Below are 72,089 nucleotides of genomic sequence, written 5' to 3' on the forward strand. Positions count from 1 at the left end.
GCATGAAAGTAAATACAGAAGGTTCACTGCACAGTGCAAACCACTCATAAGCATCAAGAATAAAAAGGCTAGACTGGACTTTGCTAAAAAACATCTAAAAAAGCCAGCACAGTTCTGGAAGAACATTCTTTGGACAGATGAAACCAGAATCAACCTCTACCAGAATGATGGAAAGAGAAAAGTATGGCGAAGGTGTGGTACAGCTCATGATCCAAAGCATATCACATCATCAGTAAAACACGGCGGAGGCAGTGTGATGGCTTGGGCATGCATGGCTGCCAGTGGCACTGGGCCACTAGTGTATATTGATGATGTGACACAGGACAGAAGCAGCCGAATGAATTCTGATGTATTCAGAGCCATACTGTGTGCTCAGATCCAGCCAAATGCAGCCAAACTGATTGGTCGTCGTTTCATACTATAGATGGACAATGACCCAAAACATAAAGCCAAAGCAACCTAGGAGTTTATTAAAGCAAAGAAGTGGAATATTCTTGAATGGCCAAGTCAGTCACCTGATCTCAACCCAATTGAGCATGCATTTCACTTGTTAAAGACTAAACTTCAGACAGAAAGGCCCACAAACAGCAACTGAAAACCACCGCAGTGAAGGCCTGGCAGAGCATCAAAAAGGAGGAAACACAACGTCTGGTGATGTCCATGAGTTCAAGACTTCAGGCAGTCATAGCCAACAAAGGGTTTTCAACCAAGTACTAGAAATGAACATTTTATTTACAATTATTTAATGCGTCCAATTACTTTTGGTCCCTTTAAAAACAGGGTGGCACATGTTAAGGAGCTGAAACTCCTAAACCCTTCATCCAATTTTAATGTGGATACCCTCAAATGAAAGCTGAAAGTCTGAACTTCAACTGCATCTGAATTGTTTTGTTTAAAATTCATTGTGGTAATGTCTAGAACCAAAATTAGAAAAATGTTGTCTCTGTCCAAATATATATGGACCTAACTGTATAAGACTGAGGGTGGGACCCCTTCATTATGAAGTATATTCCTTGTTATGTCCTGGAGGGCCTTCCCACTTCTGTTGTACTGGGAGTACCTTGGTTGGTGAAACATAATCTGGTAGTGGATTGGCAATCCAGGGAAATTGTGGAATGGGGAGACTACTGTTAGGAAAACTGTTTAAGCACTTCTCTTTCTGCGGTCTCTATGGAGTCCTTACCTGCATTTCTGTCTGGTTTTGAGGGCGTATTTTCTGAGAGGGGATGTTAGAATTTGCCTCATCGTGCATATGACTGTCCCATTAACCTGATTCCCGGAGCTAAACTACCCAAGTCCAGACTGTATAATCTTTCTGGTCCTAAGAGACAAGCCATGAAGGATTTCAATACTGAGAGTCTGGAGAAGGGACATATCAGACCCTCCTCTTTGCCCGTGGCGACAGGGTTCTTCTTCATTAAGAAGAAAGATGGGGGTCTCCGTCCCGGTTTAGATTTCCGGGAATTAAATCAAATTACTGTCCGAGATCCGTATCCTCTCCCTGTGATTCCAGATTTATTCAACCAGATTGTGGGAACTAAAGTCTTCTCCAAGTTGGATTTAAGGGGAACCTACAATCTGGTTAGAATCAGAGAGGGGGATGAATGGAAAAAGGCTTTCAATACCCCTGAGGGGCATTTCGAGAGTCTGGTTATACCTTTTGGTCTCACCAATTCACCTGCGGTTTTCCAGCATTTCGTAAACGATATTTTCTACCATTTAGTGGGCAGGTTTGTGGTGGTCTATTTGGATGATATTTTGATTTACTCACCTGATTTAGAGACATATCAGAGTCATGTTAAACAGGTACTGCGGATTTTAAGAGAAAACAAACTTTATGCCAAACTGGAAAAATGTGTTTTCGCTGTCCATGAGGTGCAATTTTTGGGGTATCTGTTGTCACTGTCGGGTTTCCGGATGGATCCGGAGAAGATCCGTGCTATACTTGATTGGGATCGTCCTGAGAACTTAAAGGCATTGCAGCTATTTCTGGGGTTTACTAATTTTTACTAGAAATTTATCCAAAATTATTTGGTAATAGTGAAACCCCCTCACTGACATGACTAAAAAGGGGTCAGATTTTTCTAATTGGGCAAATGCCGCCCGGCAGGCTTTTTCCTCTTTAAAGAGATGTTTTGCCATGGCATCTATACTCAGTCAACCCGATGTTTCTCAACCTTTTGTGGTTGAAGTTAATGCGTCGGGGGTGGGGGTTGGGGCTGTGTTATCTCAGGCTCAGTCCACTGGTAAATGGCATTCATGTGCTTTGTTTTCCATGAAGCTGTCTTCGGCCAAGAGAATTTATGACGTGGGTAACAGGGAGCTTTTGGCGATTAAATTGGCTTTCGAGGAATGGCAACATTAGTTAGAGTTGACAGTCCATCTTATTACTGTAATCACAGACCACAAGAACCTGTCATATCTCCCGTATGCTAAGCGTCTCAACCTTAGGCAGGCTAGATGGTCTTTGTTTTTCACTAGGTTCAATTTTGTTGTCACTTTCCTTCCAGGGGTTAAAAACATCAAGGCTGATGCGTTGTCCCGGAGCTTCCCTGGTGGTAGTGACCATGAGAACCCTGTCCCTATATTGTAAAAGAGGGTGTTCATTTCGGCCTTGTACCCTGACTTGGAAGGGGAGGTCCTTTGGGGAGGTTTTTTCTGCCATCTAATCTGCACCGTAAAGTAATTAGGGCAAAAAAGATCAAGTATTATAGGATGGCACACTGCAACTGTGTCGAAAACGGGGAGCAGAAGTTCATGTGTTGCTTGCGTAATATTTTAAAATCAAATATATCCCAGCAAATTTTGATCTTTAGTGGATAAAGAAAAGACAAGGTAATATGCTTTAGCACATGAGAGTCTATCTTCTCACTCCACTGATAAAATATGGGTAACTCATACTTTTACATAGCAAAAAAATATGACATTAATAGATAACACTGGAGTATTAGCTATCGATAATGAAAGTATGTCAAAAAGTCAGCCAAAACCAGCTGATTACACCTCTCCATATCCACAGGGAAATAAAGATGACCAAGGTGAAATGGATTTACAGATGAGAATTTAGGTTGCTTGGCAGAAATCCAGAGACTCAGAAATGTTATATTGTTTTGAATGGCCGTAGAACAAGAAGGCTTTTGTTCATTTTTGCCTGGCACAAGTCTGTAGCAACTATTTATAGAAGCTGGGATCTTAAGGCAACATTTCTATTTGAATCTGAGCCCACAGGCGATTTTGTCAAGGTTAGAAGATGTAGCAGAAGGAGCATTCATCGATTGTGCTCTTTGTTTTCATCACATCCCATAACTTTTATAACCAATATATAGGAGCATTTGTGAGCATATATTATTTAAAGAGGTGGTTCACTACATTGTATAATCTCCCATCGATTTATACCTTTTAACTAAGTATTTGTAAATAAGTTCTGCTGTCATATGTGCCTGTGAGCGGCGCTATCGCTGCTTGCTCAGTCCACATCACGTGATCAAGTCTGCATCCGCTGCTGAGGTCACGTCAACTTCCGGATTTCCTAGATTGACCCAGTCACATGCACCCCCCAGATTGACTGGGCTGTGCGCGGCGTCTCACCGCACGTCACAGCCCAGTATGCAGCATGCGCTTTCCCTCTCTCCTCTGCTTTCATTGTCCGCAATTGTGCTCGGGATACTGGGCTGTGACGTGCGGTGACACGCCGCCCACAGCCTATCAATCATGGCTCACACACCAGAGGCGCATGTGCGCACACCAGGATACCACAGCCAAGGACAGATTTATCTGCTTTACCCACCAGTACCTCTAATTGACCAGCTCAGCATAATAAGAGCGACTTGTGAACAAGATCCGGGATAAAACGTTGTATGTCGCATTTATAACTTGCACTTTATGCTTGCTCTGAGCTGATGTTACCTACACCTGAATAAAACAAAATTGCATTCATCATCAGAGTATGCGGTGAATTTGACTACCTAAGATGTCCCAGGGGCTAATAACCTCCTTCCACCTGAACCTTGCCTTCACTGTTGTGTGCACGCCAATTTCCCTCTAATGGCTGGGTCTGACCATACAGGAACATGGTCTGATCATACCACATCTCCTGGGCAGGGGAGGAAGCAAAAGAGTATACAGACATTACAGCAGGGAAGGAAGCAAAGGAGTATACAGACATTACAGCAGGGAATCACAGCTGATTCTTTTTGTTAGATAAAGCATTTCACTGCCTGTTTTTAAAAAATATTTTACCTCAAGGAAAGAATCAGCTATGATCCTCTGCTGTAATGTCAGTATTCACCTTTCCTTCCTCCCCTGCCCAGGAGTTGTGGTATGATCAGACCATGTTCCTGCATGGTCAGATACAGCAAGGGCTGTGGAGTTGGTAAGCCAAACCTCTGACTCCTCAATTTCCATGACTCTGACTCCCTCATACATGGCTCATGTTTCAGTGATAAATTTTCTGTAGCACAGATTCATCTCAGCTAAAAGTCCAGACCCTTAGATCAGGAATAGGACAGACATTTATAGGACATTTCATAACTTTCCCAAATTCTTATGAAAAAATATTCCCCACAAACTGCATTGAATTACTGTACCCAGTTTATTATATATTTTAGGAGTTGGAGTCGGTCCATTTTAAACCGACTCCACAGCCCTAGATCCAGCCATTACACAGTACACGGCAGGGGAACATTTATAAGATTATCTCAGCACAGGAACATTTTAAAACACATCCAATTGTGGAAATGATTATCATTTCAAGATCTATTGATTAAAATGAACTTCGTTCATGGAACAACCCCTTTAAACAATGTCTTTTTCAGGCAGGAATGCTCTGTAACTTTGTATAACATATACACTGCAATGGAAAAACTATTCGCTCTACACATGTTTAATCTTTTGATCGTCATTTTACTGCTTCACTTTTGTAAAGACATAAAAGCAGTTAAAAGAAATGACTAGTTCACTCTTCAGGCGGCTTCAACTTTGAAGCCGCATGCTAGATGCCAAGAAGGCTACAGCAAAGTAAATAAAAAAGCAGCCTCACCGTGTCCCATTTATATGACTCAGTCTGTCTTACAATGTTCTGGGTCTCCAACCAGTAGCCGTGACTTACGGCTTCACATAAGAAAATAATTTTGGTGAGTCCCAAAAATAATTAAAATCCTCAATTTATTACAAAATAATTTAAAAGATCATACAGGTTGGGAATACATCTCCACGCATTTCTGGCAAAAAGCTCTTATTCACTGAGATACGGTTTCCTTATGATACATGGTATAAAAACAAATGGTAACCAACCGTTGATCAATAAACACACACCGTATTTTTCGGACTATAAGACGCACCGGACCATAAGACGCACCCAAGTTTTAGAGGTGGGAAATAGTGAAAAGAAAACTTGCTTGCCTCTTATTCTGGACCCACAATAGGCAGGGAGCGGGGTCACATTGGCTGGGGGCTGTGGAGGCGGCTGGGGCTGTGGCTGCAGGGGGCTGAGGCAGCGGGAGGGGGCTGTGGCTGCAGGGGGCTACGGAAGAGGAGGGGGCTGTGGCTGCAGGGGGCTACGGCAGGGGAGGGGGCTGTGGCAGCTGGGGCGGCGATGGAACTGTGTCACCCAGTAACGAGCGGCGGCAGCAGCATGTTTGTGGGCGCAGCCATGAATTCACTATGGCCGCGCTAGACATCAGGAGGTGGGCGGTCCCTGGTCCAGATCGCGCGCTGCAGTGACGTTACAAAGAGGCAGGGCCGGTGATGACTGCGCGCTGTACTGTTCTGCGTTGCCCCGGCCCTGCCTCCTAAGTAATGTCAGTGCAGCGCGCGATCTGGACCAGGGACCGCCCACCTCCTGATGTCTAGCGCGGCCATAGTGAATTCATGGCTGCGCCCACAAACATGCTGCTGCCGCCGCTCGTTACTGGGTAACACTGTTCCATCACTGCCCCAGCTGCCGCAGCCCCCTCCGCAGCCCCAGCCGCCCCCACATCACAAAACAGTACATTCGGACCATAAGGCGCACCCCCATTTTACCCCATAATTTGGGGTAAAAAAAAGTGCGCCTTATGGTCCGAAAAATACGGTATGTTGACAATCAATCACATTAGAGAATAATTAGCATAATCACAAGGCTAAATCACAAGGAAAACCAGAAGGAGAGAGAAAGGAAAAAAAAAAAAAAACACTACACAAAACAGAAAAAATAAAACTGCATTCAAATCCCTAAAATTTAATATAGGTAAAGAGTATCATTCCTATGGTTCATGCCGTTGGGGTATTTTGTATCAAGTTTAATGATCCAAAATAATTCTCTTAGGAGTTTTTTCCTCCAATCCCTCCTCTGATAGGAATATCCACTTTTTCTAGCCCATAGAATGAAAAATTGTTTAATTCCCCTTTATGTCTCTCTACAAAATGCTTGCATGCTCCTGAATAGGATGCGTTTTTATTTTTGATGTTGGTGACATGTTCTGCCATCCTTTTCTTTAATTTACGTATTGTGCAGCCAATGTATTTTATTTTACATCCTTTGCAAAATATGCAATACACAATATAATTTGTATTGCAATTAATAAATCTTTTAATATCATTGGCTGCATCAATTTTTTGAGTTTGCAATGTATACTGGCACATCGTACATTTGGAACATGCACATTTAAAAAAACCTTTACAACTTCACCAGGTTTTTTTTTATCACTTTTTGTGTGGCATCTATAGACTTGCGGAAAGAATAGCACCTATTGATCTCCCTTTTCTCAGCACACATACTAATCCATTTTTCAGGATTTTATTTAAGTCACGATCTTGGAATAATACAGGGACATATCTGTTTATAATATTTTTTATTTCCTGAAATTGGCAACTATATGGGGTACTGAAAATGTTTTTTTGCCCGTATTATTTGATTTTATTGTTATTGGTTTCTGGTTGTTATTAATACCATCATCTCTGTTGTTTAAATGAGTATTTCTTACAAGAACTTTTTTTAATGCTGAATCAATATGTTTTTTTCTTACACCCCCTTTCCATTAATCTAGATGTTGCTACCTTTTCTTGTTCATTGAATAGTGTGATATCAGAGCTGTTTCTATAAATTCTATTCACCATAGGGGATTGAATTCACAGTATGGGCGGGGTGGCAGCTGTCTGCTCTAAGACTGTGTGCCCACTGTGCGTTTTTCAAGCATTTTTGCTGCGGAATTTCCGTAGCGTAAACGCTTGCAAAACGCTTGGTAATCTGTGCCCCATGATCCCCAATGTAAATCTGCATGTTCTGTGCCCATGCTGCGGAATTTTCCGCAGCAGATTTTCCTTGCGGAAAAATCGGCAGCATGTCCATTATTTGTGCATTTCTGCATGCGGATTTGAGGTCCCAATGCATTTGAAAAACGTGTGTAAAATCCGCAAGCGTTTTTTTCTGCCAAGAACATGCAGAAACGCTGCAGAAATTTTCTGCTTCATTTCTGCATCGTGGGCACATACCCTAAGTGTAGTGTTCCCACTAATAGGTTTTCTATAGTTGCGATATCTAACCTTTTGTTGTTTTACATCCCCCATGAGATACAAATCCAAAAAAAGCTGATTTTATCCTGCGGTTTAGTATAAGTAAATTTTAAATTTACATCATTAGCATTGATATAGGATAAAAAATATGGGATTTTTTCCACTTCTCCTACCCATATTAGTAAAACATCGTCCAAATATCTAACATATAGCTCAATGTAATTTTTAAAAGGATTTTTGTCTGTGAAAATAGTGGTTTCTTCCCACCATGATACAAAAAGTACGGCTAAAGATGGGGAGAAACATGAGCCCATTGGGCAACCTTTAATTTGGAAATAATATTCTTCATTGAACATAAAAAAAAATTATGCTCAAGGAGATATTCAATACTACGAATAATCATTTCCTTTGTTTCGTCCGTATAGCCGCTATATTTTTGTAAATGGTGGAACACAGCAGCTAATGCTAGATAATGTGGAATAGATGAAAACAGATTTACCACATCACATGACAGAAATATAGATTTTTCAGACCATTTTACAGATAATCAATTACTGATGACGTGTCTTATAAGTAACCCGGTGTTCTGGGAATTAATGGCTGTAGATAAAAATCTACCCATCGACTTAAATTTTCATTCAAAGAAGAAATACTCGATATGATGGGGCGTAAAGGTGTAGGAAATTCTAGTTTGTGGGTTTTAGGGAGCCCATGAAAAATTGGTGTTATAGGATTATCAGGTATAATATTATAACTCATTTTTTCAGTAAACACCCCCATTTTTTCTCCATCTTCAACCAATTTACTCAAGATTTTTCTGCATGATTCTGCAGGATTAAATTGTATCCTTTTATACGTCTCATTATCATCCAGGATATCATAGACACATTTTTCATACAGTTTCTTATCCATAAGAACAATGCAGCCTGCTTAGTCGGATCTCTTTTGGATAAGCTGGTGATTGCTTTTTTCTCATCTATAGTTAGATTCTTTTTTTGATTTGATACACTCTGTTTAATTTTTTGAGAAAGTTCTATCAAATCTCTTTCAATTAAAGACTGAAAAGTTGAAATGCATTCAACCTTAGAATCTTTTGGATAGAAAGATGGATTCAAAATATTAAAATCCTTTTTATCAACATTTATTAGATCAACTTCACCTGATTCACCTTTTAAATCCTCCAAAGTAAGCCGTGCACATTGTTCATCAAACATCAATTGTGCAAAGGTTCCACAATTATCCTCCTCCTTATACAATTCCCCAGGGACATTGAGATCATTATAAAAATGCTTTTTTACGGTCAATAATCTGGCTAGTTTATTTACATATAGAATCGTTTGAAATAAATCAAAATCCTGATTAGGAACACAATTAGTCCCTTTATTTAAGATATTGATCTCATGTTCAGAGAGAATTGTAGGGGTAAGCTTGATAACACTGGACCATGGGTTGTCTACTTTTTCTTGCCCCTCGTATTGAAACTTGGGGGATGTAGATTTCCTCCTCCTCCTCGGTCGCTTCTCCTGTCATTTTTTTGAAACAGGATTACCACAATCTCCTCCTGTTCCATCTTCTGAGCTCTCAGCATTGATATCTGAAAAACCTTACATTTACATTTCTGGATGGGGTTTTGTCATCTAGATTATTCTTCAGGATAGATTTTAAGTCAGTTTTATCCCTCAGTTTTTTTTGGATTTTGGGAAATGGATCTTATATTCCTCTTCCAATCATAAACTTTATCCTGTTTATAATCATAATTTTTCATTCTATGGGCTAGAAAAAGTGGATATTCCTATCAGAGGAGGGATTGGAGGAAAAAAACTCCTCCTAAGAGAATTATTTTGGATCATTAAACTTGATACAATATACCCCAATGGCATGAACCATAGGATGATACTCTTTACCTATATTAAATCTTAGGGATTTGAATGCAGTTTTTTTTTTCTCCTTTTTCTCTCCTTCTGGTTTTCCTTGTGATTTAGCCTTGTGATTATGCTAATTACTCTCAAATGTGATTGTCAACATATGTGTTTATTGATCAACGGTTGGTTACCATTTGTTTTTATACCATGTATCAAAAGGAATCCGTATCTTAGTGCATAAGGGCTTTTTGACAGAAACGCGTGGAGATGTATTCCCAACCTGTATGATCTTTTAAATTATTTTGTAATAAATTGAGGATTTTAATTATTTTTGGGACTCACCAAAATAATTTTCTTAAGGCTACAGCAAAGTCGCCGCTAAATATGACTGAAGAGAGGCTTCAGGAAAAACGCTGCCGATGGCTTTCTGTAACAAGACTCAGCGGGTGCGCCAGTGTCTAAAAGACATTGTGTGCATATACCTTAAGAACGTCCTGAGCAAACGTAGCAGCATCTGTTACAGCTCCTGTTAAACGGCTGTCCGCCATTCGTCTATAGGGCTTGTTCACATGACCGTTATTCTGATCCGAGTGTGAGCCGACAAATCATCAGATTGCACTCGGACCAATGTTATCTACCAGGGCCGTGTAATTCAGATTTTTTTCCTTGAACAAAGCCAGTACGAGAAAAAAAAAAAAAAAAGAAAATCGCTGCATGCTCTAGCTGAATCGGATATTCAGATCTCACTCGGTCATGCAAGTCAGCGAGTCCGTGCAAACCATTGAACTGCACTTGGATATCATCTGAATGCAGTCAAATTTCCACAGACTGACAGAATGGAGAAGGAAAATTTTTTTTCTCCATCTTCTCCTCATCTGAAAAAAATCGGAGTACACTATGCTCATACTCTGATCAGAGTAATTTGCATAAATCAATCTGATTCTTTTGGATGAGAGAATATACAGGTTTTGCTTATTTTTAACTTTTTTATTTCTTTTTGTCACCGCGTGGTAGCCGGGATGAAGATGAGTTGTAGTCTCCGCTTCATCTCTGGTACCACACGCACCGCGATTACGCTGCAGCGTAATCGCGGTAGAAATGGTCATGCTGCGTTTTGCAAAGCAATGCGAATTTGGCACTCTAATTAGCGCATCATGTGCACAGCACATCCGAATTCACATTGCTTTGCATGGCAGACTGTTTTACAAGCGTTTTCGCGGCCGTAAATACACCGCAAAAACGCTACGTGGGCACATAGCCCAATGCCTCATCGGCATACATGAGGCTTTAGGCTGAGGGCAGGAAACAGACCAGTCAATCCTAGCACAATCTGTATTTCAGATCAACCTAAGGTTAATTGATTACTCTAAGGATCATCTTTCCTCTTCAATCTGTACACTTTACTGTACAGTTCAATGCACAGGGATACCAGTACACAGCTTTGTTTGCTCATACATCTCTATAGAGTACAAACTATACAAATATCAAGCAAATATTGCAGACAGTGGGACTTGAATGTATGTAATGTGTAGAGTCAAGTGTCTCATCCGTAGCATCATAATGTATACATATTATAAACTTGAACCCTTTAGTGTCTTTCATGTAGAGTTTATTCTACAGCTTTTAGGCTTGTTTAACCTAATAAATAAATGTGAAAAAAACAAACGACATGGGCCTATTTTTGGTGACCAGCAAAGATAAAGCGGACAGGTGTAAGCTGATATTATCAGGTTGGGAAGGTCCCTGGTTATTGGGCCCTTCCGAGCCTAAAAATACAAGCCTGCAGCCACCCCAGAATTGGCACAGCACATGAGATGCTCCAATTCTGGCGCTTTGCCTTTGCCAACGCACCAGGGAAATCAGGAGGAGCAATCGGGGTAATGGGACTTGGAGTTGAGGTCAGCTGTGAATTGTAAAAAAAAAAACAAAACAAAAACCAAAAGTTGTCATCAAGCCCTGTTGTTCGTAATGGAGAGGAGTCTTTAAGACACCCCCATTATTAACCCAGTACTAAAAAGTAAAAAACACACCGTTTATTTTAAAAAACACTACCTGACTTTTTCCCAGGGTCAACAATTTGTTAAAAAAAAAAGAAAAATCCATGCAAAGCGAAGGCGAAGAGCCAAACTGAGCATCTCATGTGATGCTCCACACTTCTGCAGAGGCTGATGGCTGGTAAGGGCCCATTAACCATGGACCTTCCCAGCCTAATAATATCAGCTCACAGCTGTCTGCTTTACCTTTGCTGGTTTTATAAAATATGGGGGACCCAACGTCATCTTTTTTTTAGTAGGTTAAACAAGCATAAAAAGCTAAAGAATAAATTCCACATGAAAGGCACTTAATGGTGCAAGTTTATAATATGTAGGAGTTGTGAAATTCTATATCTGCAGGATCTCTTTACCGAAGATTTTTTTTTTTTTCCGGTTGCCAGGAGGGTTCTGTCTGAACTTTGTGTGCTTGGCTGATGCAATTTTTTGGTTCCTTTGAGATGTGTGCATAAAAATCGAACGCCATACAGATGGTCCGTGTGCCATCCGTTTTTATCTCTCGCACCCATAGACTTGCATTGGCGAGTCCCATCTGACTTACACGTGCACTTGCAGCATGCTGCAATTTTTTTCCTCACGCTGAATACAGGTGAGAAAAATAGAAGATTTGCACTGCCTCAATGAAGAACATTGGTCTGAATGCAATCTGATTTTTTATCGGATTGCACTCGTCTGATTTATACACAAGTGTGAGCGAGCCCTCACTGTGTTCATGGGCAGTGAATGGGCTGAGCTGCAATACCAGACAAGAGTCCATGGGCAAGATTGGACGCTTAAGAAATGGCACCAATCTTCTCATACTACCCCTTTAAAGGGAACCTGTCACCTCAGAATATGCTATTAAATATGCAGTTGAACAGCATTACAATGCTGTCCGGCTGATTTAGTGAAGCTCAGCGAACTTATTTCTTCCTGGGAGCTTCAGGCTTTTAATCAGAGGGGTGCAGTAGTGACTTCACTCACCGCTCAGTATATAGCACGCTCCGACACGTTCACGGCTCACTCTGCACAGATGCACAGCAGTGCCGACTGTCAATCAACTCACCCCAGCTGTGCTAATGAAGATCCTTATGTGTCCATGTATCCACTATATAAGCATAGGACATGATGATCTGTATCCATAAGATGAAGATGGTGGTGGCCATATGAATAACCGATGTGACTGCTTTCCTGGTGCTGTCCTTTCCTCCACAGGTGATGAACATGTCCAGCAGTATCTCCTGTATCTGAACCTAGGCTAAACACTTTCAGCTCCAGCGCAGAAAAGGACAGAGTGAAGGAAGCAGACACGTGGGTTAATCCTGATTGTTATGGACACCAAAATTGCCATATCCAGTGTTCTCACAGAATAGAGATGGGCAGACAGAGCATTTTACTGGCACACAGGGGTATGCAGGTAGTTATTTTTTACAGTACAAAAATCAAAATTACTGCCCTTGTCGATTTTGACCACAGTGGACAGTCTCTAAGATTCACAACGTCATAATGAAGCTGAATTTGGGAAAAGGGCATTTAATTAGTAATCTAGCAGTTTCTAACCTTTATGCCAATAATTATATTTGCCTACATCGAAGGTGAGCAGCTGCCAATGATGCTATTCACTTACACATTGGAGGTTAGCGGTGTCAATGCCATTACAACACCCCACACCTCCTAAGACTTCAATATGATCGTCAACATGTCCTATTCTAATGAACAAGATAGGTGCATGATACCTGCTGACTGTTCATACATCTCAGCAGCTGTAGCTTCAATAGCAACAGCTCACCTTTGATGTGGAAGTGAGGAGTGCCGGAACACCACTATAAGAAGAATAAACCATCAACATGAAGTCTAAAAAGAAGACAGTCATCTGCATTTTGGGCAAAAAATAACCACAAAACAAAAAACAACATCTCTTGAATGCAAAAAACTAACAGGATACAATCATACCAAATTTACTGTGATTGAAGCAGAACCAATGCAACTTTAATAAATATTCCATAACCTTTAATATGGACGTGCTATTCCCAAGTGACTGCTTTTGGTAGAAACGGTTCAGTGGATTTCTTTTCATGAATGATATCGGAGAACCCATACTTTATAGGATCCAGATGTCCCAAACATCAATTTGATTTTTTTTTTCTTTATGGAGGTCTTATAAATAATTGAAATTACATAAATACATAAATTGATATATATAACCATTATGAGAATTTTAATGAACTTTTTTTTATATATATATATAAATGTCCCTCATTGTCTTGCAAAACTTGTACCTTTACAGTTTAAAATTAAATTAAACCCTTTACTCCATTCTGAAGAACTATGCCATGTTCCCAATAAAACATAAGGGTAATCTGAAAACACAGACACGTAAAAACAAGGTGCTGTGACAAGAAAAAAAAATGTTCTTTTTAGATATAAAATGGAGCGGGGATGAATTCCAGCATCACTCTAAAATAAGGAGCAGCAACAACTACTGCTTAAATAAATCTCTTATTAAGATTAGAATTTTGCCGCTAGTGCTGAAGCACTACAGGTCGCACGATGAGCGAACTCCTCTGTGATTTTTCAGGTTTCCAAAGTAGAAGAAGCAAGCTTTGCCTCACACCACAGCATACACAAGTCATCCCATAAATCCAATTGTGGCTTCTTATACATATACCAAGTCCCTGTTTGGAGGTCTCTTTGCACCACGACCACAATCATCTACTTCAGACTGTTGATAGCCATTCCCCTGTGCTTCACCATCGTCATATTCAAAAGGCTTAGGATAGTTGTATGGGTGTCCATTATCGTCGAAGAACCTCCGAAAAGTGAACTCGTAGAATGCATGCTCAGGGTGTTTGCCATTCTTATACCACCCATTCAGGGTGTCATTTTTATTTCCATCCTTGTCTTCATCGTTCCACAGTTTGTCTGGATCTACTGGGTCAAAGTTTGAAGTGTCCGTGCAATGAGTAATAGTGGGAATATACAAGGCAGGTTGCTGACGCAAGTCACTAGAGAAGTCTATGCTCTTAAAAAAAGGGTGAGCTTTAATATCATCAACGCCATTCTTGCCTAAACGATCCTCGGGGCCCCTGCAGAGCTTCACAATTAAATCAGAGGCTTCTGGTGAGAGATTGGCTTGGGGAGGGATATGAAGCGTTGTCTGCCATTTTATTACCTTAAAGAAATAAATAAAAATTTTAATTATATTTCACAGAACCTGTCACTGGATTTTTAGTGGCCGGATCACACGCTCCCGCACAGCTAGCATCTATGTTTTACTTGAACACTACAGCATTTTAATAATAATAATAATAATTTCAAAGAAAAACCTAGCTGAAAGTGTGGCTGGGGATGAGGCGACTAGTCCAGGAGGTATATCCCCGCTGAAATGAACCCGTCCTCTCAGCTAGACAGACAGGTCTCTTCCTATACACATATAGAGAGAAAGCGGTCAGTCTAGCTGAGCGGGTATGGATCTGCCTCTTTGGCTAGTCATCTTAACACTAGCCGCGCTTTCAATCATGTTGTCTGAAATGCTGCAGCGTTTCGGAGTTTATCCTGGATGACGTGGTTCAGGCAGCTAAAAGCAGCTTACATGTTCCCTTTACTGAAAATATTAATGAACGTCTGGAAGTGCATTACATTAACAAATTAGATGAGATTTCTTGGTACAAAGATTTGTGATGAGAAATCTTTTTGTTCTTACTTTCATTTGTGTCTCCAGTGGCGACCCTGCATGGAAAGGAGCCTTCCCAACAAGCATTTCATAAAGTATCACCCCAACACTCCACCAATCACAAAGCTGTGTGTATCCTGCAATAGTAAAACGATCATTATTTTATGACACCATAACTAAAAACAAATGGCAGATAAGGTGTTTGAAATACTGCAGCATTATAACGTGATCCACAGTGTATTGCTAGGATAGCTATGTATACAATATCCACATTATATAGGGAGATATCAAATGTACATAAATGATCATTTGTCACTGTAGTGAAAGGACAGCTTAAAGTTACTATTAAGCTGTCTAGTGAGAGACGTGCAAAAGAGAAAATCTGGATTAACGTGCATTTAACAGACAATACATATTAGACTTCTCTTTACCTGTACGCAAAAGAACCTCTGGTGCAATGTAGTTAGGGGTGCCAACCAGAGAGTGTGCCAAGCACCTTTGATGCTGTCTAGCCGCCCTCCACTCCAGAGGCTTAGGTCTGTCACTGCATCTGCAATTTTCCAGATCACCCCATTCACTGCTGAAATCCATGCTGTCTTGTCGCAGGTGGTCACCTTTGCCAGAACAAAGAATAAAAAGCAGGAGATTTTATTTTATGATTATGCACTTGTCACCAATCACAGGATATGCCATAAATGTCAAAACCCTACTACAAAAAAAAATGCATGGTGGCCAGGTGATGGCAAACCTCATTAGTATCTAGATTCCCAGTCTGCAGAAACAAAAAAAAGTAAAATTCACAGGCAGAAATATTTTGGCCAGCAACCCCCCCATTTGCATGGTTTGTACATAATGGTTTAAATAGTCAAGCAGCAACCTTTTTAGTAGAAATATAAAAAAAAACAAAAAAAAAAAACTATGGTACAAGTACCAAAGCTTGCTAACTGCTGGTCTGAACACTTGCAAAGGTTGGATTACTTTACATGAATGTGCATTCTCTCAACACATGTTATATGTGTCCATCTTATCTAATAAGCCATTATCATGGGCTGCATCCGCTGAAACTCAGGTATTCGTGTAATATATGACCTTCAAAAGCAAGGCACTCTTTGGAGCAGATCCCAGTCACCATTTGAAGGGGCTGTCTACTTCTTTCAAATGCCTTATTAGTAAGCCTAGGATAGTGAAAACGGAAAAAAATAACTAAAAGTGCACCCCAAATTTTGGGGAGGAAAATAGGGGGGGGGCTTTTACGGTAGCTTACCGGGGGGTGAGAGAGGAGCAGCTGCGGTGGAGTGGGGTCCCAGGAGGTAGGGCCTCTGCTGCAAGAAGCTGGCAGCATCAGGAGTGGGAGATGCTGCAGGCTCGAGGCTCTCAGAAATTGCTGGGAGTCCCCGCACTCCCCGTCCTTTTCACTACGGTGGACTTCGGGAAAATGGCAGCCGGAGGTGGAGCATGCAGATTGAGAAGATCTCAATCTGTGCATGCACTGCCTCCAGCAGCCATTTTCCTGAAGTACACTGCAGTGAAAAAGATGGGAAGTGCGGGGACTCCTTACCTTTTTCTGAAAACCCAGAGCCCGCCGCAGCCTCGCACCGTAAAACACCCCCTCCTCCCAGCTCTGGCCTGCAGCATCCCAGCTCTGGCCTCCCCGGTAAGCTACATTCGTATTATAAGACGCACCCCCGCTTTCCTCCAAATTTGATGGGGGGGGGTAGGAGTCTTTTAATTAGAAAAACACGGTACTTTATACTGCTGCTGGTGTCCCCCTGCTGCTCTCCTGGCTTTCCCTTTTGTCAGGAGAGGTAAGGTCAGTATTGCAGCCACTAATCAGTTGCAGCCCTGACACTCCATCCAAGCTGGAAGAGAAACTTGGGCAGAATGTTAAGGCTGCAGCCGATCAGCAGCTACAGTATGGGACAGCACTTTTTTTTTCGATTTAAATTTAACATTAGCACCACCCTGGGCCCATATCAGTAGTGAATAACCCCCTTTACTGTTTATTATAAGCATTTCTCCAAGTTGGTGTACATTCTTTAACATAATTCAGGTCATGTTTAACCCTTACCGCTTTGATAGTACTTTGAATCATGCGTCCATCGAAATCCCGTGCACAAGCCAAAATCGGTGAGTTTAATGTGCCCATCGCGATCAATAAGGATATTGTCAGGTTTGATGTCACGGTGAATGAAGCCCATTTTATGGACACTTTCAACTGCACAGGTGAGCTCTGCTATGTAGAACTGAGCCAAATCTTCAAGGAAAACCTCTTTCCGTATGAGGAGGCTCATCATATCCCCACCTGGAATGTAATCCATGACAAAGTATAGGTTGTCTTTGTCTTGGAAAGAGTAGTACAGGCGGACAACCCATTCATTATCTGCCTCTGCCAAGATGTCTCTCTCAGCCTTGACATGGGCCACTTGGTTACGTAATAACACATCTTTCTTTCGTAGTGTTTTCATTGCATACAGCGCATTGGTATCTGTCTTTCTGGCTAAGCACACTTCCCCAAAGGCTCCGATTCCCAGAGTTTTGATCTTCACAAACATGGATTTCTCCATTTTGGCTCTCTTAAGTCGGATGTAGTTGGATTCCTTCTGATAAAGCATCTTCCTCATTTGATCTTGGGCATTTGGGGACAAACCCACCTATTGAAAATGTAATAACATGAGAACATTTTTTTTTTTTATTATTAGAACCTCCATAATGATTCTGTTCTGGGCACATTTACCAAGAAAATGACACCATTATAAGTGTCAATAATCCAATGCTGGATATTTACTATTATACATGACTCAATGTCAACACATTCATAATATACTTTTTATGATTAATATCTAGTAAAAGATAAATGCCAGTGTTAAAGGTTTTAGTACCATTATCATCAAGAAAAGGTCCATTGAATTCAATTTTTTTTAAAAGGAGACATTAAAATAAGTATATTTCCTTTCTGTAAAAAATAAATAAATGATGTTATAATATCTTAAAGGGGTTGTCCATGCATTTTCCCCTACATGATATGACATCACGCATGGACAGACGCAACTAATTAGCATAGGACCCATGCAAAATACTCACTGGGTAGTACAGCTGCTGAAGCAACAGCACTTGAGAAGGTGAAGCTGCGCCTCTCCCCCACTACTGCAGGAGGGTATGCCTGATATACCCCTATAATGATACCAGTTTGTGACCATGTACCAATGCCGTTATGCAAAATGATCAGATTTCTGCTATTGGAAGTCAGGCACAATGAACCTCATCTATCAGATCGGTGGAAATCTGACTCCCGGCACAACCACCCATCGGCTGATTGAAGGTGTGAACGTGATGTTAAGAGAGCCGCTGCTATGTCAAACAGCTGAGTCGTGGTGGCCGTGGGGGTCACGAGTCACTGTCACAGATCTGATCGTGGTGGCCATTCACAAGAATAGGACATTAAGATCATAGTCCGGGAAATTCAGTTTGTGCAGATACCTTCCACTGTAAGAAACCTGACACATTTTTTCTAAAAAGTTTTCCTTATAAACTTTGTGTATCTGCGCAGAAAGCAGATTTCTGTAGGTAAGTTTTATCCAGCATCAACAAAATCCCCAAATAAGACTATTCAAAACTAAAATGTAAAAGTGTGAAGAGAAAAACCCAAAGCAACTCTTTGGTAAAATTCATACATATGAGTATGCATACAAAATGAGTAGTTGTTACATGGTTGTGCAAAATAAACGTATAACCACAAACATACAAGACTGAGTTTTTAAGGCTTGAAGTTACATGTGCAAGGTAGGGGAAGGGGGATCTGTGACATGGTCACCCTCATGCTTACATTACTATCACGTAGGATACACATGCAGCAGCCTAGGAAGGTCATGCACCATGGCGCTGACGTTTACTTGCCTACCCAGTAATGGAGGCTTGAAGAGCTCAGCCAAGCTCCAACCTTATCTGTTAGTGTGTGGGGAAGAGGAAAAGAGATATAGAAAATCTAAGAGCAGACAAACATTCAAGAAGAAAAAGTAGTGAAATCAGCAAATAAATGTAAAAGGATAACTGTATTTTCAAGTCACTATTCAGGCTAAGCTTGCTTGTGTACATGAGGAATAACACCATTTCTGGCCATTATATGACTTCTCTCCTGCATCTTACAGTTGTCCCCCTACAGCCTATCTCTTAATTTGCAATTCATTCTGAGATGATGGGAGGTAACCAGCAGCTATGATCTCTGTCATATACAGCACACAGATAGATTCCTGCTCTTCACTCATATTTTAGCATGCAGAAACGAGAGCAACAGCAACATGGAGGATATTATAGAGCAGGGCTATTTGGATGTGAATCTGCTGTGGGGGTGAAGAAAAAGGCTTGTTAGAAAATTCATCACCATCTTTGTTTGCCTCTGCCTGTTTCCTCCCCCTTACCGTCTACATACAATATCATGGGCTATGTCACATGACACTACAGTGAGACTATAGTCTGTCTAGTCTGAACAACATTCATTTATCATTTGTTTTTCAGAGAGGATGGGAAGTTCCGGAAGGGTTTTGAAGTGTCTCATAAGTGTGGAATGAAACCGACTTGTTTGATAATAAATATTATATAAAGTTTCTTCTATTTATTTGTATCATTGATTTATGCAAAGTTTGTTGAAAGTACAGTTCCCTTATTAAAATAGAGTAATAATGCTATAAATATATAAATACTGCCATTATTTAAACATAATTGTGCATACTACACAAATCCAAAGTACAGTCCTGGCCAAACATTTGAGGCCTTTTAGTCAGATGTTTCTATGGTTACTGAAGTATAATAAGCATTTCATACGTTTTACACTTTTATCAAGTCCATCAAGTTTATGCAAAGACTCAATATTTACAGTGCTGACCCTTATTTTTGAAGACTTCTACAGTTTGCCCGGACATGCTGGATATCAGCTTCTGGGCCAAATCCTGGCTGATGGCAACCAATTCTTGCCTAATCAGTGCTGGGAGCTTATCACAATTGCTGGGTTTTTATTTGTCCACCTGCTTTTGAGGATTGACCACAGGTTCTCAATGGGCTTGAGATCTGGAGAGTTTTCTGGCTGTGGACCCAACATTTCAATGAATTGTTCAGAGCATTGTTTTAAGGAAAAAATGTGAATGAGCCAACAACATGGATAAAAACACACATAAACAGGCTCATGGTTCTTTATTGTTGGCATGACACAGAACTCATGGCAGCGCTCACTTTTTCTTCTCCAGACAATCATTCTACCACATTTCCCAACAGTCTGAAGGGGCTTCATCAGAGAAAAAACTACCCCTCAGCACTCAACATAGAGAAAAATTCTGCACTCAGAGGTTTAGCAGTAAAATAGTGAAACATTTCAATCAGACAATTCAAATGGACAAAATATTAATGTTTTGATCCTAGATCCCAGATTCACAAGAGGGCATCTGTGTGAACCACCAAAACCACTCAGCAGTCCAATCCCTGTACTTTCAGCTAAGTTATTTTCTCTGATGAAGCCCCCTTCAGATTGTATGGAATATCTAGAAGCACGATTGTCCAGAGAAAAAAAAAAGTGAGCGATACCTGTGTCATGCCGAGAGTAAAGCATTCTGAGAACATTCATGTGTGATGATTTCCATCCATGGAGTGGGCTCAATAACAATTTTGCCTAAGAACACTGCCAGGAATAAAGAATGGCATTGAAACATCCTCTGAGAGCAACATCTCCCAACCATCCAGGAGCTATTTGGTGATGAACAATGCTTTTTCCAAGATGATGGAGACCATGTCACAAGGCAAAAGTGACAACTAAGTGGCCTAAGTGAACAAAACATTTGACATTTTTGGTCCATGACCAGGAAACTCCCCATATCTATGTCCCATTGAGAACATGTGGACAATCCCCAAAAAGCAGGTGGACAAACAAAACTACAGAAATTATGAGGAGCTCCAAGCACTGATTAGACAAGATTGGGTTGCCATCAATCAGCATTTGGCCCAGAGGACAATATCCTGAATGTCAGGGCGAATTGCAGAGGTCTTGAAAAATAAGGGTCAACACAGTAAAACTATGTGCACACGTCAAGTAGTTGCAGATTTTTCTGCAGCAGAAACCAGTGTTGACATGAAAAACTCTGCTTAAAATATGTGCTTTTTGGGTGTATTTTTGATGCATTTTTTCCTATTCATTTGAATGGGTGAAAAATGCTGAAAAAACGCTGAAAGAATTGACATACAGCAGATTTGAAAAAAATGCTTAGATGGTTCAAACCTGCCACAAAGAAAGTATGCAGTATGTGCTTGAGATTTTAGAAATCTCATTCACTTTGCTGGTACTGGAAAATGATGTGTTTTTCTTGCAGAAAAAAATGTGTGTAAAAAAAAAAAAAAAAAAAAAAAAAAAAAAAAAAAAAAATGCAACGTTTGAACAAGTCCTAAGGCTGCGTGCCCACGTAGCGTTTTCCAAGCGTTTATGCTGCGGAATTTCCGCAGCGGAAACGCTTGTAAAACGCTAGGTAATCCGCACCCCATGGTCCCCAAGGGGATTCCGCATGTTCTATGCACATGCTGCGGATTTTTCCGCAGCGTTTATGCTGCGTACAAAAATCCGCAGCATGTCATTTAATTTTGCGGAAGCGCAGCGGAACTCCCGCCATTGACTTGCATTGAGACGCATAGAAACCGCGACTGTACATTTTTACAAGCGGCTTCTATGCGTCTCTATGTGCGGATGGTACCCAGTTCTGGAGGAGAGGAGACTCTCATCCAGACCTGGGTACCATTGTACCTGTAAAAAAAGAATAAAATAACAAATAAAGTTTATATTCACCTGTCCGGCGTCTTCTCTCTGAATGCCAGCAGCGCTGAAGGACCTTCGGTGACGTCACAGTCATGTGACCGCAGGCCCTTCACCGCTCTGTCTCGCGATATGCCGGCAGCTGGGAACCAGCCAGAAGCAGCGCTGCAGCCACGCCGGGCATCGGGGGTGAGTATAGCTTTATTTGTTTTAATTTTTACGGTTCACACTGTATAAATCCATGCCGTTTGCATGGATTTATACAGTGTGACCTAGTTGTCAAGCACTTTCCAAGTGATGCTATCGCCTGGAAAGTGCTTGTCAATCTGCATGCGGAAACGCATGTGAACCCGCATGTGGATCCGCATGTATTCTGCAGGAAAAACGCATGCACAATCTGCATGCGTTTTTTTCTGCCAGGGAGATGCAGAAATGCTGCAGAAATTTTCTGCTTCATTTCTGCATCGTGGGCACATAGCCTAATTGTACTTCAGTAACCATCGAAACATCTGACTAAAAGATCTACAAACACTGCAGCAAACTTAGCAAAAACTTTTGGCCATGGCTATAGATGGTCTAAGTAAACTATTATACTTCAGTTGTGAACATCCAGGTCTCGTAATGGAATGGAGAACAATCCTTACTGGCAAGCTTTCTGTGGTAAGACTATAAAAGATTAGGATTGCCCATGCCATGCAGTTTCAGAGACATGAGCCTATTTTGTGCTAATTATTATAGTCTTTACAAGGGGGTGTGGCTTAGGCTGAACTGCATTAGAAACAGTGAGCCACGCCCCTTTGGTGAAGACCATAAAAACCTATCACTAAATACAAAGGCACATATCTCTGAACAGTTTGGCGGTTTTAAAAGAAAAACAATAAATAAATAATAAAAAAATAATAATAAAAAAAAAAAAAGAAGAGGAGGAATATGCAGAGGAGAGGCATGAATGCAATGAGCAAAAAATGGCTACTTTGGACCTGGTGCTAGGTCCACTTTAAAGAAGTTTTCCATAAGAGTGATTGACATTCTACAGATTTTCTATTACTAGCTCGCAGTTTCCTGCACAGCGAGTGCCCTCTGTCTCTATTCTCTGCATGGATTAGGGTCCCAGAGGGCAAACGCATACCACGTATCATGTTACAGACTAATCTAGCGATATGCCATAACGTTATAGGTCTCTGGGTTACTTTCACACTGCTCTCAGAAATACACAGAAAGCTGTATTCTTACCCGACACATTTCGTTTTCCAGCTGCTTCTTTCGGTGCAGTCGTTGATGGTGGGATTTCAGTATATTTTCCACATGCTGCTCCATGAAGAACTTAAATGCCTGAGGAGAATAGATCTGGATGCGAGACTCCCTTCTCTCTTCATCCCGCTTATTTTTCCTTACAGGAACAGGCGATGTAGTGATCTCTTTTTCTGTGCTTTCCCCAGGACTGTCATTTATTTTATCCCTTTCTTCTTGGATACTGCAAGACACAGGAATCTCGTCTTTGCCAGATATCAGAGCGGCCTCGTAACCGGCTGTGTTTTGCTGCAGTAAGTGCTTTGGGTACGGTGGTGGTGGCCCCTGGTAATTGGGTGCTTCTGGTTGCGGTGTCAGCAGAGGATTGCCGTGTACAGTGACTTCTGAGTAGTGTCCTGGCTGTACACTCTGGGTCATCCATGACGGATGTGCTGGTGCTAATGCAGTCTGAAGTTCTGGCTTTAACACCCGCATGCTCTTTACAGGCTGCTGTATAGGAGCCGGAGTGATTGCAGTCACAGTAGTGGCAGAAGGTTGAGTGTTAGCAGGATGTACCTGGCGAACTGCCATTGGATTATTGAAAGAGTTGGACCGTACAGGGATATTATTTTGCCATGATGGCATGTCATGATTTCCTTGGGGGGACTGGGCTGAAGAGGACTGAGGCCATGAAGTTGGATGGCCTGGGATGCCCAGGTTGTACATATCCAAGTTGTGGCTATTTCGATTTGGTACTAGCATAGAAGAGGGAAGATTTCCATTATTATAAGCAGACGGAGACATTGGTCCATTACCCCCTGGCATCTGCAATGCTGTGCTGTTTGGGCCATTTGACATAGCATACGGTGGTGGCTGGCTCCAGCCCACATTGTTATTGCCCTGGTGTGTGATAAATTCAGGCTGTGCATTACCATTTTGCATGCCAGGCCTCCCGGGATAACCAAACTTGCTAGTGCTGGATGTCTGCATTATAATGGGCTGTCTTCCTACAGGAACAGGATTAATAGATCTCTGTGCCTGGGACTGAGCGTTCATTATCTGTGCAGAGTTCATATTTGGAGGTGGATATGGCTCTTGCCAACCTCCTGGTGGAACTGGAGAAATGCGGGAGATAACGAAATCCATATTAGCAGAGTAACGCTTTGTCTGCGAGTTTGGTTCCCAGGATTGTGGGGATGGAGCGGTGCCTCTGGGTGGAGGCTGTGGTGGTGGAGTAACACTTCGGACTTGTGGTGGAGGTGGAGGATTGACTCTCTGGCCATTTACTGGTAGAGCCTGAGCAAATGATGGAAGTCCTGATCCAGACAAAGGCCTTCCCATCTCTGCCTGTGCACTCTGAATTTCTGATGCCCCATAAACAACACTGTCAGACAATGGTGATATGTGTCTAGGGGGGACCAAGGACTCCTTTGACCCTTTCCAGCTCTGCCGGCGATTAATGGAATGCTGAATATTACCTGAAAAATTAAATTGTCAAACGTGTTAACAGATCTGGTAGCTGCCGGATTAACAGATTCTGTAGCAGTAGTTTTTCCATACAACCTCTAAAAGGAAAAAAGTGCAAAATAACATCTTCATAGACAGTCTGCTACTATAACTATGAATTCTCTCATGTAATGAATATATTGATGGTCTAAGCTGTAAGCAACTACAATTTGAAAGGCCTCATGACAATTCAATATGACACCCTCCTACCTCCTACATGCCCCTGAGAGCAGTCAGCCACTCAGCCTTGATCAGGGCGTTTATAGGTTTAGTACATGCTGGGATCTTGAAAACCATGCTTACGATAGTGGGTTGTTCTGATTTCAGAGCTTCTGATGCTGCGGAGGCAGACAAGACTGCTTTATACACCAACTTGGGTGGAGACACTGGAGAGGTTCTTCTGTGCAGCATGTAACCAAAGTAGTATGTGGCTGATCGCTCACTTTAATACCAAAATTAACTCTTCTCCTTCACCGCAGATACACAAGTAGAGTAGAGGCTGGCTTATAGACTGAGTCAGCCCCTGTCAGACAGCACTGGTCACATGCAGGCACAGGGGGTGCTTTACTTTGTCCATCTCCAACCAGAGGTGGAATTCCTAGAAACGATGCAGATATCTGGAGATCAAGACATCTGTTTAATTGACGTACATGCCTAATATATGTTGATATTCTAAACCAGGAATCCCAACCTGTGCTCGGGAGCCACATGTGGCTCGCAAGCCCATCATGTGTGGCTCATCACTGCCAGCCAGCTTGGTGCATTAGCACCAGGTCTAGCAAACAACTATGAAGAGCAGGTCTCCAGATGGTGAATTTTGTGATTAGCCCTCCAGAAAAGAGCAGATCTAAATGTGCATATTGGGGTTTAGAAATAAATTAGTTTGGTAAGCTGGAGACCGGATGATGATAACTGGCAGAGGAGGTGCTTGAAGTTGGATTCAACAGTGTAGTGGGAGTGAATGATGCGAGAATACTAAAAAATGGAGGTATTGTGGAAACCTCTGGATCTTGGTATACTGCTTCCATGTGATTTTTGTGAAAAAGCTTTGGCCTACAATATGGGGGCGGGAGCTGGATGTGGCTCAAGACTCTTAGACCTAAATGTGGCTCAAGATCAGAAAGGTTGGGGACCACTGTTCCAAACACTTTTTAAATCAGGTCTTTTTATTAAAGGGAACATGTCATCTGATTCAGGCTAACTCGCTGGCTTAATAAATCAGAGTCTGGCTGCATGATTGCAGCCAGATAAATCCTTCTCTGAAATGTCCTGGTGTGTCAGAGAACATATACTTTAAAGATCCAGCTGGGACCATAGCCCCAGGAAGACTCTTCCAAGTCTACTCTATTCCACTCTAGGTGATTAACAGGTCTCTCGCTAATTAAGAGACCACCTCTAGCAGCGCTGGGAGCCGCCAGCTGGGGGCAGCATCAGCTCTTTTAAGTATATTTTGTCTGGAAAGTTGGGAGCATTTCAGAGAAAAATATACTTGGCTGCAATCATGCAACTAGACTGATCCATGCTGCCCATGGTTTGAGCTGCATGAATAAGATGGCAGGTTCTCTTGACAATACTATACACAAGTTAAATATTCTGTTTGTGATAAAACGCAATCATACTATTCTAGAAGCATTTAAAGATTTTTTTTTCCCAAACTGGCCAACAAATCAGATATTGCTCACTGGATTTTATTCAAGTATTTTCATCAGTGTGTCAGCTTTTTCCATAGGGGTATGTGCACACAGCATCTTTAGACAAAAGCAGACCCGCTGAGTTTTCTTCTGCAAAAAAAAAGCTTCAAGAAAATGGCAGCAGTCTTTTCTTCAAATAGTCTTTTTTGACGTCTGCCGACATCTGCTGCAGTGGCCTTGCAAACAGCATTTAATTTTTTTGTTATTAATAGTGAGTGACTTTCAAGCAGAAGCTGGCAGAGGAGTGGACCAGTCTCTTTATTTAACTGATTTGGAAGCCTGAAGTGGTTTAAAAGCTTATTAAGACAGAACAAATCATCAGCAAGTCCTTTTGACATTACCCTGCATTTTTTCATTCGTTATAGTGCTTTCTTAGCACTTTTCTCAGGGGGGTTCTCGGCAGAATCCGCCTGAAAAAGATGCCGTGTGAACATACTCTAAGAGTTTCACCCTTTTTTTCTTGCATACAAGAGGGTTTGAAAATGACAGAACTAGGAGGATGCAACAAGGATGGCAGCTTTGAGGATTTTCAAAACCCCAGAATTCCTTAATCAAAGACATTTGTCAGAGCATGTAATAAATGTTACACTAAAAATCAGAGTTTACCTGAAGGTATCATTCCCGTATTGTGTGTTCTTGCAGGCGTTTCCCTATAAGAATCCTGACAACTCATCCTGCTGATATATTCAATCGCGGCTTCTATGCTGCGGCTATTAGTCTGATGTAAAGCTCTGATCACCATATCCTGCAAAGCAAAGGTGAAAATTAAAACAAACAGCAGTAATTAAGTACAGAGAGCATTTTACACACCTTAACCCATTCACGCCGCGGCTCTTTTTTGCTCCTCTTCTTTCTAGAGACATAACTTCTATTTTTCGGTCAATATGGCCGTTTAAAGGCTTGCTTTTTGAGGGACGAGTTGTAATTTTGAACAGCACCATTGATTTTACCATATCGTGCACTGGAAAACAGGAAAAAATTTCCAAGGGCAGTGAAATTGCAAAAAAAAGGGCAATTCCACAGGGTTTTTTTTTTACCATATTCACTAAATGCTTAAACTGACCTGCCATTATGATTCTCCCGTTCAGTACTAGTACACAGATACCAAACATGCATAGGTTCTTTTTTTATTTAAGTGGTGAAAAAAAATACAAAGTTTGTTAAAAAAAAAAAAAAAAAAAAACGGTACCGTTTTCAGAGACCTGTAGCGTCTTCAGTTTTCTGGATCTGGGGCTGGGTGAGGGCTTATTTTATGCACGCCGAGCTGACGTTTTTATTGATACCATTTTGGGGTAAGGTAAGAATGTTTTGATCGCCCGTTATTGTAATGTTGTGGCGACCAAAAAAAGCCCCTTAATTCTGGGGTCTTGATTTTTTCTCTCGTTTACCGATCAGATTAATTCTTTTCACTCTTTGGCTGCAACAGACAAACAGGCCCCATTCAAAGTCACCGTGTAGCCCCAGCCTGAAGTTAACAATGTGGCCCTCACCCTAACAGGATTTCTCCGAGTGGCCGTGGATCCCATTTTCGTTTGAGACAACAGATTTATATCCTTACGAAGGTATCAGATTTACATATTTGTTGTAGTCTTATAGTTACAGGTAAAGGCTCTTCCTCATTTCAAACCAGTTACATAATACATGGCCATTCACATGCTCAAGCTTTCCATCGAACATGCACTCTGTAACCCTGCTGGAGCCTGAGTTTGAGCACAGTCATAATATTGCTCAAGGTAAAAGATAGATGTCGGATGAACGAACATTCACCAACTGCTGAATAATGTTTAAGGGGGCCTTAAAGCAGTATTCACATCTGCATTCCAGAATGCCATTGGTCTGTTTCATTCATAACAGAAGTCAAACAGTCCCCACAGCAGTCAATAGGGCCCCTTTCCTTCCATATGTATCAGTTACAAAACTGATCCGTTTGGACATGAATTCCATTTGTCTGTTCCTACAGTAAAACAGAAAACATGGGATTCCCGATTGCAGGTGAGAACTGTCTTCGTAAAGTTTGATATTTTTGTTCTTAACCACTGATATATTGCATCTAATTAGAAGAACTAGAGCAGGCATTATCAGAACTTGAGAAGGAGCTGTCTGGTGAAGATAAGTTATCCTCTACTCGCAGGATAGTTGGTAACTTGTTGATCGGTCGGGGTCTGACAGCTTGGACATTAAACGGCAGAACAGGGTACTTTAATCCCCGCTAGAATGAAGTAGCAGTGCATATGCAGTAACGCCACTCTACTCACTCCCTATATGGCTGAGGAGTGTTATGCTTGGCTTTTTCCAGCAGCCCAATAGAGAATGAATATAGCGTCTGTCAAGAAGGCACATGAGGATAAAAATGCCCAGTTCCTCTGATCAGTGGGGCTTCCAGCGGTCAGACTACCAACAATCAATAGATTTATCACTTATCCTGTAGTTAAAAAATGCCCCCAAAGGTGTCCGCATTCATTTAGGCTAGAGTCACACAGGCAGATTTTGTGACGGTCTCCTGAGACTGACACCAAAGTGTTTCCTTCATATTTTCTGCTTTTTAGGTTGAAAAACACTGCACATCCAATTCCAGTCTAATTTATAGGTTTTGCAGAAAGTCAGACTTGAACGTTAAGGTACAGATTAACATGGAGCTTGAGCTTTAGATGCCTCACCTCATCAAAGCCTGCAGCCTGCAGGTCATGGAGCATTTTTCGATTGACTTCATTTCCACCCCTCTGAGACGCATTTGTGGAGTTGGCAAAAGGTTGCAAAGAGTTGCGAATCTCAGCCAAAGCTTTGTGATAAGTGACAAACTTAGGGGGATTCCGACCCTGCCTCGGATCTTCAGCCTTAGTTGGCCCTTGCTCAGTCTTCCCTGCATCGGATGGTTTGGGAAGATGGCGGAGGCTCTCGCGTATTTCCAGCAGCATCTGTTTGCTATTGCCTGGGCAATTGCTTGCTGGGAATGTTTTAGGCCTCATCTGCCTGTAGCCCTCTGGTTTCTCCCCCCTCTTCATGAAAACACATGTATCTGTGTGACTTCTTAGAGAGACAAAGCTAAATCTGACACTCAGTTGTATTGAGCAGACTCAACAGGATCGGTTGTGATGGGAGATGGTCTTTCCAGTACTGTAAGATGTAGTGAAATCCACCTGGGATGTAAAAAAAAACAGACACATTAACATACATATCATATTACAAGATCAGCAATGCTGCATCAATATAAGCCAGAACATTTTATCAAGTATGTTCAATCTCACCTTTCATAACCTAGTCCTGCACTTACACAAACATGCAAACCATATACCCCTCTATGTCATTAACACAATAAAACAATACGGCTGGAGAGAGGGATCCATCTCATGACTAGGCCCAGGGACGTAAAATGGAGTCCATCGTAATAAGTGTGCACCATAAACTTAATATGCAATTTGCCCGATTTGACGCGGGGAGGTCCGCAGGCTGCGCGCGGGGAGGTCCGCAGGCTGCGCGCGGGGAGGTCCGCAGGCTGCGCGCGGGGAGGTCCGCAGGCTGCGCGCGGGGAGGTCCGCAGGCTGCGCGCGGGGAGGTCCGCAGGCTGCGCGCGGGGAGGTCCGCAGGCTGCGCGCGGGGAGGTCCGCAGGCTGCGCGCGGGGAGGTCCGCAGGCTGCGCGCGGGGAGGTCCGCAGGCTGCGCGCGGGGAGGTCCGCAGGCTGCGCGCGGGGAGGTCAGACTTCTCTGCAGCACTCTAAGCTGATCAGCTTCCTACATAGACGCTGGGAGACATGACTGCCTGGGAACAGGGCCCGTCCATGTCCTGACCACAGTGGCCGGGGCAGCGCCATCAGTCAGGCTGCTCCGCGGTGTACAGTCTGTGGGGCGCCACACCGGGCAGCCGCCCCGCACTCCGGGCTCTTTGTTGAGGACGTGCGCGCTGTTCACTTCCAGGCGCTGCTAATAAAGTTCCATGACACAGACGGCGGCTCAGCGTCCAGCTGGGGCGGTGCACATTCCGGGCGGAGGACCGGCCAGCACCACCGGATGCGTTACACTGCTCTCCGCCTTCTAATGGAAGCTGCGGGCGAGAACCGTCGTCTCCCTCTCACACCGGTGCTCGGTCTCCCGCACCCGTGACACCGCAGCCACTGGATGCCGCCTCAGCAGCGTCAGTAACTCCCGGTCGCTCCGTTCCTCTACGCTCTGCACTTACTCACCGCCAACTTCTAAAGTTCTCTCTCAGTTCCGGGCCGCCATTTTGCGCCTCGCTCCTGTGCCTGCCAGGTTCCCGGATGTTGCTATTTTTTCCTTTCTCCGGTTCCTCCCACTGTCATCCGCCGACACCCGAACTCCTCCCCTTGCGTCATGACGTCAGTGGCGAGATCTGAGTCACGCCTCCGACTGGCACTCATCATCAGGAGCGGTTGTGTCTGTGGGGAGCAGGCTGGCTGGCAGAGCTGCACTTCACATCTAGGCTATGTTCACACCTTGCTTTCTGGCTGCAGGCTTATCCTGTGATCTTGGCAGTAAAGAAGCTGCAGACGAAAAGCAGGTTTTCCTGCTGTTGTCCTTTTTTTGCTGTTTTGCAGGATCCCAAAGTTCAGCTTTGCTTCCACCTTGGCAACAGGAACAATACAAGGTGTTAGGCTGTGTGCCCACTATGCTGCATAAACACTTGGGAAACTGCTGGTAATCCGCCCCCCATGGTCCCCAATGACAAGCCGCAATGTCTATGCCCATGCTGCGGATTTTTCCACAGCGTTTATGCTGCGCTCAAAAATCCGCAGATGTAGTCATGCGGATGTCAGGCGGTCCAATGCAAGTCAATGGCGGCGATTACGCTGCGTGTCAGCAAAATTAATGGACACGCAGCGTAATCGCCGCCATTGACTTGCATTGGACCGCGTGACATCCGCATGACTACATCTGTACATGCGGATATCACACGGTTCAATGTGCGGATGGTACCCAGGTCTGGAGAAAAGGAGACTCTCATCCAGACCTGGGTACCATAGAAACTGTAAAAAAAAAAAAAAAAAAAAAAAAAAAAAGATTATACTCGCCTTCCGATGTCCTTCCTGTGTTCTCTCCGCTGCGTCCGGTGTCTTGCAATGCTCGCGCTGTTGTGAAGGACCTGTCACATGACTCAATGATGTCACCGCAGGTCCTTCACACCACCGCGAGCATTGCAAGACACCGGACGCAGCGGAGAGAACACCGGGAGGACATCGGAAGGTAAGTATAAACTTTTTTTTTTTTTTTAATTTTTACCATTCTTATTCTTTTTTTTAACTACTAACTTGGTCACACTACTATAAATACATGCCGGTTGCATGGATTTATATAGTATGAACAAGTTGTCAAGCACTTTTCCAAGTGATGTTAAAATCGCTTGGAAAGTGCTTGATAACCCGCATGCAGAAATGCATGCAAAAATGCATCTACCTGGCGGGAAAAACCGCATGCGTTTTTCCTGCCAGTGAGAAGCGTAAAAAAATATGCAGCATTTCTGCATCGTGGGCACATAGCCTTAGGCCACCAATGCAAGATGTATGTGACCCCATTAAATGTTGTTAGAAAAAAGGGTAATTTCATCAAATTAGGGGAAAAAGATTTTTATGTTTGAAAATATAGTGACTATTCTAAACAAAAAAAAAAATCTGGCTTTAACCCTTATGTGAGTCATAAGTGGTCTCACTGCCTTTGATGCCGGCTCAGAAGCCAAGACTGCATCTTTCCCGGCAGATAATGGCTGATTTAATCAGTCATTTTCTGCCTCTTAGGCATACATGTCAAACTCTGGCCCGCGACACCAGAACCGCCAACCCTATGTGGGGCCCATTACGCGGCCTGGAGGACTCCGTGGGGCCCATTACGCGGCCTGGAGGACTCCGTGGGGCCCATTACGCGGCCTGGAGGACTCCGTGGGGCCCATTATTCTGTATGGAGGACTATGTGTAGCCCATTGTACTGTTTACTGGTTGGCCAGCGACTCTGTCCAAGTTTTTTCATTTTGGCCCTATGGTTCTACTATAATTCTACTAAATTAAAAATTAATTTAAAAAATTCACACATTTGGTATTGATGTGTTCGGGAAAACTCTGATGCATCAAAATATAAAATAAAATTAATACGATCGGTAAACGGGATAACAAGAAAAAAAAAAAAAAACACCATAATTTTGTTTTTTCTGCAGCTGTAACTGGAAAAAAAAAGTAGTAAGAGGCGATCAAAACATCGTATCTACCCCAAAATGATATCAATAAAAACCTGTCTCTGGGCACAAAAAACAAGCCCTTCACATAGCCTTATATCCCAAAAATGTAAACAGTTACTGGCTCTCAGAAAATGGCGACAATCCAAAATTTATTTATTTTTTTTAACAAATTTCGGAATTTATTTTCACCACTTATATAAAACAAAAACAATACATATTTGGTATCTGCATAATCATAGTGAGAATCATATTGCCATTTTTACAGTAAAATGAACGCCATAAATAAAGAAAAAAATTGTGGAACTGCACTTTTTTTTTTTTTCCCATTTTGCCACACTTGGAATTTTTCCCCACTTTCCATTACATCACATGATAAAATGAATGGTGTCATTCAAAAGTACTACTTGTCTGCAAAAAACAAGCCTCCAGACGGCTAAGTCAATGGAAAAAAAAAAAATGATGGCTCTTGGAATAAGGGGAGGAAAAAAAAACGAAACTGCAAAAACGAGAAATCACCCAGTCCTTAAGGGGTTAAGTATGAAGCTCAGCTGTGAACTAGGTTATAAGAGTTCATGAAAAAATACACAATTGCAAATGGAAAAACAGCTGGGAGAAGTTGAATTGGTCAGGCATAGTTTACTTAACACATTTGTAGGCCATTCAGTTGGTCAGGCATTTTACATTTTTTCACATTGGTAGGACATTGAAATTGTAGGGCATTGTTTACTTCAATACATATCACTAATTTAAAGAATCACTCCTCCCATCAAAGTTTTTATCCTCTTAATATATTGCAATCATATTATATACCACTGTGTACTTACCATTGCTCATTTTCCCTTTCTACCCAGTACATTTTTCTCTGCTGTATTTAGAAACAGAAAGTCTCTTTGCCCTGCAGAAATCATTCCCCTCTTCAACTCCTGACCCAGCTGATCCCTCCTTCCCCTGCCAAGGACTTTTGCAGTAACTCATGACTCAAAGGGAAAATAGTCCTCTTGTTTTTAAATAGAGCTTAGAAGGATCCAGCTAGTCGGTTTTTAATCATGTGATAGGCCTAATGGAAAAAGAGGAAAATTAACTGGGTAGAAAGGCAAAATGAGCAATTGTAAGTACACAGTGCTATATAATATGATGATTGCCATATATTAAGAGGATAAAAATATTCATGGGAGGAGTGCTTCTTTTAATTAAACTGTACTAATACTAACCTTCATGCTCAGGTGAGGATACCAAGACATTATGGTTTAAATTTGAGAAAATTACAAAAATAAAATGGGTTTCACATCCTGCTGTACCTGCGTATTTTTTTTCTCACCACAAACGCTGCCTGTGCCTGGTAAACTGTTAAATGCCACTGTGAAGATCTGACAGCGGCATGTGATGTGCACCAGCGCGGGGAAGGGGGTTATGTCATTCAATGTGTCCTTCAGCGTATCCTTGATGTGATCGCAGGGCGCTGATGGGTGGCTATGACAGCCGGGGTTTGCTGAAGATCTCTGTGCTTGTAATGACTGTACTCCTGTGAAAGCCAGCCTATAGCCAGCGTTTATAGGACATTGTGATTTTTGTTATACACAGTACTGCTCATGGACTATGGATTGTTTCAGTGACTTGGAATTGATTTTACTGATTTCTCTTATACAAATTCCAAATGCATATGCTTTCGTGACATCCAACACCACATTACTTCCAGCTGATCCCTCATTTATACAAAAATATTCCATAATTTGGGATGTAGAGGAACCTTTAATAACTTGCAACCAGTAGGGTTGTAAGCACCACAGAATTTTCCCACAGTAGATTCCTTCACTTAGTTGTAACTATCAGCAGAGGCGCATGGTCTGAGATATTTCTGGTTAAGAACTTTATAGATTTGATACAGCCCAAAATATGTTCGTTACCAATGGCCAAATCTATTCGTGAAAGTGAATGATGTGACAAGTAGAAGCAAGAGTATTGTTGTACTCCTAGATGATGAAGACCACAAATGTTGTTTAAGTGATGAATTTACTGTAGAACAGATTCATCTCAGCTAAAAGTCTTGACCCTTAGATCAGGAATAGGACAGACATTTATAGGACATTTCATAACTTTCCCAAATTCTTATGAAAAAATATTCCCCACAAACTGCATTGAACTACTGTACCCAATTTATTATATATTTTAGAAGTTGGAGTCGGTCCATTTTATAGCGACTCCACCAAAATGGACACAGACTCCGACTCCACAGCCCTGGGTGGATAAGTCTCCGACCATGATTACTGGGACTTCTGGGTAATCAGCAACAAAAGAAAGCACCATTTTCAAAACCTCCGAGTGGCATGGGGTTTATATATAGTGACAACTATATGTTAGTGTTATATATTTTAACGGAAAGGAAAATAAAAACTTTGTATGTTTATACTTTGTAGAACATAAATTGCAGAAAAGATGAATGTCAAACATCACTTTTTATTTTTTAAACAAATATATTTGACAGTGGAGTCATTTAATTATTTTTATAGTAAAAAAAAAAACAAAAAAAAAACACTTTAACATTGAGCAAGTGCATCCAGTCTACAGCAACCGAACCTTTATTTTAGTTTCGCTAGTCCCTCGATTGGTTCCGTTCTTTGTTCCTTACGCAAATGGTCGCTTGAGAACGTAGATCGATTCTGCATCAGTACCACAGACAAGATATTCTCCTAAAACATCCAGGCTGTTTACAGATAGAGTCCTGCTGGGTAGGAGGTTGGTAATTTCTAGGTGTCCTTTTGTGGGATCACTATTTAGCCAAGCGGTCATCAATGACTGACTAAAAGACTGCCCCACAGTACTACGGGACAAGTTTACACTTCCTCTTCCTCCTGTGCAATAAAAAGAAACAGTGATCAGATGGGTAACAAGTAGTGATGAGCGAGTATGAGCTTTCGGCGAGCATGCTTGGGTGTTTTCCGAGTATTTTTAGCGTGCTCAGGTGTTATGTTTGAGTCACTCCGTGCGCATGATTTGCGACTGTTTGACAGCTTTAATACATGTGAGGAGTATCTAAGAAACAGGCACTCCTCACATGTATTAAAGCTGTCAAACAGTCGCAAATCATGCACACGGAGTGACTAAAACATAACACCTGAGCACGCTGAAAATACTCGCCAAACACCCGAGCATGCTCGTAAATCTCGAGTAATGAGCATGCTCGCTCATCACTAGTCACAAGTGATCAGTGTGGATCAGGCAGCTGAGACTTCTAGTGATCACTAGAATGAATGGGCTATAGGTGCTGTATTGTGCACCCAGACCTTCAGCTCATCGTCTGTGCTCATGCACAAGAGTAACAACAATATGCTTTCACCTATTCTCAAAACCCGCAGCACAATCATTATAGTAACCGGTGGGGATGTCACACTTTATTCTCCATTGGTATCAATCGAGCAGAATCACAGCTAATGCCAAGTCTTCCATTAGTATTGTTATGTGCTTAGTACTTCTATTCTATTGTTCTAGGAACAACTCCTCAACATTTACCGGATGGATACTCACCTAAAAGAAATGAGGGTCTTTCCAGAACGTCAGCTGATGCATCCCAGTGCCACAAAGACCCATCCTCCGAACACGTGAATAAATGATCAGGTTTTGAAGGATGGAAATGGACCTCCCACACTACAAAAAACACCACAGAAAAGGAACAGAATATTATTTTATTTATACTTTAAGTAGGGCCAGATAAAGCAGATGTGATGGTGACTACTTACTCTCTGCATCATGGGCATTAAGGAGCGATATTGGTGCCCGGCTCTGTCTGACATCCCAGATACAGAGCATGCCATCCTGACCACCTGTAGCTACAACATGCTGCTGACTTGGATGTCTATCTAAGCAGTGTAATGGTGTGCGGTCATTGACTCTAGCAAGGAGATGGAAGAAAATCTTAATGTTTGGTGTAAAGCCAGCATCATCCATAAAAATTATAAAGATTATTAACCATTTTTATTCCTTGGACAGCCCTTTAAACACACTAACTCGTAACAGTCATACAAATCTTAATTTTGCAAACATTTAAAACTTCAGTTGTAAGGTTAATTTGTAGAGGTTAAAGAAGCACTAAATTTTTTTTTAGTTAAACCTTTGTAGATACGCAAGTTGTGAAATAAAGTACTCATCAATCACAGTCTTTCCCGGTTTCCATCACGTTTCTCATTCATGTCACTAAAATTCCGACTCGCTGGATTACTCTGCGCTCCGTGTAAACAGCAAGTCGCTATTGCAACGTAAGCCTATGGAGTCTCGCTCTGACGCACCATAGAACTCCACTGTAAAAGCCAGTCAAGTCGGAATTGCAGTCACATGAATGAGAAGAGGACCAGAGTGGTGCTGGAAAACGGAGAAGGCAGCGATTGGTGAAAATCGTATTGCACTTATATTACACGGCACACATATTTAGACAGGTTTAGGCAAATAAAACATTTCTTGGGAGTACTTCTTTAAGGTCTTGTGCATACTTTGATTAATACATATAACCAGTGTAGATGCCACATAACTAGGAAAAAAAGTTGGATATCAGACTATTTCCTTGGGTTCTATTATTGATTTTATCTTGGTCTGGACATAGACTAATCAAAGCTCTCTGGCAAAATGCACCAATGTCGTATGTCACGGGTGTGTCAGCAGTGACAGACAGTTGCCCTGCAGTTGGTTACAGGAGATCTCTTCATTTGGCATTACAGACACCTTCTTAGAAGTTGTCTCTCTAGGACTCAGCGGCTACCTTCCTCTTGCTAATTAACACCCTGGACTGGGTGTATAAATACCTGCTGTTTGCTAGAGGGAGGTGCTGGCCATACTCACATGACATCTTGTAAAAGCTTGGAGCTAGTACAGTACTTCTTCCTCTCTGGCGCTAAGAGGACGTGTGTTCATCTCTCTGAAGTCGACTAAAGCTAAGCTATCTTCCCTTGTTTGTTCCACCATGTTGTCTTTAATAGCGCTCATACCCTCCCTTCCCCAGCCAGGTCCAAACGCCAAGGAAAGACAGGGCGAGGTTCCTGTGTGGCGATTGGAGCGGAACCAATATAGGTACATTAGAGGAAGACTGTAATATAAGTCAGCCTAGTAGGTCTCCACTACCCGCTTTTTCACCTTCCCTTAGTGTTGCACTTGGTCTTTCCTACAACTTACGTGACAATATATGTGTCCATTTTTATTTTTTTGGGGAGGATGTAAGATTTATTTTGCTTTTCTGTTTTCTTGGAATAATAGAAAAACGTAATAATAATATACAGGAATTAAAAAAAATAAACTAAATATAGCCCAGCCAGGTTATTACCCACCAGATTAAGGCAAAATCCCACAAGTACTTAGGATAAACTAATTTTTTTCTTTACAAATACAAGACTACAGATGTGATGTTATTGCGATGTGACGCACAGATGATCAAGCACCAGCTAGACTAATAAAAAGCAGTGCAGGAGATCCTGGAAGGCAAGAGATTCGCCTCACATCCAGTTGCCATAAACCTAAGTTCTGCGAGCCAATCCACCCAAATCTAGTTTTTGCAAACTGAAGTCCAAAACTGAATCTTTATAAAGGTTGTCCGCTACAACCCCTTCTTAACCCCTTTACAGCCTGGGACGTACTAGTACGCACCAGGCTGTAACCCCCGGTTCAGCGGAGGCTCCGGCGCTGAGCCAGCACTGAACCGGGCACGTCAGCTGATTCTTACAGCTGACATGTGCCCACAACAGCCGCGGGTGGAATCGCGATCCACCAGCGGCCTTAACATGTTAAATGCCGCTGTCAATCTCTGATAGCGGCATTTAACATCGCCAGGCCGGAAGCGCGTCACTTACCCCGCCCATCGGTGACCCTGTCACGTGATTGCGGGTCACCGATGCGTGGGCATGACAACCCTGGGTCTGCAGCAGACTCCAGTGGTTGTCATGTGCTGATCGCTATGAGCGCCACCTAGTGGTCGGCGTTCATAGCACAGGACCATTTCTGCTACATAGAGGTGATCTGCTCATCACCTCTATGTAGCAGAGGCGATCAGACAAGTGCTGCTTCTAGTCTCCTATGGAGACTATAGAAGCAAGCAAAAAGTGAAAAAGAAAAAGGTTTTTAAAAATATATAAAAGTTTAAATCACCCCCCTTTCGCCCAATTCACAAAAAAAAAAAAAAAAAAAAAAAAAAAAAAAAAGCCCCACATACACATATTTGGCATTGCCGCGTTCAGAATCGCCCGATCAATATATAAAAAAATAAAAATTAATCCGATCGGTAAACGGCGCAACGAGAAAAAAATTCTAAACGCCAGAATTACGTTTTTTGGTCGCCGCAACATTTCAATAAAATGCAATAACGTGCGATCAAAACATCGGATCTACCCCAAAATGGTATCAATAAAAACTTCAGCTCGGCACGCAAAAAATAAGCCCTCACCCGGCCCCAGATCCCGAAAAATGGCGCTTTTTTTTTTTTAGAAAACTTTGGATTTTTTTTTCACCACTTAAATAAAAAAATAACCTATACATGTTTGGTGTCTACGAACTCGTAATGACCTGGAGAATAATAATAGTAGGTCAGTTTTAGCATTCAGTGAACGTGGTAAAAAAACAAAAACCATCTGTGGTATTGCACTTTTTTTGCAATTTCACAGCACTTGGATTTTTTTTCCCGTTTTCCCGTACACGATATGGTAAAACCAGTAATGTCGTTCAAAAGTACAACTTGTCCTGCAAAAAATAAGCCCTCACATGGCCATATTGACCAAAAAATAAAAACGCTATGGCTCTGGGAACAAGGGGAGCAAAAACCGAAAATGCAAAAACGGAAAATCCCAGGGTTGCGAAGGGGTTAAACGGAATGTGTCACCAGATTGTTGTTACCCATTTGAGAGCAGAGACCCTAGTTCCAGTCCAGTGATGTGTTACTTGTGGGGCAGCTTGCATCAGTTTTGATCTGCTGTAGATCTCCATTCCTTTGAGCACTGAGCATAGGCAAAAAGCTGCCAATCAGTGGTGTAGGTTGAGTTATAAAAAGCTCATGAATATGGAGGACTACAGTGACGACCAAAAGTTTTGCATTTTGTTTGTTAAAAGTGCGATTACTTCTGTCTGGTTGTTGTGATGCCATTTTACTGGTGATTTTAGTAAACTGGAAGCAAATGGTCGTCAGCTAGAAGGATGAAAATTGTGTTTGACATAGTTTTCAACATTTGTCCAGACAAATGTTTTGCATATTTTGTCATGCGTAGTCAAATTTTGCCTAAATTTTTAGTTTGTGTGTGTTTTTAGGTTAAAACAAAGACAAATCTATCACCAAATGTTAGGAAACTTATTATTCTGAGAGCGAAGTCAGGCAAAAGCCAAAAAGAGGTAGCTATGGAATTTACCTTTTCTCAGAGTCAAGTGTCACATACAGTTGTGCTCAAAAGTTTACATACCCCCGCATGATTTTTCTTTTCTTGGCCTTGTTTCAGAAAATATGAATGTTAACAAAACAACTTTTTCTCCACTCATGGTTATTGGTTGGGTGAAGCCATTTATAGTCAAACTACTGTGTTTTCTTAATGACAACCAAAAACATCCAAATGACCCTGATCAAAAGTTCACAAATCCTGGTGATTTTGGCCTGATAACATGCACAGAATTTGACACAAATGGGTTTGAATTGCTACTAAAGGTAACATCCTCACCTGTGACCTGTTTGCTTGTAATTAGTGTTGTGTGCATAAAAGCTGAGGGAGTTTCTGGGATCCAGACAGACTCTTGCATCTTTCATCCAGCCACTGACGTTTCGGAATTGTGAGTCATGGGGAAAGCAAAATAATTGTCAATGGATCTACTAGGAAAAGGTAGTTGAACTGTATACCACAGGAAAGGGATACAAGAAAATATCCAATGAATTGATCATGCCAGTCAACAACATTCAAACTGTGATTAACAAATGGAAAATCAGGAGCTCTGTAAAAACCAAACCACGGTCAGGTAGACCAACAAAAATTGCGGCCACAACTGCCAGGAAAATTGTTCGGGATGCAAAGAAAAACCCACAAATAACATCAGCTGAAATTCAGGACTCTCTGAAAACTAGGGGTGTGACTGTTTCAAGATGCACAATAAGGAGGCACTTCAAGAAAAATGGGCTGCATGGTCGAGTCGCCAGAAGAAAGTCATTACTGCGAAAATGCCACAAAGTATCTCGCCTACAATACTCCAAACAGCACAGAGACAAGCCTCAAAACTTCTGGAGCAAGGTCATTTGGAGTGATGAGACCAAAATTGAACTTTTTGGCCACAACCATAAACGTTACATTTGGAGAGAGGTCAACAAGGCTTATGATGAAAGGAACACCATTCCTACAGTAAAGCACGGAGGTGGATCGCTGATGTTTTGGGGATGTGTGAACTACAAAGGCACAGGAAACTTGGTAAAAGTTGAAGAAAAGATGAATGCAGCACGTTATCAGCAAATACTGGAGGCAAATTTATATTCATCAGCCCGGAAGCTGCGCATGGGACGTACTTGGACGTTCGAACATGACAACGATCCAAAACACAAGGCCAAGTCGACCTGTCATTGGCTACAGCAGAATAAAGTGAAGGTTCTGGAGTGGCCATCTCAGTCTCCTGACCTCAATGTCATTGAGCCAATCTGGGGAGATCTCAAGCGCAGTTCATGCTAGAAAGCCCAGGAATTTACAGGAACTGGAGGCTTTTTGCCAAGAAGAATGGGCAGCTTTACCATCTGAGAAAATAAAGAACCTCATCCACAACTACCACAAAAGACTTCAAGCTGTAATTGATGTTAGAGGGGGCAATACACGGTATTAAGAACTGGGGTATGTGAACTTTTGATCAGGGTCATTTGGATGTTTTGGGCTGTCATTAAGATTTAAAAAGAGAAAAAACAGTAGTTTGACAATAAATGGCTTCACCCAACCAATAACCATGAGTGGAGGAAAAGTTATTTTTGTTATCATTCATATTCTCTGAAACAAGGCCAAGAAAGGAAAAATTCTGTCAGGGAATGTAAACTTTTGAGCACAACTGTATATTAACCCCTTCGCAACCCTGGGATTTTCAGTTTTTTTGCATTTTCGTTTTTTGCTCCCCTTGTTCCCAGAGCCATAGCGTTTTTATTTTTTGGTCAATATGGCTGTGTGAGGGCTTATTTTTTGCGGGACGAGTTGTACTTTTGAACAACATTACTGGTTTTACCATATAGTGTACGAGAAAACAGGAAAAAAATTCCAAGTGCGGTGAAATTGCAAAAAAAGTGCAATACCACAGATTTTTTAAAATATTTTTTTACCACGTTCAATGAATGCTAAATCTGACCTGTCATTATTATTCTCCAGGTCATTACGAGTTTGTAGACACCAAACATGTATAGGTTCTTTTTTTATTTAAGTGGTGAAATTTTTTTTCCAAAGTTTGCTAAAAAAAAAAAAAAAAAATTAAAAAAATGGCGGCATTTTCCAAGACCCTTAGCTTCTCCATTTTTTGGGATCTGGGGCCGGGTGAGGGCTTATTTTTTGAGCGCCGAGCTGAAGTTTTTATTGATACCATTTTGGGGTAGATCCGATATTTTGATCACCCGTTATTGCAATGTTGCGGCGACCAAAAAATGTAATTCTGGCGTTTAAATTTTTTTTTCTCATTACGCCGTTTACCGATCGGATTATTTTTTTTTTTATATTGATAGATCGGGCGATTCTGAACGTGGCAATACCAAATGTGTGTGTGGTTTTTTTTTAAATTATTTTATTTTGAATGGGGCGAAAGGGGGGGGTGATTTAAACTTTTATATTTTTAAACTTTTTTTCACTTTTTGCTTGCTTCTATAGTCTCTATACGAGACTAGAAGCAGCACTTGTCTGATTGCCTCTGCTACATAGAGGTGATGAGCAGATCACCTCTGTGTAGCAGAAATGCTCCTGTGCTATGAGCGCCGACTGCTAGGTGGCGCTCAGAGATCAGCACATGACAACAACTGGAGTCTGTTGACAGGGTCACTGATGGGCGGGGTAAATGATGCGCTTCCCGCGCGACGATGTTAAATGCCGCTGTCAGAGATTGACAGTGGCATTTAACATGTTAACAGCCGCGGGTGGATCCAGATTCCACCCGTGGCTGTTGCGGGCACATGTCAGCTGTAATAATCAGCTGACATGTGCCCGATTCAGTGTGGGCTTAGCGCCAGAGTCCGCGCTGAACAGGGGGTTACAGCCTGGTGCGTACTAATACGCCACAGGCTGTAAAGGGGTTAAAGAAAAAAAAGGTTATGGAAACCAAGAAGTGGATGACGGCGGAAAACTTCCTCCAGAGTTGATCACATTAAGAAAAAGTCATTGAACGCTTGTGGCTTCACCGCATCCTATACATTGTACTGGTAGAATTTCTCTTGGGGAGACCAGCGTCTCCGCAAGAGAAATTGACATACTGCGGTCTGTAAAGACGCGCCACATATCCGTCTCCACAGGTGATCCGCAGGAGCACGGAGACGCATAGTGGGCATGGGATTTGTACAAATCCCATCCACTATGCTACAACATCTAGCCGCTGCGGATTGCACGCAGAGCAAGTGTGCTGCGTCCAAACCGCAGCGTTTACTGATCGTCTGCACTTACCCTTATAGTGCCTTCAAACAAGAAGAAAATTAGGCATGTATATTTATTGAAAATGTCGGGCTTTAGAGCACATACACAAAGCCAAAGTACCAAGGCAGTTGGATATATTTTCCTATATGTAAATTCAAAAGGTGCTAATTTACATGTGATATGGCCTCAAAATCAAGCTAGAGGTTTAGTAGTATTCCCCACTAAGAACAGTTAGTAGCAGACGATATACTACCAGCAGGGGCGTAGTGGCTCAACAATATTTCAATGTAATGATGCATTTGATTTTGAGGCCATATCGTATGTAAATTAGCACCTTTCAAAAATCTCTGATTTGGACTCATCAGACCACAGTACAGATTTCCACCAATTTAATGTGTAGTCATTGTGTTGCTTGGCCTCAACAAATATTTTCTTGTTTGTGTTCCTCAATAGTGGCTTCTTTGAAGAAATTTGAGCATAAAGGCTGGCTTCTCTCACGCTTATGTATCGACAGATAATTTTGAGAAGTGTCTGCTTCATTTCTTAGGGCTGTCAACTCTGATGAACTTATCCTTTCCAGCAGAGAATGTTATTTGTCTTCCTTTCCTGGGCTGGTCCTCATGAGAGCCAGTTTCATCATAGCAGTTAATGGTTTTCATCACTGTACTTGAGGATACATTCAAATTTCTAGAAATTTTTTGGAAGTGACTGACCTTCATGTCTTACAGTAATGATGAACTGTCGTCTTTCTTTACTCCTCTGAGTGGTTCTTGCCATATTCTGGCTTAGAACAGTTGTGGAATAGACCTCAGCATGATATGGAATGATTTATAAACCACACTTGGATGGCTGCAAACATTTTAACTTTTTTTTATTGTAAGGCTGGTGATTCTACAAATGAACTCTTGATGAGCCGTACCTGTTCACTAGAAGACATTGCAGGTGACTACTTGATGAAGCTGCTTGAGAAGATGCTTAGAGGGTGTAAACAGTCATTAGAATAAAAGTGGGGTACTTTGAGAAATCTAAGATTTAGTAGATATCCTGTTTTTTTTCATGTGTTTCTTTACTCCTTGTTTCCAGTTGTTCCTTCGTGGTTCGGCTGCAAATGCGGTTATAAAGTGTGCACATTTGAATAATGGCTCATTCAGACATTACTTTTTCTCGGATAACACTCGTACCTATGATAGTCTATGGAGCGGTCAACGGTTTGTTTTTTTATTCTGATGGAGCGGTCCGCAAAAAAGCAGAGACTTGTCAGACATTGATCAGCAGGGTGATCAAACTCGTCAATGCAAGTCTATGGGTCCACTGAAAAAAAATAAATAAAAAGGGACAGTACCTATATGCAATCCATGTGCTGTTCATATCTGTTGGATATGAGAAGCTTGAGAAACCTTCATTTTTTTCCCTTCCTTTATCAGAGGAACCAGATGAAACTCTGACCAAACTCTGGTAGTAAAAACTGACATTGATCAAACTGACAATATTCTGATCAAAAGGCACTAGTGATGAGCGAGTATGTTCTGTTAACCCTTTCGCCGAGTATGCTCGGGCGAGCACCAAGTATTTACAGCTGCTCGGTGATCTGGTTGAATCACTCCCGTGTGCATGATTTGCAACCGTTTGACAGCTTTATTACATGGGAGGAATGTCTATTTCTTACACGTTCCTCACATGTAATAAAACTGTCAAACAGTTGCAAATCATGCACATGGGAGGGATTCAGACATATCACCGAGCAGCTATAAATCCTCGGTGCTCGGCCCGAGCATACTCGGACAGAACATACTCGCTCAACACTAAAAGGCACTGATGAAACCCAGACCTTTTTTTGGGGGGATGAGAAGGTGTAAAGGAGCACTAAGAACAAAGAAAACATTTGTATCAACAAGAGTTTACAAACTTTTGTACTAGTGCGGTATTTGAATTAATATGTTTACTGGGGCTTAATTGTATACATTAAATATGTTAAATCCTAGCAATATATCTAGGTCTTACGGTAATATTTCACAATTATACATGGCCCAGACAACCCCTTTATTAGATTAAAATTAAACTTACGTTGAAAATATATGTGTTGGATCATTCCCTTGTTGCCTCAAGTCCCACATTTTCAACTGTCCAATGGAATTAACTGTTAGGATTTCTGTAGTCCGGAGGAAAATTACTGCATGGATGGTACTGCTATCTGCATCGTCTGCAGAAAAAAATAAAAAAGATATAAATGAGATGAAATACTTAGGCTACACACATTAGATAAATCTGTCAGCTAAACGCTTGTTCGGGTGATAACCATAGCTTCTGTCTATACACACACGCGAGGTATGAGTATGTGTTCACAGTTACAAGAGGGAAGTAATAGCCCATGTATACGAGCTGACTGTGGCATTAAACGCTCTGATCGGCTATGTGCAAGCTGATCAGAGGTGGTTTAATGTCCCGTCTAGACAAGCTAGCCCAATTTATATGCGAACAGAATAATCTACAATATGATCATTCCACGTGAATAGAAGATCTTTCTTATAGGCAGCACATGATCTGTTACATTGGAAAATGTGCTGCTGAGAACGATGATTTTATTGATCTGTTTTTGGTATCCAATCACCAAATAAATGAGCATTTTCATTCTTCGTTGGGCGATTGCTAACAGGTTTACACTAGCTGATAATGGTATAAAATATGAAAAATGATTGAAAAAGTCTTGATATGTTTAACTTTTAAAACACTAGGGGGAAGCAGCTGCTTACATTTCTCATAAAAATCCAGTGCAGTGCTAGCCCGCATTTCAGCTGCAGTAAAAGTGTCCAGGACCTGGGGGGGGGGATAAGCAAGGGGTTTGGTAAAAATGACCAGTCATGATGATTCTCCATGTTAGTATGATTATGGTGACACCAAGAAAATAAGATCTTGTACCATTTTCAAAGACCCATTATGTTTTTATTTTTCTGTCTATGCAGATGTGCTGACATTTTTAGGGTACATATGTTTTAATCACTGGCTTACTGCGTTTTTTTGTTGTTTGTTTGTTTTTTTTTTTGTTTTTTTTAAGGTGAGTGAAGCAACCGAAAAAAAAAAACAATTCTTGCATTTTGATTTTATTTCTGTTTATGTCATTTACTGCAAGGGTTATATTTCGATATAGAAATGTAAAAAATAAACATATTTGCTATTTTAATAGGGGCAGAAGGTGGTTGATTTGAATATATATATATTTTACATTTTAGTCTATTAGAGAAATCTTAGCGCATAAATTGGCCAATTCATGTTTACCCAGTAGCCACGGTAAGGCTTTTCTTGTTACCGGGAACCTACCTAATGTTAATCCTCTCTTAGAGACTAACAAATAAAGTAGCACTCTGTAATGTTAAGTATGTGAACATGAAATATTAAATTTGAATTGCAATACAGCTCAAGAAAATTGAAATAACTGAGAAATCTTAGCGCATAAATTGGCCAATTCATGTGTATCCAGTAGCCACGGTAAGGCGTTTCTTGTTAACAGGAACCTATCTAATGTTAACTCCTCTCTAAGAGAGTCTTTAGTCTCCAAGAGAGGATTACAGAGTGTTACTTTATTTGCCAGTTATATATGGAGATGGCTACTCTTAGTAAGCACCTGTACACACCTATTTTATGTTTTGGAAGTGACGGTCAGTTTTTTGATATTAGGTACAAGTTTATGTCTTACCTAATGAAGGGGGTTACCCCCAAAACATTAAGTATGTGTATATTGATTGCGGTGTCATCAATGGATATGAAATAGTCATAATAAAATCTAATTAAGTATCCCCATGTGCCTTTGGTGCGCAGTTCCTTCGTTGTAGCTACTACAGTTTGACAAGATCTCTGAAAATGGCTCTCATCAGGGAACCTGTCACCAGAAAAAAAAAAAAAGCTTTTAACCTGCTGATATGGGGTTAATCTGCAGGTTAATAGCATTATTAACCTGCCAGTTGCCCGCACTTAGCCGAACACTGCGGGGAGAAAATGAACTTAATTCCCCCCAGCAACTTTCCAGTTTCAGTGACAGCGGCGGCACTGGCGGGGGTTCAGTCACCGCTCTGAGAATACAGAGCAACGGAGGTAACCGCACCACCGGCCCTGACTGACACTGGCTGAGCATTTGGGCCGGCTGTCAGTCAGGGCTGGGGGCACTGTTATAGCAGCCGCTCTCTATACTCAAGAGCGATGACTGAACCCGCGCCGCCCCGTGACAAACCAGTACACTGCCGGGGGGAATAAAGTTTGTTTTCTTTCCGCAGTATTCAGCTAAGTGCGAGCACTGGGCAGGTTAATAGTGCTATTAACCTGCAGATTAACAGCGTTTTCTATGTTGACAAGATTCCTTTAAAGAAACAAATACTCTGCACAAGTTTTACCATGACCAAACAGTGTGCCACCTACCCCTTTGATGAAAAGCCGCTGACAGATGTCTGGAAGTGGCTTTCTCATAGAGAACACAAAAGCACTCAGATGAGCGAGCACTCCTATGTATAGGAGAAACAGCAGAGATAGCCGCTGGCTAAACCATCATTTGGCCAACAGCCATCACCTCAGCCACATATACAATGGAAATGCCATGCAACACTGCAGATGTATATGCTCTACCACTGCAGGACCCTGTCAGATTTCCCAATAGAACAGTTGCACATTTTCTCTCAGAAGCTATAATTAGTAGCTGGAGGTTGGATTTACCATTACAATGACTAAACTTACCGATTGTCCTCACTATTTCCTTGCTGTCAGCTCGGAAAAGATTTATGCGGCCATCTTCACCCACAGAGACTATTTCGGGATTGCTGCACACAATACCTGTGCAGGGAGCTCCTATGCCATCAGAACCATCATGGTGATGAGCAAACTCCCATTTCTGCTTTTCTGACAGAGTCTTTGGAAAAATAAAGATGCATGCGCTTTTATAGTATAAACATATAAAACGATAGATCTAATTATGAAAAGTGAATTAGGTCAATGTATTCCAACAGGAGAAATCCCACACTAGAATGACGTTACCTGGTTGCCTTGATGATGACGAAAGATGGTTACTCTTCCTGTTGACGAGGCAGTTACGATTCTTTCTCGATCTAAAAACTGAAACAAATGAACCTTAAAAGTTAGTAATCAATAAAAGATCATTAAATATAGAATCTGAATACAATTTTGTTTTAGTTAAAAAAAAAAACAAAACAAAAAACAAACAAACATTTTTTCCCTTTTTTGACTACCCAATGTTTTAAAACATCAGATCAGTCTAACAGAGAACTCTAAGAGGACATCCTATAACATCCTCGCATTGTTGTCAGCTGCATGAAGATTAAAGAGACGGGTGTCAAAGACAGCTGGACTCCGAATAGAGAAGGCAGACATTGATTAGCATCATCTCTGCCTTCCTCATGAATTAAAAAAAACGAAGACTAGACAGAAATCAAGTGTGGGGCGTTGAGTTAGTTCTGTACTGACAATTTTGATGGCTACAGCCAATCAGCGGAAGCTGACACTTTACAGCATGAGACGAGCGGGGGTACACAGGGCTCAGAATATAGGAGTGGCGCAGGTCTGGGACGTAAGTATACATTATTTTATTCATTTATGCACCACGGTGGAACAGTTAACACAAAATATGAAGTGCTATTACATTTTATGTTTTTTGATGCTGGCTCAGGAGCTGCAAAAGCTTCGAAAAAGAAAAATCGCCATGTCAGGAAGCGGTTGTCCAATATTTGTTTTCCCAATACAAAGTAATGCTACCACCTTTAAAGAGAACCTGTCATCAGGATCATCCATGTTAAATTAAAGATATGGGCAATATGGTGCTGTCATGCTGATTTAATACATACCTTTAGTGTAAAAATCTGCAGCCTGGTTTTCATTATATCATCATGATACATTTTGGTTTCCTCGGGGCGGGACTATGGGTAGGGTCTTCAGCTCAGACACAGCCCCTCTGCTGCCCCTGTTGGACTCATCATCATGCAGTCATTTAAATTTCAGGCTGGCGCCGTCTTAGCTGTGGGCAGCGCTCTCACTGGTTGCAGTCTTCATGAAAATGGCGCTGGCGCATGTGCAAATCGATCTCTGGCGGTCTTCAGGAAAATTGCGATCTCTTTTCGTCATTGAGCTCGGCTCGTGTGCATTCTAGCATGCACACTACAGTACTGTGATCTGACCTTGGCAGGGCACAGAGAAGTGAGCTTGCGCAGGAGAAAGATTGGGGGACACTGTGTGGAGAACATAGGACGCATCATCCACATGAAGTAGGGAAGGAAGACGGCGTCTGATCAAGACCTGAGACACCCATTGGACCAGACCACGCCGTTTGAGTTTAATAAATGTTCTATTTTTGTGCCTTGCAGTGGGGACTGGGGACATACAGCATAATAGAATCCTGTAAAACAGGGCCTAACAGTGGTAGCGTTACTTTATATTGGGAAAAACTGGTGACAGGTGCCCTTAATGTGTAGCATACAGTACATTTACTAGTCTCCTCTCGTACAGGAGCTATGTATTTTAATGAATAAAGGAAAAAAGTATAGCTGAAAGATTCTGAGGATAAAACCAGGGAGGCTCCTTTAACCACAATTTTTATAAGGTGTGTAAGTAATCTAATAAATCTGATTTACTTTTATTCTTAAGGTAATACTTTCAGACACATACCTGCAAGTCCATCACATCCCCTTTATGTCTGATATCACACAACAACTTGGGGTCAGCTAGGTAATCTTCCTCCATGTTGATTGTGCCAAAGTCTACTGTAGACCATAGAGATACTTTGTTTTCCTACAAAATGAACATGGGCAGAGAAAACATTTATCACATTGGTATTATAACTATTAAAAGTTAGGAGATATCCACATATAAGTCTGACAGGTTTTGGTCCAAAGAGGTAGCACCTACAAGATGTATCCTACGGAACAATGTTGTGACAGGACCCCCTGAAAAATTAAAGGGAATCTGTAAGCAGGATTTCACTATGCAAATTATTTATACACTGAAAAGTGATACCTCGGATGGTGTGACCAAAATAGTTCTAATGAATGCAAGAAATTATTATTCACTAGCAAAATGCTGAGAAACAAATGGCAAACATGACTAGTTTTCACATTGTAGAGTCATTCGGATGCCAATGAAGACATGTGGAGAACAAACCTGGTCCGTACAAGTGCATGGGGTTCTCTCTATTGTGTGTGGGATTCTTACAGGCCAGATTTTATTTCCTCCAAATACTGGGTCACATTGGAAATGGTCCAATGTGTTATAAACATTTATGAAATTAATAAAGAATGTAAGTAATCCATTCCTGATTATTACATAATTTTAGGATCCGTCTACCCTTTTCCTTTTATGCTGCATTTCAAGTGGGAATCTGTCAGGTCCCAAATCCATTTGAAAGTAACAATATTTTCTTCCACTAAGGGGCGCTATGTACACAGTTCCTGCTGTACAAGGCTTAGGATAGGTCATCAGTTTCAGATCGGAGGGGTCTGACTCCAGGCAACCCCACTGATCAGCTCCATCCGGATGCAATCTGTAGTCGGACACCACAGCTCCGGCACACTGTTTAGTGGCTCTACAGTAATGCGGGTCAGATCCTATTCAAATGAACAGAAGGATGTGCAGCAGCCACTCAGCCGTGTGACAGAACGGTGGTGATCCACTCCGCAGAGTACATCCAGCCACTGATCAGTGAGGGTGCTGGACCCCCACACATCTGACATTGATAACCTGTCATCAATGTCATGGAAAACATTCTTCATGTTACATATAAAAATGAAGAGGTGGAGCCGTGTGGCGGGGAGCACCTGTCTTCCTGCAGGTTGTCTAGCCCCACTGCACAGATTCATACTAATGAGCTTAGCTGGAGAAATTGTGGGAGGGTGGATGCTCTGAACCCTGCGACCCCACCCCCACTGCTCCAGCCACCTCATTTGCACATTAACATAAAGATGTTGTAGTTTGGAGCCGACAATCCCCCCTCACATCCACAAGAGTCGAGCAGGTGATATCCCATCTATGATACCTGCCGGGATGAGCCAGTGTTTGTCAGGTGTCATCTACCTGTCCTATTCACACAAGGATCCAGGGATGTGACTCCCTGTGGAAGTGATGGGAGCTACGCTAACCCTTTAGAGATATGTCAGATGAGTGCAGCCAAATCCCCGGCTCCTGGTACCCAGCATGTGGCTGGTTATATATTGGTGACGTCACGGCAGCTGCTGTCACTTACAGCATATCATGGGGCTAATGGTGGACTGAGCATTGCAGCTCAGTGGTTTCTCAGGCAGCATGTCTATATGACTGATCTGCTGTGGCTGCAGATCACAACACTGCCGGAAAGCGTGATCGGTTGCCCAGTACCATAGCAGCAGGTACCTCATTATCCCAGGAGCCCGCTGCAAACACATCCGGCTGCTGCAGAGAGGAGGCCGGGAGCGGGCGCCAGCGGGTTCTGCTAATCTTCTGGGACACGTATTTGGCGACCATGTTCTCCATGCTGCTGTCTGCGGCGCTGAGCTGGAGCAAGGAGTGATTGAGGCCGTGTTCCCGCCTGCAGCGCTCGTCCTACCAGGGCGCCGATGAGCCGCCTGTCAGGCAGAGCTGTTCGGGCCAGTGACGAGTTGTAGATTACTTCCTGCCTCCGCCGGTGTCAGTCGGCTGCCGGCTATGAGCGTGACGCCCGTCTGTCTGCACTGGTCTTCGACAAAATGGCGTCCGTGCAAAGGCCTGAGCTTCATGTTTCCAGCTATTTTCTGGTTTATTCAATGTTAAGTTTTGGTCACTGCTTCACTTTTCTACTTGTGACCTGGTCGTATTTTAACCCCTTAAGGACTGCGTTTTTTTTTGTCATTATAGACAGGGGCGGCTCCAGGTTTTTCTGGTCTCTGAGCGAAAGAGTCTCAGTGGGCCCCTTTAACACATATCACGATTCATGATGCACAGATACCGCAGAGAAATATATATATATATATATATATATATATATATATATATATATATATATATATATATATATATATACACTGCTCAAAAAAATAAAGGGAACACTCTAATAACACATCCTAGATCTGAATGAATGAAATATTCTCATTGAATACTTTGTTCTGTACAAAGTTGAATGTGCTGACAACAAAATCACACAAAATCATCAATGGAAATCAAATTTATTAACAAATGGAGGCCTGGATTTGGAGTCACCCCCAAAATTAAAGTTGAAAAACCCACTACAGTCTGATCCAACTTTTATTTAATGTCCAAAAAACAAGTCAAAATGAGGGTCAGTATTGGGTGTGGCCTCCACATGCCTGTATGACCTCCCTACAAGGCCTGGGCATGCTCCTGATGAGGTTGCGGATGGTCTCCTGTGGGATCTTCTCCCAGACCTGGACTAAAGCATCTGCCAACTCCTGGACAGTCTGTGGAGCAATGTGACGTTGGTGGATGGAGCGAGACATGATGTCCCAGATGTGCTCAATCGGATTCAGGTCTGGGGAACGAGCGGGCCAGTCCATAGCTTCAATGCCTTCATCTTGCAGGAACTGCTGACACACTCCAGCCACATGAGGTCTGGCATTGTCGTGCATTAGGAGGAACCCAGGGCCAACCGCACCAGCATATGGTTTCACAAGGGGTGCGAGGATCTCACCCCGGTACCTATTGGCATTCAGGCTACCTCTTGTGAGCACATGGCATGGAGGGCTGTGCGGCCCTCCAAAGAAATGCCACCCGACACCATTACTGACCCACTGCCAAACTGGTCATGCTGAAGGATGTTGCAGGTAGCAGATCGCTCTCCACGGCGTCTCCAGACTATGTCACATCTGTCACATGTGCTCAGTGTGAACCTGCTTTCATCTGTGAAGAGCACAGGGCGCCAGTGGCGACTTTGCCAATCCTGGTGTTCTGTGGCAAATGCAAAGCGTCCTGCACAGTGTTGGGCTGTGAGCACAACTCCCATCTGTGGACGTTGGGCCCTCATACCACCCTCATGGAGTCGGTTTCTAACCGTTTGTGCAGACACATGCACATTTGTGGCCTGCTGGAGTTCATTTTGCTGGGCTCTGGCAGTGCTCCTCCTGTTCCTCCTTGCACAAAGGCGGAGGTAGCGGTCCTGCTGCTGAGTTGTTGCCCTCCTACGGCCCGCTCCACGTCTCCTGGTGTACTGGCCTGTCTCCTGGTAGCGCCTCCAGTCTCTGGACACTACGCTGACAGACACAGCAAACCTTCTTGCCACAGCTTTCATTGATGTGCCATCCTGGATGAGCGGCACTACCTGAGCAACTTCTCTGGGTTCTAGAGTCCGTCTCATGCTACTACGAGTGTGAAAGCACAACCAACATTCAAAAGTGACCAAAATATCAGCCAGGAAGCTATGGTACTGGGATGTGGTCTGTGGTCCCCACCTGCAGAACCACTTCTTTATTGAGGGTGTCTTGATAATTGCCAATAATTTCCATCTATTGTCTATTCCATTTGCACAACAGCATGTGAAACTCTTTGTCAATCAGAGTTGCTTCCTAAGTGGACAGTTTGATTTCACAGAAGTTTGATTTACTTGTAGTTATATTCTGTTGTTTAAGTGTTCCCTTTATTTTTTTTGAGCAGTGTATATAGTACAATGCAAAGATTTCACTTCTTACATTACATGAGTGATATATATTTTAAATTCTACAATAGCTCAGAAACCGGCGAATCGCTGCACACAGTATACTGGCCCTACTGCCCCCCATATAACGCTCCATACAGGATACTGGCCCCCATATAACACTACGTACAGGATACTGGTCTCCTTATAATGCTCCATACAGGATACTGGCCCCCATATAATGCTCCATGCAGGCTGTTCCCCCCCACATAATGCCCTATGCCGGCTGTCCCCCCCCCCTTATAATGCCCCATGCAGGCTGTTCCCCCCTTATATTGCCCCATGCAGGATGTCACCCCCCATATAATGCCCCATGCAGGATATCATCCCCATATAATGCCCCATGCAGGCTGTCACTCCCCCCCCCCATATAATGCCCCATGCAGGATATCACTTCTCCCCCCCATATAATGCCCCATGCAGGATGTCACCCCCCCATATAATGCCCCATGCAGGATGTCACCCCCAATATAATGCCCCATGCTGGATGTCACTCTCCCACCCCATATAATGCCCCATGCAGGATGTCACCCCTCTTATAATGCCCCATGCAGGATGTCACTTCTCTCCCCATATAATGCCCTATGCAGGATGTCTCTTTCCCCCCATATAATGCCCCATGCAGGATGTCACCCCCCATATAATGCCCCGTGCAGGATGTCACCCCCCCCATATAATGCTCCATGCAGGATGTCCCTTTCCCCAACCATATAATGCCCCATGCAGGATGTCACCCCCCTCTCTTTAAAATGCCCCATGCAGGATGTCACCCCCTCTTTATAATGCCCTATTTAGGATGTCACCCCCCATATAATGCCCCATGGCCCCATGCGGGATGTCACCCCCCATATAATGCCCCATGCAGGATGTCACTCCCCCCCCCATATAATGCCCTATGCAGGATGTCCCTTTCTCCCCCATATATTGCCCCATGCAGGATGTCCCTTCCCCCCCATATAATGCCCCATGCAGGATGTCACTCCCCCCCATATAATGCCCCATGCAGGATATCTCTTCCCCCCCCCATGTAGTGCCCCATGCAGGATGTCACCCCCCATATAATGCCCCATGCAGGATGTCACCCCCCCATATAATTCCCCATGCAGGAGGTCACTTCTCTCCCCCCATATAATGCCCTATGCAGGATGTCCCTTTCCCCCCATATAATGCCCCATGCAGGATGTCCCTTTTCCTCCATATAATGCCCCATGCAGGATGTCCCTTTCCCCCCATATAATGCCCCATGCAGGATGTCCCTTTCCCCCACCATGTAATGCCCCATGCAGGATGTCCCTTTCCCCCACCATGTAATGCCCCATGCAGGATGTCACCCCCCCTTTTTATAATGCCCCATGCAGGATATCACCCCCCTCTTTTTAAAATGCCCCATGCAGGATGTTACCCCCCTCTTTATAATGCCCCATGCAGGATGTCACCCCCCCATATAATGCCCCATGCAGGATGTCACCCCCCATATAATGCCCCATGCCTCCATACATTAAAAAAAAAAATCAAATACTCACCTCACTCCTCCTCACCTGCTGCCGCTGCTCAGGTCCGGGCTCCAGCCTAGCCAGCGTCGTACCGCTCTGTGCTGCCTGTGACGGCTCAGGTGAGGGCGCGGTGGAAAGACGTCAACGCACCCTCTGACCTGAGACGTCACAGGGAGTGCACAGCAGGAAGACAGCAGATCTGCGGAGGCACGGGGAGAGGTAAGTATCCGGCTGCCTGGGCCCGGAGCAAGCGGTGGGGAAGGGCGGGCGCTGGCACCGCTCTCCCCCGGCCATAGCCCGGCGGGGTGCCCGTCCGCGATTGGGCCCCCCCGCCTGCTCAGTGCCCCAGAACTTGCCCGGGTGCTGACACCGGCCCTTCTTATAGACATACCAGTGCTTGGTTTTCTGTGGGACAGAGTTATGGATTTGACTGACATAATTCATTTTACCATATAATATATTAAAATCTGTAAAAAAAAAATTCTAAGTGGGATGAAATGGTGAAGAAAAAATGCAATTCCGCCATTGTTTTTGTTTTCACAGTGTTCCCTTTTTGGTAAAAATTACTCTGAACCATGATTCTCCAGATCATTACGATTACGGTGATAACAAGCTTGTATGGATTGTTATTTTTATTTAAGTGGTGAAAAAAATTCAGAAGTTCTTAAAAAAAGAAATAAACCTTTAGGCTATGTACGTTCAGGATTTGATTGCAGAAATTTCTGCATCTCTTGGCAGGAAAAACACTACAGAAAAAAATGCTTTTTTTATGCAATCTACCGCATGTAATGACACTTCAATCGGTCAAAATTTGCAGCGGAGACTAGCATATCCGCTACAGAAATTGATATGCTGCGGGTGAGTTTAGGTACAGTCCAGACCAAAAGTTTGGACACACCTTCTCATTTAAAGATTTTTCTGTATTTTCATGACTATGAAAATTGTACATTCACACTGAAGGCATCAAAACTATGAATTAACACGTGGAATTATATACTTAACAAAAAAGTGTGAAACAACTGAAAATATGTCTTATATTCTAGGTTCTTCAAAGTAGCCACCTTTTGCTTTGATGACTGCTTTGCACACACTTGGCATTCTCTTGATGAGCTTCAAGAGAGGAAAAGAACGCTGAATATTAAAGCACAGGTCACCGACCATAATATACCCCGTAGTTCGCCGGGTCTTACCTATACCAAGTGCTTAATATATGGACCAATGAGGAATGGCAGACCATTCGGTAACACACACTGAACAAGAGAGAACCACCGAATGATAGGTCCAATGAGACAAAGGATATGAATAAATAGCCTTTATTAGTGTTAAGGTAAAAAGTGGTACTGCATGCAGGAAGAAAGCCGCATTGCAGTGTCCAAACACATCAATGAATCACACAATAATAATAACATTTTATGCTGCACTATAAACATCTATAATAGACAACAGGTACATATGACTCGCCCCCTGGGCCGTGGGGCACGCGGATCCGGGCAGTAGGGAGACGTTGGGGGTAGTAGTGGCGGCCTGGTCCCGCGGCTCAGGGTGGTCAGACCAATGGTAGTCTGCTACGTGCTTCAGATAATGTCCGACTACGCCACCCGTGGATTGCGGTTATTAGGAACTGCCGCTGCAAGGCAGTCCGCTGGGGCCGATGACGTGTGCAGCTGGGATGGTGTGACTCCCCACGGGAAGAGTGCGGCCCCAGGGCAGTGTAGTGGATGGTGGGAGTGATGGTGGTGAGAGTCCCAGTACCGGTAGTGCTGGAGGCGCAAAGGAGCACACAGACAACAAGTTACAGTCCAGGGTCTTTACTCACAGTTCATTTGTTCCGGGTCACTTCTGTCAGCAGTGACCGCCCGAGCCGCGCTGCGTCCACCAGGTGTGGGGCTCGGTCAACTCCCAGGCAGTTCAGGAGCATGGCACAGGACCCCCTTTAATCCTTTCTCTGGCCTGCCTCACCAGTGACCCACTTTTGTCCAGCTGCCGCGGACTTGTGCGGTTAAACGTGGGCCCCGTCCTCCGCTGTCCTATATGGTGCCTTCCTAGCAGGTTTGATGAGGTGTCGCACCAATAGATGATCACGACGACCGGTCTTTGGCTGAGGGTTGTTTCTCCTCCACCACCTTGGGATCCGGTACCCTTAATCTGCCTGACCCTGCACCCTGGATTCTCGTGGGTTCTTAGGGTCCCTTCCACCTTCTTGTTCCTGAGCCCTTCTGTTTCTCTGTCTCTCCTTCTCTTTCTCTGTTCCTTTCTGTTCCTTTCTTGTTCCGTTCTCTTGGAGCTGAGATGAGCCAGAATCTCAGCTCCCCTTCACCTCCTCCTCGGCCTCTCACTAGGCCCTTCTGGAGTAGAGCTCCTACAGAGCCTCTACTCCCTGTCTTCTCCCCTGGCTGAACTGACCCAGAACTAAGATGGTGCCCACCTTTTATACCTCCCTCTAGCCATGAGCCCAGGTGACCAGCAACCAATGGGCTCCTTCCTACGCTCAGGAACCGCCGCCTATCTGCCCCTACAGCACTGGGTGTTCCACCCCCTCCCCACTCCAGCAGGGACATGGTCGGTCGTGCCTGCACTTCTGTCTAGTGGGAGCACCGTTGAGCTGTCCTTCGGAAATGGGGTGTGTGTGCTGCATGCAGCTAACTGAGCCCTGGTCCACACTCCATCCTTACCTGGGAGTGGAATATCACACCTCTGGCCTGAGGTGCAATACCCCTGTAGCGGCTGAACCCTCGGGGCGCTACACATATGCCAAACAATATTGATGGATATACAAATAACGTATCATAAGGGTCACATAAATGTCCAGAGTAAATAACGGATGGATGGCCAACTCCTAAATATAGAGTAACGGTACCATGTGTTTAATGCTTATGACCAAATTCCAGATACATCTGGACACCCACTGTTACATATCAGAGGTGACAACAAACAACAAAATGAATGGCATACCTGTATGTAAAGCAGCTTATGTGAAAGACACCACGCGACCAACCCCGATGCGCGTTTCGGACATGCGTCCTTCGTCAGGGGGTCCCCGTCCATATGAACCACCTCGTGTATATAGGTAGATGTGACCAATCAGTGACACCGGGTATGCATAATTAAAGTAGGGACACGTGCATCCCACTATAGACACATGAATGTGAACAGGTAGCGTTTGATGCGCGCGCATGCGCCGTCCAGAGGTACCGGAAGCCGTGGGCGCCGCGTCATGCATCAGCTGACATCGGGTCCATGTGACCCGAGTCACCTGATACATAGAGACGCGCGCGTCACAGCTCTCCGGAACGCAGAACGGGCAAGCGCGCAACGCCAGCCAGGTAACCACAGCAACCAACATGCCCAATATGGAAGCTGCAGTGTCCGGAACTAAGTGACTGGAGGTAAAGAGAAAGCGGGACATGAGGAAGACCTGAGATCGCTCAGGTCACTGCTGTATAGTGTGGAATGTCCACAAAGAAGCAAATGAATGAATGAAATGATGTAAAAAAGAGGGGGGGTGTACAACTACAATGAAGCAAATATGCGTGGAATGAAAAAATATATATAACTATGCATATAAGATGCTACTTTAGCAAATATGGAAGGTAGCAAAAATATAAATCAAGAATACTGTGCGCACAAGGACACAGTGATGGGAGTGAAGGTGAAGAGTGTGTGTGAACCGGATATAAGGAAGTATATAGAAGAATAGTGTAAGAAGATGACATAACACGAATAGATGTGTGAGAACAAATAAGGAGTAGCGGATATAAGTGTAGAGTGCTAAACAGTGGAGGAAGATAACATGGTGCAATAAATAAAGAGGTAAGTGGGAGTGTATGAGTACACCTATGCCACATACTTTTAGTAGTAGAGGAAAAAGGGGGGGGGGGGAGAGGGGAAAGGAGAAAAAGGAGGGTAAGAAATGAAGGGAAGGTAGTAGGGGGAGGGATGCGTGTAGTGTGGGAAGAAAGGCGATGGATTACAATATATCCAAAAATATGCCTGATGTACATAATCACATATCACGTGGCATGTTCAATAAGAAAACAGGACATACACACAAGCATAGACCATTATCCGCAATAGTTTGTGAGCTATATATACAAGCAACAATCTACAAATAAGTGCTAGGTGAATATATATGGGGTGGGACAAAGATACACCCTCAATCTAGAGCAATACATAGTAAATACAGCATAAGCGTAGAATAAAATAATTGGTAATACATTTTTATATATATATACAGTACAGACCAAAAGTTTGGACACACCTTATCATTTAAAGATTTTTCTGTATTTTCATGACTATGAAAATTGTACATTCACACTGAAGGCATCAAAACTATGAATTAACACATGTGGAATTATATACTTAAGAAAAAAGTGTGAAACTACTGAAAATATGTCTTATATTCTAGGTTCTTCAAAGTAGCCACCTTTTGCTTTGATGACTGCTTTGCACACTCTTGGCATTCTCTTGATGAGCTTCAAGAGGTAGTCACCGGAAATGGTCTTCCCACAATCTTGAAGGAGTTTCCAGAGATGCTTAGCACTTGTTGGCCCTTTTGCCTTCACTCTGCGGTCCAGCTCACCCCAAACCATCTCGATTGGGTTCAGGTCTGGTGACTGTGGAGGCCAGGTCATCTGACGTTGCACCCCATCACTCTCCTTCTTGGTCAAATAGCCCTTACACAGCCTGGAGGTGTGTTTGGGGTCATTGTCCTGTTGAAAAATAAATGATGGTCCAACTAAACGCACACCGGATGGAATAGCATGCCGCTGCAAGATGCTGTGGTAGCCATGTTGGTTCAGTATGCCTTCAATTTTTAATAAATCCCCAACAGTGTCACCAGCAAAGCACCATCACACCTCCTCCTCCATGCTTCACGGTGGGAACCAGGCATGTAGAGTCCATCCGTTCACCTTTTCTGCGTCGCACAAAGACACGGTGGTTGGAACCAAAGATCTCAAATTTGGACTCATCAGACCAAAGCACAGATTTCCACTGGTCTAATGTCCATTCCTTGTGTTCTTTAGCCCAAACAAGTCTCTTCTGCTTGTTGCCTGTCCTTAGCAGTGGTTTCCTAGCAGCTATTTTACCATGAAGGCCTGCTGCACAAAGTCTCCTCTTAACAGTTGTTGAAGAGATGTGTCTGCTGCTAGAACTCTGTGTGGCATTGATCTGGTCTCTAATCTGAGCTGCTGTTAACCTGCGATTTCTGAGGCTGGTGACTCGGATAAACTTATCCTCAGAAGCAGAGGTGACTCTTGGTCTTCCTTTCCTGGGGCGGTCCTCATGGGAGCCAGTTTCTTTGTAGCGCTTGATGGTTTTTGCAACTGCACTTGGGGACACTTTCAAAGTTTTTCCAATTTTTCGGACTGACTGACCTTCATTTCTGAAAGTAATGATGGCTACTCGTTTTTCTTTACTTAGCTGCTTTCTTATTGCCATAATTCAAATTCTAACAGTCTATTCAGTAGGACTATAAGCTGTGTATCCACCAGACTTCTGTACAACACAACTGATGGTCCCAACCCCATTTATAAGGCAAGAAATCCCACTTATTAAACCTGACAGGGCACACCTGTGAAGTGAAAACCATTTCCGATGACTACCTCTTGAAGCTCATCAAGAGAATGCCAAGAGTGTGCAAAGCAGTCATCAAAGCAAAAGGTGGCTACTTTGAAGAACCAATAATATAAGACATATTTTCAGTTGTTTCACACTTTTTTGTTAAGTATATAATTCAACATGTGTTAATTCATAGTTTTGATGCCTTCAGTGTGAATGTACAATTTTCAAAGTCCTGAAAATACAGAAAAATCTTTAAATGATTAGGTGTGTCCAAACTTTTGGTCTGTACTGTACATATAAATATATGTTCAATAAATAAATAAGTAACATGTACTCAAGTGATAATAAATTAAAATATATTCCACAGATCAATGTTACCCGTATTCAATATGGCCATATATTAAAACTTGTTTGTACAATATAATGCGTACATGAGTATCAAGAGTACAATAAATAAAACAATGAAGGTAAAGAAAATAATGGGTGAGGAAGGAAACGATAAGGTGAAAATTATATAGGAAGAATAGTATACTCGTCCATTGCTGCAACCAATGCTCATGTCCGCAAGGACCATACCATATGTGACAGTCCCCACTGCTAGGTACAAACTATAGAACAACATCACACATAAAGGAAAAAGGAAGACAGAATGCCAAGGGCAAAGGAAGGGGAGGGGAGGTATGGGGGGGGGGAGGAAGGGGGGAGGGGAAAGGGAAAGAGGGAAAAGAAAGGGAAAAGAAGGCGGGGGGAAGAAAAAGAGGAAGAAAGGGAAGGAAAAAGGGGGGGGAAGGGAAAGGGGGGAAGGGAAAGGGGGGGTGGGAGGAAGAGGGAGAAGGCAGGGGACCAGGAAAGAGAGAAGCAAAAGAAAACGCAGGAGCAATTTCAAATCTTCAGTCACAGATCCTTCATGTTACACGGAAACCCAGTCTGGCGGTGGTATCAGAGGTCACATCAATACTGTACTGAAAAAAATGAGACACAGTTAAAAACAAATATAAAAACAATTAAAAACAATGACAAAAAACTGGTTCAAGGGCTAAGTAGGTCACAGGAATGGGACATAACTAATATTTTCATTTAAACCGTGTGGACACACTGTTTTTAGTGTCCAGATCCAGCGTGTTTCAAGCTGGGCCAGAGACTTGCTGATTTTTCCTCCTCTAATGTTATGTGGAATCATATCAATGCCAATAACTTTGAGAAGTGACGCATCACATCCATGAAACTGCTTGAAATGTCTCGGTAGTGTCTTTAAGAGGGACAAATCATTAATCTCTCTTGCTGCCACAATGCCAAGAACATGTTCACGTACCCGAACCTTTAATTGGCGGGTAGTTAACCCCACATAAATCAGTGAGCATGGGCATGTGGCATAATATATCACGGCAGTAGAGGTACATGTGATGTGATGTTGGATATTATATCTTGTGAGTCCATCCGAACTGTGGAAACTATCAGACCTCCCCACGTTAGGACAGGCCACACACTTCCCACAAGGCCGACAACCATTGGGCTCTTTCGCTCTAGATAGAAATGATGTAGGAACATTCGTGTAGTGACTTTTCACAAACTCGTCATGTAAATTGCGTGATCTCCGGAAGGTGATATTGGGTTTTGGACTGAGGTACTTAGACAGTACTGGATCGGATTGAAGAATGGGCCATGACTTATCCAAAAAATACCGCATCAGGTTAGTCTGTCCATGATGCTGAGTGATAAATCTGACTGTCTTATCTGACTTCTCAGTCTTCTTAGAGTACAAGGCCAAATGCCTCGAGGTGTGTTTGGCCCTGTTGAATGCCCTTTTAATAGAGCGATGACTGTAACCTCTTTCCAAGAATCTTTTTTTCAGTATGTCAGCCTGTAGAAAAAAATCAGCATCATTTGAACAGATTCTCCTTAATCTAAGGAATTGGCCCACTGGTATTGACCGGATCATTGAGGGAGGGTGTGATGAGGATGCCAGCAGTAAAGAATTCACTGCTGTATCTTTACGAAAAAGAGAGGATTGTAGGCAGTTCTCGGAGTCCCTGTAAATTCTGACATCAAGAAAATCAATGGAACACACATCACTCTGATATGTCAGATGGATAATCAGATGGTTTTGATTCAGACAAGTCATAAATTGGTGTAACTCATCAGTAGTGCCATGCCAGATCAAGAAAATATCATTGATGTACCGCGTCCAGAAGAGGACGCGGTCCATCGAGGGATACCGATCTGACAAGAGGTAGTCACCGGAAATGGTTTTCACTTCACAGGTGTGCCCTGTCAGGTTTAATAAATGGGATTTCTTGCCTTATAAATGGGGTTGGGACCATCAGTTGTGTTATGCAGAAGTCTGGTGGATACACAGCTTATAGTCCTACTGAATAGACTGTTAGCTGCTTTTTTCTTGCCATAATACAAATTCTAAGTAAAGAAAAACAAGTGGCCATCATTACTTTAAGAAATGAAGGTCAGTCAGTGCGAAAAATTGGGAAAACTTTGAAAGTGTCCCCAAGTGCAGTTGCAAAAACCATCAAGCGCTACAAAGAAACTGGCTCACATGAGGACCGCCCCAGGAAAGGAAGACCAAGAGTCACCTCTGCTTCTGAGGATAAGTTTATCCGAGTTACCAGCCTCAGAAATCGCAGGTTAACAGCAGCTCAGGTTAGAGACCAGGTCAATGCCACACAGAGTTCTAGCAGCAGACACATCTCTTCAACAACTGTTAAGAGGAGACTTTGTGCAGCAGGCCTTCATGGTAAAATAGCTGGTAGGAAACCACTGCTAAGGACAGGCAACAAGCAGAAGAGACTTGTTTGGGCTAAAGAACACAAGGAATGGACATTAGACCAGTGGAAATCTGTGCTTTGGTCTGATGAGTCCAAATTTGAGATCTTTGGCTCCAACCACCGTGTCTTTGTGCGACGCAGAAAAGGTGAACGGATGGACTCTACATGCCTGGTTCCCACCGTGAAGCATGGAGGAGGAGGTGTTATGGTGTGGGGTGCTTTGCTGGTGACACTGTTGGGGATTTATTCAAAATTGAAGGCATACTGACCAGCATGGCTACAACAGCATCATGCAGTGGCATGCTATTCCATCCGGTTTGCGTTTAGTTGGACCATCATTTATTTTTCAACAGGACAATGACCCCAAACACACCTCCAGGCTGTGTAAGGGCTATTTGACCAAGAAGGAGAGTGATGGGGTGCTACACCAGATGACCTGGCCTCCACTGTCACCAGACCTGAACCTAATCGAGATGGTTTGGGGTGAGCTGGACCGCAGAGTGAAGGCAAAAGGGCCAACAAGTGCTAAGCATCTCTGGGAACTCCTTCAAGATTGTTGGAAGACCATTTCCGGTGACTACCTCTTGAAGCTCATCAAGAGAATGCCTAGAGTGTGCAAAGCAGTCATCAAAGCAAAAGGTGGCTACTTTGAAGAAGCTAGAATATAAGACATATTTTCAGTTGTTTCACACTTTTTTGTTAAGTATATAATTCCACATGTGTTAATTCATAGTTTTGATGCCTTCAGTGTGAATGTACAATTTTCATAGCCATGAAAATACAGAAAAATCTTTAAATGAGAAGGTGTGTCCAAACTTTTGGTCTGTACTGTACGTGGCCATGATCAGTATAGTGAATGGGATTTCCAGAAATCCCATGTCCACTATGCGTGCATCTGAGGCTGCGGATCACCTATGGACACTGACATGCGGTGCATCTTCCAGGACCGCAGCATTTCAAATTCTCCTATGGAGTTGCTAGTCTCCGCAACAGAAATTTGACCACTAGAATGTATTGAATGCGGTAAATCCACATGCTTCAGTGAACACTTGTGGATTTACCTGCGTTCAATAGAATTCAGCGTTTTGGACGCAGCAGAAATATGCTGCGTCCAAAGAGCTGCTACGTGTGGATCGTGGGTACATAGCCTAAAATTTAAAAAAATGACGAGAGCTCCCGCTTCATTTTCATAATCAGCAGAGGGAAAGTCGACAGCTGGGAGCGGATATTAGTATCTGGGGAAGGGACTATTAGCCAAAAAATGTTCCCTGGATATTAATAACAGCCCCCAGTGTTACTTATCCGGGTGGTGGAACCTCTGTGCTGAGATGCAAGGAGGGACCAGAAGGTAAGTGCCAACTCGGACCGACACTGGCCACACGGCAACTTAGTCAACTCCGTGAACCAAGGAGGGACTGGGCAGGTGAACCAACCTGGGTAGGCAAGCCAGCGGGCACGGCAGGTAGACAGGCTGGCGGGCACGGCTGATAGACAGGCTGGCGGGCACTGGAACCTGAGGGCTGATGTGAGTGTTAGCACACAAAGAACAACCTTGCACAGGCACCTCCATTTTGGAGGAGGTGCTTTAAATAGGAGTGGTCCTCCGGCCATTGGCCGGGGACACTTTAGGATGGCGCGTGCGGCCCCTTTAGGAGGGAGGGAGCACGCGTGCACCCTAAGCACAGTGTGCGCAACAGCAGCAATGGCAGGGGAGCTGGAGGACGCCGGACCGGGACCGCGGCGGTGAGGGGAACGGCGTCTCTGCCCGGCAGGAGGCCGAGACGCTGATGCTACAGTACCCCCCCTTTATGCCCCCTCTTCTTTAGGCCCGCAAGAAATTTTTCTAAAAGGCGAGGGGCATGAATGTTCTCCCTGGGCTCCCAAGATCTCTCCTCAGGACCAAACCCCTTCCAATCCACAAGAAAGAAAGTCTTTCCTCTTACCCTCTTGATGGCCAAAATGTTTTCTACCTCAAAGACGTCCTCAGCGGAGACGGGAGCTGGAGTGGTACCTGGATCGTCAGAGAAAGAATTAAGGACAACCGGTTTGAGGAGAGACACGTGAAAGGAGTTGGGGATCCGTAAGGAGGCCGGGAGTTTCAGCTTGTAAGCCACTGGATTTATTTGGTTCAGAATCTCGAATGGACCGATGAACTGAGGACCCAACTTGTATGATGGTATCTTGAGACGGACATATTTGGAGGAAAGTCAGACCTTGTCTCCCGGACGGAATTGAGGCGGATCCAGACGTCTCTTATCAGCAAGCTTCTTCATCCGCTCAGAGGACTGAAGGAGAGCAGATTTAGTGTCTTCCCAAATCGCAGAAAATTCACTGACAAGAGACTCCACGGCAGGATTGTCCACTGAAGAGGAGACGGGAAACGGAATTCGGGGGTGTTGACCGTAGACCACAAAAAACGGAGACTTAGCAGAAGACTCACTCACATGGTTGTTATAGGAAATCTTGGCCCGGGGCAGGAGCTCAACCCAATCGCTATGGCGAGCGATGAGAAAGTGCTGAAGAAAACTGGTAAGGATCTGATTGATACGTTCCACTTGACCATTGGACTGAGGATGATAGGCCGAAGAAAAATCCAAAGAGACGTCCAGCTGCTTGCACGTGGCTCTCCAAAAGCGAGAAGTGAACTGAACTCCTCCGTCCGAGACAATGTGGAGGGGTAAGCCGTGAAGACGGAAGATGTGACGGATGAAGTCCTTAGCCAGCACAGGTGCAGACGGAAGACCAGGCAGAGGAATGAAGTGAGCCATCTTGGAGAAGCGGTCGGCGACCACCCAAATGACAGTACAACCGGCCGGTACAGGAAGATCCGTGATGAAATCCATTGCAATATGTTGCCACGGAGCGGAAGGCAATGGAAGAGGAAGGAGACGACCGGCTGGAAGGTGCCTAGGTATCTTGTTACGGGCACAAGAGGAACAAGCCGTGACAAAATCCGCAACATCCTTGCGCAGGGTGGGCCACCAATAGTGCCGGGCAATGAGCAGAAGTGTCTTCCTCTGGCCGGCATGGCCAGCCAGTTTGGACAAATGGCCCCAGAGTAAGACCCTCTTCCGATCCTGAGCCGCTACAAAGGTCTTACCAGGAGGTAGATGAGTCAGGTCAAATGGAGCAACAGTCATAATTCTGGAGTGGTCAATGATGGGTAGAGGCTCCTCCTCCAGGTCAGAAGACAGAAAAGAGCGGGATAGAGCGTTGGCTTTAATGTTCTTGTCTGCCGGGCGGTAATGGAAAGTGAAGCAGAATCGAGCAAAGAACAAAGACCATCTGGCCTGACACGGGTTTAGTCTTTGGGCGGTCTGCAAATAAGCAAGGTTTTTATGGTCAGTGTGGATGACCACCGGGTGCAGAGCCCCCTCCAGCGCTAATTTGATGGCCAGCAGTTCTCGATCTCCTATTGAGTAATTGCGCTCGGATGGAGAGAAGAGTTTGGAGAAGAACCCGCAGGTCACCATTCTCCCGGACGAGGATTTCTGGGTGAGCACTGCTCCGGCTCCGGAGGAAGAGGCATCAACCTCCAGGAAGAACTGTTTATTGCAATCCGGATGGTGTAGCACAGGAGCTGAGGAGAAGGCTTGTTTAAAAGAGATAAAGGCATTCTCTGCCTCAGAAGACCACTCCCTGGGATTTGCTCCCTTACGGGTAAGAGCAGAGATGGGAGCTGTCCGGGAGGAGAAATGAGGACTGAAGAGGCTTTAATAGTCAGCGAATGCCAGAAACCACTGAATAGCCTTCAACCCCTCAGGTCGGGGCCACTTTAAGACGGCAGACACCTTCTCAGGATCCATCCGCAGTCCGGTCTCCGAGATGATATACCCCTGAAATGGTAGGTAGGTCTGCTCAAAGTGGCATTTCTCGTACTTAGCGTACTGGCGATTCCTCCGGAGCCTCAGCAGAACCTGACGAACATCCCTCCGTTGAGAGGGCAGATCAGGGGAGAACACCAAGATATCGTCCAGGTACAACACCACGCAGGAATACAGATGATCTCGGAAGATGTCATTTACTAACAGCTGGAGCATTACAGAGACCGAAGGGCATCACGCGGTATTCGTAGTGACCATCCCGAGTGTTGAAGGCCGTCTTCCACTCGTCTCCCTGGCGAATCCGGAACAGATTGTATGCCCCACGATGATCGAGCTTAGTGAAGACCTTAGCACCTTTTAGGCGGTCAAACAGCTCCGAGATAAGAGGCAGGGGGTACTTATTTTTGATGGTGATCTGGTTTAGGCCTCTATAGTCGATACAAGGACGAAGAGAGCCATCTTTCTTTTTGACAAAAAAGAATCCTGCTCCAGCCGGAGAGGTGGATTTCTGGATAAATCCCCTAGTAAGATTTTCTTCAATGTATTCAGACATGGCACTGGTCTCAGCTAGCGACAAGGGGTAGATTCGCCCACGAGGTGGTGAAGCACCAGGTATTATGTCGATGGGGCAATCATATGGCCCTTGAAGTGGTAGTGTCTCTGCCTCCTTTTTATCAAAGACGTCCGCATAGGACCAGTAGGGTGCTGGCAGGCCAGCCGGAGTAGACGGGGGTCGAGCAGGACGAAGCGGAACCAGACAGATCTTATGGCATTCCTGACCCCAACGGAGCACCTCGCTCGAGCTCCAATTCAGGACGGGCTCATGTCTCTGTAACCAAGGCAGGCCAAGCAAGAGGGGGTGAGAGAGACCGGACAGTACGTAAAGGGAGATCTTCTCCGAGTGCAGCATTCCCACCTGAAGAGTTACCGGCTCAGTGACCAACAAGATGGTTTCATGGAGAAGCTTTCCATCCACAGAGGAAACCACTAAAGGATCCGCCAGACTTATGGTAGGAATTTGAAAATGCTCCACAACGGCCTGTTGAATGAGATTCCCTGTGACTCCAGAATCCAGATGGGCAGTCTCGAAGAAGCGGGTCTCACCACTGGTAACAAACGGACAGAGTCAAGGGCGGAGAGGAAGATCTCTTGCCCAGGACGACCTCTCCGAGCGGTCCTAGACACTGAAGTTTCCCGGTCTTACCGGGCAAGAGCGGATCTGATGCTCTATATTGCCACAATAGAAGCAACTCCCCTTGGCATGACGGGTCTCCTGGCGAGAGTTGACCATCTTAACTTGGTCAATTTGCATAGACTCTGGGGAAGACACCCAGGGGAGTGCAGGTTGCGAGACTGAACTTTGGAGGACGGGAGCGTGGCACAGAGGTCTCCTCTCACGGGTCAATTCCTTAGCGTGTTCCAGAAAACGGATGTCAATCCGGGTAGCTAATGACACCAGGTGGTCCTGGGAGGGAGGTATGTCACGACTAGCTAGCTCATCCTTTATCCGTCCGGAAAGGCTCTCCCAAAAGGTGGACACCAGGGCCTCATTGTTCCAGGCAAGTTCAGATGCGAGGGTTCGGAAATGCACGGCATACTGGCCCACAGAGAGACTCCCTTGGCAGAGTCGGAGAAGTGAGGAGGCTGTAGAAGATTTTCGTCCGGGCTCATCGAACACCTTCTGGAAAGCCGCGAGGAAAGTTTGGAGATCGGATACCAGAGGATGCCCTCTCTCCCACAGTGGGATAAGCCACGCCAACGCCTCTCCGGTGAGATTAGGCATGATGAATGCCACCTTGGCCCGGTCAGAGGTGAACTGGTGTGCCAGGAGTTCAAAGTGCAGTGTGCACTGATTTATGAAGCCCCGACATAGAACAGGGTCACCACCAAAACGTGGAGGCGCAGAAAGCCGGGGTCCAAAGCCAGATGCCACAGCGCCACTGGGCTGAGGTGCCGCCGAAGCGGGTGCCGCTTGATTAGAGGCGGACACAGTCGGGGTGGACAGCGCATCTAAGCGGAGTTGACTGTCCGCAGATAGGACAGGATAGTATCCTGTTGGGATCCCTGGATAGAGACCTCTTGGTACAGGTCTGAGAGCGAAGGAGCCTGGAAGCCACCGGGTTCCATGGCCTGTGCAAACTGTTACGGATCCGGGTGGTGGAACCTCTGTGCTGCAATGAGGGACCAGAGGGGCATAACTAAGTGCCAACTCGGACCGACCCTGGCCACACAGCAGCTTAGTCGACTCCGTGAACCAAGGAGGGACCGGGCAGGTGAACAAGGTGCCACTATGGGACCGACCTTGTGTGAGAGCAGGCGACTCCCATGGGTCAGATGACTGAGGCTGACAGGTACAGCGGATGAGCACGGCAGGTAGCCTGACGGGTGATCAGGTTAGGCAAGCAGGCGGGCACGGCAGGTAGCCAGACAGGTGATCTGGGTAGGCAAGCCGGCGGGCATGGCAGGTTGACAGGCTGGCGGGCACGGCTGATAGACAGGCTGGCGGGCACGGCTGATAGGTTGGCGGGCACGGCTGATAGACAGGCTGGCGGGCACGGCTGATAGACAGGCTGGTGGGCACGGCTGATAGACAGGCAGGCACTGGAACCTGAGGGCTGAGGAGAGTGTTAGCACACAAACAACAACCTTGCACAGGCACCTACATTTTGGAGGAGGTGCTTTAAATAGGAGTGGTCCTCCGGCCATTGGCCGGGGACTCTTTAGGACGTCGCTCCAGCCCCTTTAGGAGGGAGGGAGCGTGCGCCCTAAGCACAGTGCCCGGGAAGCTGAGCGCGGTGCGTGCAACAGCAGAAGCAGGGGAGCTGGAGGATGCCGGACTGGGACTGCGGCAGTGAGGGGAACGGCGTCTCTGCCCGGCAAGAGGCAGAGATGCCGCTACACCCAGCTGTTTGCTTAGCCTTTACTGGCTAGATTACAAGGGGACCCGAGAAAAAAATTAACGTAGGGTCCCCCATAAAAGCTAACCAGCAAAGGCTAAACAGACAGTTGCGGGCTGATATTAATAGCCAGGGAATAACCTGGCCCCCTCCGCGGCTTATAATATCACCTCTCAGCAGTCCCAGAAACGGCGCATCCATAAGATGCGCCAAATCTGGCGCTTAGTCTCGCTCTTCCCACTGCTGTGTATTGGTGGCGAGTGGGGTAATAAGGTTGGGGTTCATGTCAGCCTTGTATTGGCAGCTGACATGAAGCCAAGGTTAGTAAGGGAGAGGTGTCTATAAGACGCCCCCATTACTAACCCGTAGTAAGGTTTACAACTCTTTTTCAATAAAGACATAGCCAAAATAAAGTATTTTATTGAAATAAAATGACACACAGTTTTAATCATGTATTATTTGCCTAATCCCCGAATCCCTCGTCTCCTGTAAAAAAAATAAAAAAACAACTATATCCCTCACCTGTCCACCGTCATGACGTAATCCGAGTGTCCCACGGCAATCCGCGTCACTTCTACAGCAGCCACATCAATCACTGATGAGACTGCTATAGTTCACTCCTGTCAGTTTACATCGCTGCTGCTGGCTGACTTCACCTGAGTCCATCAGCTGAAGATCAGCTGATCATCCCCGGTGACCTCATTTACTGCATCAGTAATGCGTGGGAATACTCCCACACAGCACCGGTGCCGTAAAGTGAGGTCCCAGAGCTTGTCAGCTGATGTCCAGCTGATGAACTCCGGTGAACTCAGTCCCGGCAGTAGAGATGTACACTGCCAAGAGTGAGCGTGCTCCCGTCAGTGTACCGCCTGATGATCGGGTCACCGGGAGACATCGGGAGGACGTCGATCAGGTGAGAATAAGGTGTTTGCTATTTTAATGTAGATTTTTACTTTTTTTTTTATTTTAACACATCACACAGATGTTGGCTCAGCTGAGGAGACTACTACTCCCCTCAGCCGTGCCGTTCTTGCTGTTCTCAGCGGGAGCGGAGGTCGGATGATATGGGAGGAGTAGTCTTCTTCCCCGGCCCAAATACGATATTGTTGTGCATTTTTGCGGCATTTTTGACTCATTGACTCAAATTGAGTCAGTCAAATCCGCAGCAAATCCGCAGATATATATATATTGACCTCAATGGGCGGGAAATGCTGCAGAAATGCTACAAAGAATGAACATGCCGCGGATTTAAACGCAATGACAATCCTTAGCGGAAATTCCGGATCATATGCACAGTCCATCAGGATTGTCATTGCATTAGCTGGCAGACTGATTACCTAGTGTTTTTGGTGCAAACACCACGAAAACGCATCAAAAACGCAGTGTGCACATAGCCTTAACGTTTTTATTTTTCCATTGATGGAGTTTCGTTTCGGCTTGTTTTTTGCGAGATGAGTCGATGGCCCTTTTTTGGGGTACATGCAGTATTTTGAGCACTTTATTTTATTTTTTAGAGTGTTGTAATGACTACAAAACTGCAAGCCTGGCATTTTGATGTTTTTCCTTCTTTAGGCCACGTTCACACTACCAGTATTTGGTCAGTATTTTACATCAGTATTGTAAGCTAAATCAGGAGTGGAACAATCAAAAGAAAAGTATAATAGAAACACGTCACCACTTCTGTATTTTTCACCCACTCCTGGTTTTGGCTTATAAATACTGATTTAAAATACTGACCAAATACTGAATGTGTGAACGTGGCCTTATTGTGTTAACCGTACAGACTAATTACCGTATTTTTCGGACTATAAGACGCACTTTTTTTCCCCCCAAAGAAGAAGAGGTGACGCGGGTACCGGGGCCGGTGTA

General features: G+C 43.7%; 2 protein-coding genes across 2 annotated transcripts; both read right to left on the reverse strand.

The window, feature by feature from the left end:
- Positions 1-13,366: 13,366 nt before the first annotated feature.
- On the reverse strand, positions 13,367-30,581 carry LATS1 (large tumor suppressor kinase 1). Its single transcript, XM_073671405.1, has 8 exons — positions 30,446-30,581; positions 28,925-29,404; positions 26,874-27,012; positions 23,074-24,548; positions 17,125-17,707; positions 15,488-15,670; positions 15,087-15,193; positions 13,367-14,555 (listed from the first exon to the last, which is right to left on the reverse strand). The coding sequence occupies exons 2-8, from the start codon at positions 29,267-29,269 to the stop codon at positions 14,040-14,042; spliced, it is 3,348 nt and encodes a 1,115-aa protein (XP_073527506.1). The 5' UTR covers positions 29,270-29,404; positions 30,446-30,581; the 3' UTR covers positions 13,367-14,039.
- A 4,298-nt stretch (positions 30,582-34,879) lies between these two features.
- On the reverse strand, positions 34,880-51,696 carry NUP43 (nucleoporin 43). Its single transcript, XM_073671406.1, has 8 exons — positions 51,399-51,696; positions 49,683-49,805; positions 48,042-48,119; positions 47,745-47,916; positions 45,090-45,225; positions 36,180-36,331; positions 35,968-36,087; positions 34,880-35,294 (listed from the first exon to the last, which is right to left on the reverse strand). The coding sequence occupies exons 1-8, from the start codon at positions 51,516-51,518 to the stop codon at positions 35,068-35,070; spliced, it is 1,128 nt and encodes a 375-aa protein (XP_073527507.1). The 5' UTR covers positions 51,519-51,696; the 3' UTR covers positions 34,880-35,067.
- Positions 51,697-72,089: the final 20,393 nt, after the last annotated feature.

Source organism: Phyllobates terribilis, unplaced genomic scaffold, assembly GCF_046119375.1.
Source record: "Phyllobates terribilis strain yellow unplaced genomic scaffold, ASM4611937v1 Scaffold_3__8_contigs__length_932513732, whole genome shotgun sequence".
Taxonomy (NCBI): domain Eukaryota; kingdom Metazoa; phylum Chordata; class Amphibia; order Anura; family Dendrobatidae; genus Phyllobates; species Phyllobates terribilis.

Coding starts and splice junctions, on each gene's coding strand:
- NUP43 (XM_073671406.1), bottom strand. CDS start 51,518: ATGGAGAACATGGTCGCCAAATACGTGTCCCAGAAGATTAGCAGAACC. Junction 49,806..51,398: donor CGGGCTCCTGGGATAATGAG/GTACCTGCTGCT, acceptor TTCATTTTGTAG/GAAAACAAAGTATCTCTATG. Junction 36,332..45,089: donor CCAACACATATATTTTCAAC/GTAAGTTTAATT, acceptor TCTCCTTGCTAG/AGTCAATGACCGCACACCAT.
- LATS1 (XM_073671405.1), bottom strand. CDS start 29,269: ATGAAGAGGGGGGAGAAACCAGAGGGCTACAGGCAGATGAGGCCTAAA. Junction 24,549..26,873: donor TACGGGAATGATACCTTCAG/GTAAACTCTGAT, acceptor TTAATTTTTCAG/GTAATATTCAGCATTCCATT. Junction 14,556..15,086: donor CACTGGAGACACAAATGAAA/GTAAGAACAAAA, acceptor TATTTCTTTAAG/GTAATAAAATGGCAGACAAC.